The 72,089-nt window shown below is 44.5% G+C and overlaps 2 long non-coding RNA genes and 5 pseudogenes across 3 annotated transcripts; 1 reads left to right on the top strand and 6 right to left on the bottom strand.

Moving 5' to 3' along the window:
• Nucleotides 1–16,496: 16,496 nt before the first annotated feature.
• On the top strand, nt 16,497–17,195 carry LOC125724493 (uncharacterized). The gene is made up of 3 exons (XR_007387199.1): nt 16,497–16,546; nt 16,760–16,858; nt 17,155–17,195. It is a non-coding gene; the product is annotated as an uncharacterized LOC125724493 (long non-coding RNA).
• Nucleotides 17,196–34,303: 17,108 nt separating this feature from the next.
• On the bottom strand, nt 34,304–35,716 carry LOC125724490 (uncharacterized). Of its 2 annotated transcripts, XR_007387195.1 has the most exons (5): nt 35,268–35,376; nt 35,115–35,170; nt 34,839–34,903; nt 34,647–34,755; nt 34,304–34,554 (listed from the first exon to the last, which is right to left on the bottom strand). It is a non-coding gene; the product is annotated as an uncharacterized LOC125724490 (long non-coding RNA). The 2 variants fall into 2 exon arrangements; XR_007387196.1 differs by having other exon boundaries at nt 34,839–35,026; nt 35,115–35,716.
• Nucleotides 35,717–39,003: 3,287 nt separating this feature from the next.
• Nucleotides 39,004–41,577, bottom strand: LOC125724464 (NADH-ubiquinone oxidoreductase chain 5-like; annotated as a pseudogene).
• A 2,229-nt stretch (nt 41,578–43,806) lies between these two features.
• On the bottom strand, nt 43,807–54,952 carry LOC125724484 (cytochrome c oxidase subunit 2-like; annotated as a pseudogene).
• Nucleotides 54,953–55,002: 50 nt separating this feature from the next.
• On the bottom strand, nt 55,003–57,142 carry LOC125724497 (cytochrome c oxidase subunit 1-like; annotated as a pseudogene).
• On the bottom strand, nt 55,016–58,110 carry LOC125724496 (NADH-ubiquinone oxidoreductase chain 2-like; annotated as a pseudogene).
• LOC125724479 (NADH-ubiquinone oxidoreductase chain 1-like) lies at nt 55,016–59,289 on the bottom strand (annotated as a pseudogene).
• Nucleotides 59,290–72,089: the final 12,800 nt, after the last annotated feature.

The following is a 72,089-nucleotide window of genomic DNA, read 5'->3' as shown; positions in this document are numbered from 1 at the left end:
GGAAGAAGGAACATGAGAAGCTCGAGAAATACCAAGGGCTGAGAGAAGAGCTAGAAAAGATGTGGAAGGTGAAGGTAACAGTGGTCCCAGTGGTAATTGGAACACTCGGGGCAGTAACGCCCAAACTGGGAGAGTGGCTCCAACAGATTCCAGGAATGACATCTGAGATCTCTGTCCAGAAGAGCGCAATCCTAGGAACAGCTAAGATACTGCGCAGGACCCTCAAGCTCCCAGGCCTCTGGTAGAGGACCCGAGCTTGAAGGACAAAGACCGCCCACAGGAGGGCAAGGGGGGAATTTTTTTAAATATATATATATATATATATATATATATATAAATAAAATATATATATAACCATTTATTTCCAGCTTGTCTGACTCATTCTGCTCCACGAAGGTCATCTCCTCTGCCAGCTTCCTCTAACACAGGGAGACCCTCTGCTTCTCTCTGATTGGTTCCCGCTTTCTACAGGAGGTCCAGTGCAGCTGAATGGTGATGATGGTGCAAATCAGATAAAACACACCAGTCCCAGCTTTCAGTACAGCATCCAGAACCTGCTCCCACCTGTCAGACATCAGTGTGTCTGTCAGTCACACGTATCACAATTAAACCTGAAGAACAGAAGAGTGAATCTATTCTGACTGAAGTAAAACCATCTTGATGATCAACAGCAGCACCGATAAGCCCAGTCCTACATGCAGAGCCAGCTGGACCAAAGAGCTGAATAAGAGGGTGGATTTGAACAGTAAAGTCTTACGTGCTTTATAGCAACACAGTACAGCCATCTGTACTACTGTATTACACAGGTTACATGTGAGGAACAGGAGACATTAACAAAGAGCATGAAAATAGCTAGAGATTATCACACAACATGTTACACTATTTTGTAAAAACAGGCCTGCAGTCGTTCCCCAGCAGCATAGGGCACAAGGCAAGGGCTCACCCTGGATGGGATGGGATCTCAAGTTTATTAATAATAAAATAAAATAAAAAATAATATCTTTTTCTCTTAAAATTAAAATGACAGTTTCCCATTACTGTGTGATCAGGTAAATGCTGCTAGCTGGATCCCCACACTACTGTAAATGCTGCTGAATGCTTACCTCAGTTTTTCATTATCCCCTCCTTCTTCCTCATGTGCAGAGAAAAGGAGAGCAGTGGAAACAGGAGAAAGGATCGTTAATAAAAAGCAGTGCTCTGTTAGTCAATAAAGACTAAGAAAAGGTCACTCTTGAAACTGAAATATAAATTATGAAAGGTATTCTACAGAGAAAATGATTAGATGGAGAACAATGAATTAGTGTCATGACCAAAGTATTCACATCCCACGGCACTGATAGTGAACAGGTGAGATAAATGATTTTATTAACATATTATAATGTATTTATTGTAGCAGGGTGGCACGGTGGTGCAGTGGTTTGCAATGTCACCTCACACCTCTGGCACGTGTGCTCAAGTCTCTACCAGAGTTCTGTGTGTGTGGAGTTTGCATGTTCTCCCCGTGTCATTGTGGGGTTTCCTCCAGGTACTCTGATTTCCCCCCACAGTCCAAAAACATGCTGAGGCTAATTGGAGTTGTCAAATTGCCGGTAGGTGTGCTTGTGCGAGAGAATGGAGTGTGAGTGTGTCCTGCAATGGGTTGGCACCCTGTCATGGGACGTACCCTGCCTTGCGCCCATAGGGACCCTGAATTAGACAAGCAGTTTCAGACAATGGATGGATGCAGCACTGGAACAAATATTACAGAGTACAACTGTAACACTGGCCTACGCTGCAATGAAAAACCACCTACAGACATGTTAGTCAGTCTTCACACAATTAGACTGATCATAAACTAGAAGACACACATTCTATATTAGAGACACCAATTAGGCTGACTGTGTGTTTTTGGATTGTTGGAGGAAACCCACACAGCATGTAGAGAACATGCAAACTCCACACAGAAAGAGCAGAAGCCAGATTCAAACCCCTGAACATGGAGGTGTGAAGCAACAGCGCCACCTACTGGACCACCGTGCCACTATCATTGAAACAATAATCCCAATAAATAATTGTTTCACAACAGCTGATAAATATCCCCACAAAGAAGCACAAACCCCTTTGTGAGTGAAACTGCTGGGTTTCAAAAATAAAATAAAATTAGTATTTATCTATTTATATTCAAGCACAAAGGATTCACAGGCAGATTTAAATCAATTACTTACGTTTGACAGTTATATGAACTGGAATCTGCAGGTTTCCAGCAGCACACCAATGCCAGCCAGTGTCCTTCCTCTCCAGCCCACTCATTGTCACAATGAAGGTTTTATTTTCTGTTTCATCCCTGATCAGGACAGGCCTCCCATCCAAACTCGCTGATCTCTCTGATGCACAGGAACCCCCAATCTTACACCACATCCTATGTCTTTTGTTGTTTCCATAGTAACACTGACACTGTCTCCATCCACACCCGTCACCTCCTGTTTGTCCACTGACAGCCCTGGAGGACCTGAACACACAGGTAAAACACTCAAAGATTTGCATAGCAATGAAATGTTTATGAATATCATCAGCTCATTACAACATGCATATGTAAATGTTTGCCCAATAAACTGATATTTTTTAACATATTACTTATCATATTTAACCTCATGAAGTCACCCAATTTAGCTGACACTGTTACTTCTTCCAAGTCTCGTTTATCATATTGAATTAAATTAAAATGCAGATTTTTTAAATATTAAAACATTTTTTCCTTCAGTGTTTGCGTTAATGTCCTTCCTTCTTGACTCAATGACATGTTACATACTGTGCATCTCATTGGCTACAGTCTGCAGTACAGACATCTTCCCATGAGTGACTGACAGATTAACCCGATCAAAGAGGCTCCACTGATCTTCACACCACACCATTACCGATCAGAGTCCTCAGCTGTCAGATTGTTGATGGTCACAGTCCATCCATCCATCCATTTTCCAAACCGCTTATCCTATTGGGTCGCGGGGGGTCCGGAGCCTATCCCGGAAGCAATGGGCACGAGGCTGGGAACAACCAAGGATGGGGGGCCAGCCCATCGCAGGGCACACTCACACACCATTCACTCTCACATGCATTCCTACGGGCAAGTTAGCAAGTCCAATTAGCCTCAGCATGTTTTTGGACTGTGGGGGGAAACCGGAGTACCCGGAGGAAACCCCACGACGACATGGGGAGAACATGCAAACTCCACACACATGTGACCCAGGTGGAGATTTGAACCCGGGTCCCAGAGGTGTGAGGCAACAGTGCTAACCACTGCACCACCATGCCGCCCCGATGGTCACAGTCATTACTTGCCATCTCATCCTGTAACCCCGGCAACTTTCTCATAGCCTCAGTAAAGGAACCATCCGGGGCTGTATTATTAAAAATAAACGTACAGCACTGATCCCCGAACAGCACACACACTCCCCCTTTTTCTGCCAGGAGCCAATCCAGGGCTATCCTGTTCTGCCAGGCCATCAGACTGGTGGCCTGAAGCTGCTCCCCCAGAGATGCGAGTGCCTCCTGAGTATAGTTGGTAAACCTCTGCTGATTATAGTACAAATAATTTATCCATTCCACATTTTTGTTAATAGTAGGCCAAATCAATATCGATTCGAAACCAGCAGCTATCTCACTTCTCACCTTATATTTCTCTGGAATGCCCCTTGGCTGGCCAATTGCATCTATATATACATTGGGATGATTCTCGTAATTTGCAACAAATCTGCGGGACCTAGACAGTCGTCTTCTAGAATATATATCCACCTTGCTGACTAACATTATCCTAGCGCAGAGGCCTCCCCAATTATAGGGAAGAGTAGGCCTCAATCCGCCCTCCTTACCACACAGCCACCACACATCTGCCAGGGGCACACTCTGGATTTCTAGCGCATCCAGCAGAACACGTGATAGTTCTCCGTTCTGTAATCAGGGACCTTTCACATTCCAAACAGTTCCACATATTCCCCAGAAGATGCCTACCTCCTCTGGCCTATCATTTGTAAAACACTCATAAATAAGTCCCTTGAAAAAACTCAATTTGTTCGCCATAATATCTTGCTGTCCCCCTTCCCAGGGCTTAAACTGCCCACAATGCTTTTCCATCCTGTACGCATATTTAGAATTTCCCTGATATATCAGACACTGATATGGGCAGTATGGTATGCGCTCTGACTGGTTAGATATGGGTCTGCAGTCTTTCTCAGGGGCCTGCCCCTCCTGACACAGACTCTTCCAGAATCTTATAATCCTCTCCATTTCCCATTCTTCACACTGTTTATTAGTGTATGGGAATGGGACTACTCTAACTGAAGGGTCAGGACCTGCACACAACACACAACCCTCCTGCCCTAATGAAGCGGCGGTATACTTAGCCTATTTATACCACCAATTTCCAAGCATACGTTTTGCTAACCCATCCAGGTCTACTTCATCCTGGGTATATTCTACAATTTGCTCACTCTCCTCACACCCATATCTCCTCCCTATCTCTCCGCTTTCGCTCATTGTTATCTGAGAGGTTATTCAGCATAAAAGGACAAGGCTGAATCAGTGAAGTCAATTGTTCTGAACTCACCTGACCTGTGGTCCTGCTGTGCCCCCAGACCTGAAGGGCCGGATATATCATTAGCATCACCAATATCATCGCTGTCAGCCCTACCAGAACCCACAGCTTCGTGCCCTGTCTGGAGTGGCTGGTCTGCTTGCGACGCTTCCTCTTGACCCTCAGTCTGCTCTGAACCTGAAACTGGCTCCTCTCCAAGCTGTGGAGCTCCTCTGGGACCTCCATCAGGGCCATCTGAGTCAAGGGCAGCTGCATCCTCTGTGTCGTTTTCAGTGACTATCTGCCTTTCGTGCAGTACTCTAGTGCAGTGGTTCAAATGATACCACGTGTTACTCCCTTCTACCTGTACTGCTGTTGCTATGGCTCGTGTCACCTTGAAGGGTCCCTCTCGTCGGGGCTCGTGCCACTTTCGCCGGAACACTCGCAGGTAGACTTTATCTCCTGGAAAGATGACTGGCTCCTTCTGGTCTGTGTCTTCTTTCTGTGCTTTCTCCCTTTCCTGTTTGGAAATAGCTTTGTGTATTTTGGTTAACGTCCTCATGTACAACTTTAATTCATCCCCCAGCTGATCTAGGCTGGGTCCCTTATACGGCCCCCTCCAAGTCGATCCAGGCATTGGTCTCCCTGTCAGCATTTCATGCGGAGACAAATGCGTCACCCTGTGCGTTTCCATCCGATACGCCATCAAGGCTGTTGGCAGTGCATCTACCCAGTTCATTTTCGTGGTGGCGCAAATCTTATTCAGTTTCTGCTTAAGTGTGCCATTCACTCTCTCCACCATGCCCTGCGACTGAGGGTGATACACACATCCCAACCTTTGTTTTATTCTCAGCTGTTGAACCACTAACTTAGTAACTTTCCCCACAAATGCAGCTCCATTATCAGAGCTGATTTCAGTTGGTATCCCAAACCTCGGAATCACCTCTCTGATCAGGAATTTCACCACTGTCATCGCCTCCATGTCCTTGGACGGTATTGCCTCCACCCGTCTGCTGAACCTGTCCACAATCACACATATATCGCTTTCCATATGCTGTTTTTCCCATGTCCACATAGTCCATCACCAAGTGTCTGAACGGTCCTTCCGGCACTGGAATGTGCCCTACTGGGGCTGTGATTGCTTTGCGTACATTGTTCTTAATGCACACCTCACATTCTGACAACCTTGTATCCACCATTGCTTGCAGCTGTGGTGCCCAGAAACCTTGCGGTGTAAAAACACCTCCCCCCTTGTGCAATGGTCAAGACCATGCGCATCCGTTATCAAAATGTTCACCAAAGACAGAGGTGCGGCCAAAAGCCCCTCATGGTTGCTATACAGACCATTAGCATCCTTAGAGGCCCCCCTTTTTAGCTACACTGAGGCCTCATAGGGGCCCGCACGCTCCTGCAGGGCCACCAGATCAGAAACAGTAAGGTCCAGCCCTATAGTCACCATAGGCAAAAGATGAGCAGTCCTGACCTGTGCAGCCGCCCTGGCTGCCGCATCAGAGGCCGCATTGCCTTGAATAACAAAATCACGACCTTTGCGGTGGGCCTGACACTAAACAATAGCCAAACGCTTGGGACGCATCATTGCGTGTAGCAACTCCAAAATCTGATTATAATGCTGAATGGGGGAGCCGTCAATTTTGCGAAACCCCCTTTGCTTCCAGACTGCTCCAAACAGATGGCATACATCATGTGCGTATGCAGAGTCTGTGTAGATTGTAACCGTCTTATGTTGTCCTCGCCGGCACGCTGCAGTCAAAGCCTTTATCTCCACTAATTGAGCAGAACACGGTTGTGCCACTGGCTCTGAAACGAGAGTGTGAAAATCATCACCCTGTGCCTGAACTACAGCAAACCCAGCCTTCAAGGCATCCCCATCTCTCCAACATGAGCCATCCACAAACAAAACCATCTCGCTATTTTCAGTGGGAGAGCTCTCCAAGTCTGGTCTCAGTTTAGTGTAAACCAAAGACTCTGCCACACACTCATGTGGCTGCCCTCATCCTCCAGGGGAATGCTGTCTGCAGGGTTCACTGTAGTGCAGCGCTTTATTGTCACATCCGGGTAAGAGAGCAATGCAAAGTACGCTAACTGCCTTGCTGGGGTCAACACACATTTGCCTTTGTCAATAAGGTCCACCACCTTATGTGAAGTATAAATTGTCACTGGATAACCCATTGTGATGGCAGTGGCCTTTTCATAGCCTAAATAGGCAGCCACCACTGCCTGGAAACAGGGTGGGTATCCCTGAGCCACATTGTCCAGCTTCATGCTATAGTATGCCAATGGCTGCTTCCGTCTGCCAGGACACAAGTCCTGAGTGAGCAGGGCTGTCCCAAAGCCGTCCTTCCTGTTCCCGACATACAGATAAAACGGCTTGGTGTAGACTGGGAGGCCCAGAGCAGGTGCATTCTGGTGCTTCTGCTTGATAGATTAAAATGCTACCGAGTTCAAATTAAGGGGGCCTTCAAATTAGTGTGGCCCTCCTCCTTTATCAGTGCCCACTACGGTGCCACCTTCACAGCACAGTCCTCAATCCAGTCCACGCTGAATCCTGTCGTCCCTAAAAAATGTCAGCATCTGTGACACAGTCATGGGTTTCGGAGCCTTAGTGATTCCTTTTAGCTGTTCTGCTGCTATAGCTTTCCTCCCGTGGCTGATCTCACGCCCCAAGTACGTAACCTGCTCTTGGCAGTACTGCAACTTGGCCTTGGACACCTTATGGCCCCCTTTTGCCAAGACCTTCAGCAACTGCACTGAGTCCTGGTGGCAGTCTGCCAGCGTTTCCGCACACAACAATAGATACTCCACATACTGTATCACTGTACTTTTTAAATTCAGTCTAAGTCTGCCTTAAGCACCTGATTAAAAACATGCGGCGAATGCTTAAATCCCTGTGGCATCCTCGTGTAGGTATACTGCTGACCCCAGTAGGTGAAAGCAAACAGAAACTGTGACTGTTCTGCAAGGGGCACACTGAAAACGCTGAACACAAATCCACAACTGTAAACCATTTTGCAATGGGGGGGCGCATTTGTCAACAGTGCGTGGATTGGGAACTTCTGCTGTCTGATCCTCCACTACCTCATTTACTGCACACAAATCATGTACCAGCCTCCACTTTTCACCTCCTGCCTTTGGCACAGGGAAGAGGGGGGTGTTGCAGCAGCTAATGGTAGGCACCAACACCCCTGCATCCAGTGATCCCTCTATCGTTTCCCTTATACCTTCCTCGGCCTCAGGTTTCAAGGGGTACTGGTTTTTCCAGGGTGGTGTGCACCCTGGCTTAAGATAAATTTCCAGTGGGCTAGCTGAATTAACTAGGCCTACATCTGTATCATGAGCAGTCCACACCTCCTCAGGCACTTCTCTTTCCATTTCCTGCCAACATTCCTCTGTACTTTCTTTTGAATCACACAAAACTCCTATCATGCTCCACAGCCACAAATCTCTGTTGTCTAACTTCAAATCACCTACAACCTTTGCACTCCACTGAATCCTTAACATCTTCTCTCCTGCCGCTGCCTGCACACCTTCACGCACCGTCGGCACCCAAACCACCTGCTTTGCTCGCCGCATCATTTCTCCCAGATCCAGCATGGACTGATTAAAAGCCATCGCTATGAGAATATGTTCTTTATGGCCCAGTTCAAAATAATGTCAGCTGCAGAAATATGGAGCACATGTAATTTATCTGTATTTTAGACGGCAGACGAGGGGCTGGGTGACGTCGTGGCTGGACGACTTGCAGTGTAGCTTGTTATCTGTGCATTCTGGGCAGCGTGCTAACTTCTGATTACTTTTGTCATTTGGTTCGATGTTACGTCATTTCCAGGTGTGTCGGTGCCCAGTATGAAGCTAATCGCCGCAATTATAGGTATGAAAAGACAGAATAGCAAAAAAGTGAGAAAAAATTATACCTAGAGGACCACTAGAGGGAGCTCACACATTCTGTCGTACTTGCCACAGTAACAACAGTGATGTATAGGAACAGAGTTAGAAGACAGTAATTTATATATAAAGAATGCAGATTCATTAATCTAATTGGGTGGGCCCAGCTGTCAATACCACCCAGACTTATCCATATCTCCGCCTCTGCGTCAGTCCATCTACCAAACTGGACAGCAAATTTACAACCGTTCTGTTTCAGTGGTTATATTTAAGGAATGTCACATTAGTAAATTCACACTTTACATGAACATCTGAAATGGGCAGAGACAAAATCGGCAGTACAGGCAGACCGATTTCTTTGAAACTCCTTTTTCCTTCAGCACCCTCTTACTGCAAAACCTCAATCCAAAGTATTCCATGTTGTTCATCTCTGTGTAACTGTGGTCCATTAAAAGAAGGTGATGCTGCCTGAACCACCAGCCAAGGCTGGGAGGAAAGGGAGGAACACTAGTAAAATGAAGGAAGAAAAGCAGCCCACCCTATCTCATGGTCACGGATGCAAAAGTCAGGGAGTGTTATGAAGAAGACATCACACTTAAGACCATTGGTTTTATGCAGTGAATTACACCAGAGAGAGCTTTTGCATTTCAGCTGTGTTACGTAACATTCCTCAGCCTTCAGATTTTTCCACAGATTGCAGGACATAATTTAGGGTGCCAAACAAAACAGCGGAACTGCAGTTGTCAGGTTTCCCGGGTAGCGACGGGCAGGTAAGTGGGCAGGAGGCAGGGAAAGACAAGGCAGGCAGGTGGAATACAGGGAAAACTGGGGATTTATTAAGGGAAAGAAGGCTACGGGCAGGACAGATCAACGGTAGTAACATCAATGACGGACAAATTTGTTTAATTCATTTTAATCCAAAAGTATACAACAACTAAATAAATCAACAATAATAAAACGAATAAAACCATTCCGACAGCTGCTAGTTTTTATTATGTATCAGACTATTGCTTGCCTTCGGCATTCCTGGTGTAATTACCTGCATAAATGTTTGACAGGAAATCTAATGAGTTTCCTTTTCCTCAGAGACAAATAGCGCCGAGTCTGTGCCGTCAAGCTGCTTGTGTGACCAAATAAAGCTTCAGACATAACTTATCTGTGAGTAAACCTTACCTCTATCACTTCAGTATTAATAAAGGTTTATAAACAGGACTCTACGGCGATCTGTCACTTTGAATTCCAGTGGTTTTTATAAGGCAACCTATATTGTCACACCCTGCCAGTCCTGTCCTCGTGTGTGCCACGGCCCCTCGTTAACCTCGTGTGGAATCCCCTTGTCATCAGCTGTTGTGAGTTGGTTTTCATTAGTTCTGTGTATTTAAGTCCACATCAGAGTTTGTTTCACTAGTCCTGTCATTGCATTATTATGACTATTCTGTCCCGTATGCCTCTCTGTGTGCCCATTAAAACTCTTACCTTGTGCCTCTAATAAATACCCGCGGCTTCCTGTCTGTTACAAAGTTTTCGATCCAAGCTGCTACAGTTCCGAAAATCCGTGCAGCTTTGAGCTTAAGCAAGAGCCATTTGTGGGGGACAACATCAAAGACCTCCTGGAAAGCTAAGTAGATGACATCATAGGCCTTTTTATGATCAATTTCTCTTGTAGCTCCCTCAAAGAACTCCAACAGATTAGTCAAACAGAACCTTCCTCACCTGAATCCATGTTGGTTATCCCTCAGAATGTTACTTACCATTTTCACTTGGATTATAGCTTCCATTATTTTTTTCCAGTTAAACTGATTGGCCTATAGTTTGCTGGATTACTTCGATCCCCTTTTTTGAATATGGGTGTTATATTAGCATGCTTCCAATCAGAAGGTACCACACCAGCAGATAAGGATTTCTGGAATAATAAAGTTAAAGGTCGGCTAATAATATTCCTCATCTCCTTTAAAACTGCAGGCAAGATGCCATCTATTTATTTTGAGCTTAGCTAGGCTTAGTACCACATCAGCCTCAGTTATACATATATTGATCATAGACGACATTTGTTGGGGAATGAGGGGTTCAGATATGACCTTTCCATCAGTGAAAATCCCCAGTGAAAAAACTCACGCAAGAAAGTCTGAAAAAAGGGAAATGTCTGTTCTGTCTTTACAACCCACACTGGTTTCCAATTTTTGTGCATATCTCAGCAAGAGTACTGCTGTATCCTGAAAGAAGAGTTGTATACCATGCAGAAGATGGAGGAGAGAAGGGAGAGGGTCTTGGCAAAGGTTATTTGGGTGTTTTAGTACGAGAGGGAGATATAGGGCTGTCGGAACAAACAGGTACGCTTCGGTCTCTTCAGGAATATTAAAAGTATGAAATATAAAGCGAGACAAAATCATGAAATCTTATAAGCAATAGTAAGTAGTCCCTTTAATGATTACAAAATTATGGAATATCAGACAAAATTACGAAATATCATAAGCATTGCTAAGTAGTCCTGTCATGAAGAGTGAAGACGACTGTTGGTGTCGGGAGTGGTGGGCGGCGAGTGCCACCTTGCGGACCGCGTAGGAACTGTAGTTTTGAGTTTTAGCACCCTGCTTGTTCAGTCCAAGAGCCGTACGTTTGTATTTGGTTAACGTTTGCTCCCTTAACTGTAATCCTTTATTATGTTTATGATTTAAGTTCTGCATTTTAAGTATGTTTAAATACCTTATTTATGAAGGATGGCATAACATTGTGTTCTTAGTGCAGTTAGCCCATGCTAAGTCGGCTGCAGAGCTATTGTGCTAACTCATTTAAATATTGTTTAAATATAAAAGGCTGTTAATTTATCATTCCGGAACGAGATAATTGCTGTTATTTGGCGGTGTGTGATGTTTACCGGGAGTTCAATTTGGTTGTTGCAGAACCACACGTATATTCCCACGAAAGCAAGTTGCTGTTGTTAATAAAGGCTGGTGGAACGACGGACTGATGCATTCTGACCGATGCACACTCAGGGCTCATAACGCCATAAGCAAGCAACATTAATAGGCGGCACCTCCTTCTTCACAAGTCCCTCTAATGATTAAAATGCATCAGCAGCTGCAAAGCTATTCACAATCGGACGTGCCATCATCACCCACCTTCACACACGGACTGGGGAGCCCCTTTCAGTCCTGGCAGGAGCCCAACACTGAGTCCTGATAAGTGCCAGGCGATGCACGCTCTATCCCACGGCTAAGCTCCGGTTAGTACTGAGTTCTCCCCCTTCCTTTAGGCCACTTTAAAAAAAAAAATGGTTCTTGTCCCCTCCCGACCCGCCGAAATGCCTCCGATCCGATTTTTTAAAAAATTTTTATTTCGTAAAAATCGCATGGAAAACGCCCAAGAATGACGAAATTTGAATTTCCCGTGCATTCCACATCGACGATTGTCGATTCGGAACCACTCGGGAACCCTCGGCGCAGATGCCGTTTTCCAGCCATTTTGTTTACACTTACTTTGAGTGGGGAAATTCTCGGATGTTTTCAAGAGGGTCCAGCTGCAGAAGACGGTAGAGTGGAGCTCCACAGGAAATATGTCATCTCCACAGGAAACACGTGATCTTTAAGAACGTAAAGTGGGGCTAATCTTTACGCCGTAAAATGGAGCTCCACAGGAAACACGCCATCTACACTGTGTTTGTACCAAGAGAGAGTCTGGACTAAGTCTTCGAACCTGAAGTAAGTTAAGCGACGCGACAAACATATAAAAATAATATCGTGTGCACACAATATTTGAGTCTAACGTTATGTTGCTTGACGAGCTGTTTTAGCACTTGTCATATAGAGCTGGCTTTCCATGAAAACGTTTAATGTTTACTTTAAAAAAAAATTTATTTTTGCTCGTTTTGCTGCAAAGTCTTATTAACCATCTGACAGTTACGTGTATTTAGTTAGAAGCCGTAGGCGCAGTAATCCTTACACTTTGTATTGTGTTTTCTGATATTACAGTTGCCATTACATTAAAAGGAACATTGTTTTATAAACCAAATTGTAAACATGGATCCCCGTTTAAAAGCGGCTTTGCTTTTTCAAGGTATGTTGCATCCGATTTCATGCGCAGTGAGTTTGTTGATTTTTACTACATATTTTCGATAATCTTTATAACAAATTCTTTTAATAATTTCACCAGCATGACAAGTAGATAGTAATAAGCATTGTTTTTAATAAACATCGTTTGTTGATCTCTGTGGTTTGTCTCAGGTTTTCAGTTTATTTTAGAGGCTTTTAATATTTTACTTAGACCTTTTTCATATGCATGCTATCAGTATGGAATAAATTGCTTAAATATAATTTCATTCAGTTGATTTATACTAGTATATTTTTGCTTACAGACAAAATTATACGGCGGTGCACACTACCATGCCGGGACAAGGTACATTGTCACCCGGACTTGGCTTCCTCCCTACAACTGTGAGCCACTTCAATCCCTTTCTGTAAGTACAAATTTTCCTGGGTGATTATTATTTAGAACTAGTGTAAGAGTACTTCATGTAAAATATTGATCTCCATTTCAGAATGATGCAGAGAGGAAGGACATTATTGTGTTCCCACTATGGACTCCTGGGCATTTTTAGCTTTGTGTATGTAGGAGCACATCAATACCATACAATACACTTAACCGAATAAAAGCCCAAAAGTCTGAGGATGTTAGGAGTTTAAGATTTTATTGTAATTGTGTCAGTTACATCTTGGTACAGCTTTAATTTACACATTTTAAGCCATGGGCAACTACTGTGAATCATTGACTGACTGTTATTGCAATGGCATTGCTTAACACCTTGAGTAACTATCTCTTAGGTGATGAAGCCAGGTATAAAAGAAATGTTCTTTCTCGACTCATGATGTGCTAAGAAAAGGACATGATTTGGTGGCCACCAATATGTGTCACTCTTGAGGTCAATTTTCTGTTTATGTTAGTGTGCAGGAACCTGTTCAGTGTTCCAGGTTAAGTACATTTTAGATCACGTTCTGATCTATTTTGTGTTCAGCATGTCTTCAGTTTATTCAGTGAATTCACATGCTTACTTGACAGACCTGTACTGTGGAGTACAGCCTTTTGATTAAAAGGTGATACATCAGATGTTAAATCAGATATTTAAATATTAGTATTAAAATACCTAGAAGATGAGTTCTGACAGTAGAATTGGTTTATCCGATATAGTTACCAAATTAACTGGTTTAATTAATTGGTTTAACAGTTAAGCATGATCCCACAATGATATTCCTATAACGGAATGTAGTGGGCGCCACTGCGCTGCCGTCAGCATATCTTCTGAAGTGTGATTTATTAACACTAGAAGCGCAGTGCTGGTTTGACAAACTTACAGTACAGCGCGGCTAGGCGGTCAAAAGACCGCTAAGTCTTCAGAGAGGGACACTGTTACTGACACATAATGACCGCTAGATGGCGCTTTTTGCACAAAGCAAATGATTTGGTTATAAGATCAGGTATGTTGATAGTTTCTGATTGAGTCGACTGAGAAAATCTTCTGAAAAAGACTAGTTTCATAGTATTTGTTTTTAATCTATCTTGTGAAGGTTTGTCACAACTTGGCTTTCTTTTGTATTCAGATTCACCCACTTCAGAGAACTTTGAGGAAATTGCATGAATAAATTTATATAGGCATTATACTGAACATATTGAATGATACATTAAAGAAGCTCATTAAAATCTATAATATATGAAGGCTTTGCGCTCTATTTAACGGTATGAGAAAATTACATGTCGCAGCACTAAACATTTTAAACACCTTTAAAGGAATTACTATATGATTATATTCCAGAGACAGCGGTTCATTCGTTGGTTCGTTCTGACAACGTTAAAACATCCACATTAAACATTTAAATATTAAAAACACGGAAAGCAAGAAAGTGGTGTGTGTGGCCGCTCGATAAGAACATGATCAAAGAATTATGGTTCTTAAAAGAAGATGGTTGTTAAAGCTAGTTGGTATTAATGCGTCTTAATATGAAAAGAACAAGCCCACATGAATTTACCTGCTTAGCAAAGCCTATTAAGTAATAATAATAATAATGATGATGATGATGATGATGATACGTAACTTTCTTATGAGCCGCCCCCCCCCTTGTAACCTCCCTCAATAACGAACACAAGTTGATCTCTGATCACGGGCATTTATTCACATATCTATCCGGTCGAGCATGCCGTGAGAACTAGATAAAATAAAGCACATACATCAAAAAATGAATCAGTAAAAACACAGGCATTTTCCTAAAAATAACCAAACACAAACCTAAATAGGCTACAGCTTGCTCACGCCATTAACTTATGACTGCAGCTCATACAATAACTCCAATATCCATGAATATTGACGTTATAACTTAAAACACTTTCTCAGCCGCATAACAAATGCTGCACTTATAACTGAGCAAAACGAAAATGTTACCAGCAAGACTGACCAGACCTAAACCCAAACGCAACATTAGTTCCGCTATAGTTTCCCTACGCCTGGGGGGGGGGGGGGGTGCCAGTGCTGATGCTCGCCTAGGGCGCCTCATCAGCTAGGACCGTTACTGCATTTAAGCATTTAGCAGACGCCTTTATCCAAAGCAACGGGCATTTGTATAGACTTGTAGAGAACTATAGACAATGAACTATACACAATACATTTTCCAGACAAGGAAAATACTTTATTTTTTTTTTTTACATTTACGGTAATATGAAAGATGAACATCCATTTACCTCCTTTTTGGAAAAATAACTATAGACAGGGCAGGTCTATAAACACAGGCATCTTTTATATACTTGTTGTTACGATCCTCAGTCTAGGGTTGAGGACCGCCAGAAAGGTAAAGGGAAAGGAGAGGGGAAAACGAGACAACCAGGGTATGGGAAAAGGGAACACGGGACACAAAGGGATCTTTTTTTGTATTTTTTTATGTTTATTCACAAAGACCTTCACACACAATAGGGCAACAGACTTCGGGAGTGACACCGGCAAAACAATAAACAAAACACCACTAACGAACACGTCCCAAACTAAGCTAACTCTAAACGAAAAGAAAATGACACAGACTAATCCTAACTCCCTAACCAAAACACAGAATAAGCAACACGTACGCAAACCAAAACAGCCGTCACTCCCTACGCACTTAACAGAAACGGACATACAGAACACCAAAGCCGAAACACAGTATCCGAGGGGCGAAGCAAGAGAGGAGTCAGGAGGAAGGCAATAGATCACAAACCAGAAAGCAGTCAAAACCAAAGGCAAAGGTACAGAGGGATAAGGCAAGAGACGAAAACCGGAAAACCAAAAACTGTCATACACGATCAATCAAAAGAACACAAGCAAACCAATACCGCAAAAACCAACTATGAGCAGAGCTCCCGCTACTCTCCCGCGCCGGCCTTTTCAATTCACAAACGCGGAAGTAGCGTCGAGGCTCGGGGCGTGGCCAGGTCCGGGAGGCGGAGACGAAGGCAGCCGAACAACAATCAGGACAATCCCCCCCCAAACCTTACGGCACGTAACACCCCCCCACACAAGAGCGAACCTGCCAGGTGTTCGCAATCCTCCATAACTGCGGGCATACAAAATAAATAACAAGTAACTAATAGACAGGAAGAACCGGAATCAGGCTCGGGAGAGGGCGTCAGCCACGAGATTAGTGACCCCTTTTTTATGTACGATCTCTAAATTAAACGCCTGGATAATGAGATTAACCGCTGGTTAGTGTTACACATCCGAGCGAGGAAAACCAAAGGATTGTGGTCTGTATACACCACTACCGGACGAGCACTGTCCCCTACATATACTTCAAAATGCTATAAAGCTAAAAGGAGGGCTAGGGCTTCTTTCTCGATTGTGCTATACGCTAACTGGTATTTTAAAAATTTCTTGGAGAAGTAGCATATAGGATGGTTCAACCCGTGACTGTCTTCCTGCAGGAGGACGGCACCAGCACCCAATCCACTGGCATCTACTTCTAACTTGAACGGTTTGGCAAAGTCGGGGGCAGCTAGGACGGGGGAACTACTGAGCAACATTTTCACCGAATCGAAATCACTCTGGCAGCCTGGGGACCATACAAATGGCACCCCCTTACGAAGCAAGTGAGTAAGGGGCATGACAACCTCTGAGAAATTTCGGCAGAAACAACGGTAATACCCTGCCATCCCGAGGAACCGCTTCAGCTCTCGCGGCGTCTTCGGAACGGGGAATAAACGGATAGCCTGGACTTTTATGTCCAGGGGCTTAACCTCGCCTCGACCCACTAATTTCCCCAAATAGCTGACCCTGCCCTGTCCGAATTCACATTTTTCGAGGTTGAGCACCAGCGAAGCCTTTTGTAACCGAACAAACACCTGTTCAAGGGAACTCACATGCTGTTCCCACGAGTCGGAATAAATCACCACATCATCTAGGTAAGCCTCACAATTTTGGACACCAGATAATACTTTATGCATCAGCCGCTGGAAGGTGGCTGGGGCATTCCGTAATCCGAACGGCATGACTGTATATTGGAGGAAGGTGTCAGGGGTAGCGAACGCGGAAATCTCTGAAGCACGGGGGGGTCAGTGGAACTTGCTAATAGCCCTTTAATAGGTTCAACTTAGTCACGTATTTTTCAGAACCGATACGGTCAACACAGTCTTCCATATGAGGCAGGGGGTAAGCATCTGGACGAGTCACGGCATTAACCTTCCGATAATCCGTGCAGAACCGGAACGTCCCGTCCGGTTTGGGAACAAGCAGGCACGGGGAACACCAAGGACTATTGCTGGGAACAGCAAGACCCGTCTCTACCAGGTAAGCGGTCTCTCAAGATAACACAGCTCTCTTCCGGGGGTTGACCCGGTAGGGATGCTGCTTAACGGGAGCGTGATCACCAACCTCGATATCATGTTCCCCAGCAGGGGTACGCGAAGGGGTATCAGCGAACAGGGGTCGGAAGCGATCTACTAGGGACAAAATGTCAGTTTGGGCTGACCCAGGTAAGTGGCTGAGCCGGGACGTAAGGTTTTGCAGAGCCTCTGAGTTAGGAAGGCGAGCACAGGGGAGACAATTCCTACCGAGGTGCAAGTCATCAGTCTCTGGCGAGTACTTACTGAGAGACACGACGCCCACAGGAGCGGGGACCGGAACAGAAGTAGGCGAGGGGACGGAGACCGAGCGATCAAGGTACGGTTTCAACATATTTATGTGGCACACGCGAGTCTTCCTCCTGCGGTTTGGGGTCTCTACAACATAGTTGGTGAGACTAAGCCTTTCTAGTACCACATATGGACCTGAGAATCGGGCGCTAAGGGAGGAACCGGGCAACGGGAGAAGGACTAAGACACGATCACCAGGCTGGAAACACCGGGGTTTTGCAGACTTATCAAATTGCCCTTTCATTTTCTTCTGTGCTATTCCCAGAGACTGTCGAGCCAATTCACTAGCTGTAGACATCCGGTCCCGAAGGGATTTCACAAACTTGGACACATCCTGCGTAGAGGAGGACGCATCGGGGGATAACCAACTGCTCCTGTAACGCCTTCAGGGGACCTCGAACAGTGTGGCCAAAGACAAGTCCAGCAGGACTAAACCCGGTCGATTCTTGGACAGCATCGCGTATTGCAAAAAGTAGAAGGGGCACTCCCTCATCCCACTCTCTCCCTGCATCTAAACAAAAGGTACGAAGCATATTTTTGAAGGTTTGATGGAAACGCTCCAGCGCCCCTTGGCTCTCAGGGTGATAGGCGCTGGAGACGGTATGACGTATTCCTAGCTCGCGAACAACTTGTGCGAATAACTTCGACATGAAGTTCGTGCCTTGGTCGGATTGCACACACTTAGGCAGCCCAAAAGTAGTGAAGAACTTAATTAACTGCTTTACTATGACGGGAGTCCGGAGACTACGGACAGGAATAGCTTCCGGGAAACGAGTGGCGGCACACATGAGGGTGAACAAATACATGTTACCCGAACGAGTTTTTGGCAATGGACCTACGCAATCGATCAACACACGCTCAAAAGGTTCGCCAATAGCCGGTACCGGATGTAATGGAACCGGTACAATAGCTTGGTTCGGTTTACCTACCAGCTGACACACACGACAGGTTTTACAATATCTCTTCACGTCCGTATTAACACCTGGCCAAAAAAAATATGCTAAGAGTCGATTTAAGGTTTTTCTAATTCCAAGATGCCCCGAACACGGGTGGTCATGAGCGAGAGACAACACATAATCCCGATATAACCCAGGGACTACCACCTGAAATACAGTAGCCCACTCAAAAGGCGAGTCCGGAGGGGTCCATTTCCTCATTAATACCTGGTTGCGGTAGAAATAGGCTGTGGGGTGGTTCTTTAATTCCTCCTTGTTCACAGCGGAGGTACGACACGCTTCCAATGACAAATCCTCCGCCTGTGCCTTGGTCAAAGCGTCCGTAGTGGAAGGGACCTCAGGGGACACAGCAGGTTCCACGGAGACCAGGGAGTCCGAGTCACAAGTCAAAGGTGTTGGGTCGGACATAAATGTCTCAGCCAGCTGAACGTCGGCGAACTTGTGCTGCTGGGCCTGTGTCAGCACACAAGCCGGGAACACCTGGGGCAGTTCCGCCGCAACGTCATCGGCGCAGATCTCCGGCTCTGGGGCAACTTCAGGAAGGGGAACGATCCTTTTCCCCGCAATGTCATTCCCCAGAATGAACGTGACCCCTGGAACAGGTAGCTGGGACTGGACCACAACACGCACAAGTCCGGAGAAATCAGGAGTACATAAATATACAGTATGCAACGGAACCGCAGCCACACACAGATCGATACCTTGCACCAGTACGTCGGTGCCACAGTAAGTGGTACCATCTAAAGGTAAAATTCCTTCAATTACGAAAGACTGGGCCGCTCCCGTATCCCGTAGGATAGTTACCGGGTGACGTACCCCGTCTTCACCGAGCGACACAGAACCAGGAAACACAAATGGCTGGAAGGTAGGTTCAACAGTTTCACATGTCGGTAATACATTAACACGAGCTGCGATCTGCACCTTTCTGGTCGCAGCACGGGTCTCTTTACGTTTAAGAGCGGGACAAACAGAAATGATGTGACCCACCTCATGGCAATAGAAACACTCTCTTTTCTCTACAGGTGGTGAATAAGAAACGGACGAAGGAGAGGATATCACAGGACGGGAACCGAGTTTGCGAGGCAAAGGGGTTGGGGTAAACACAGTCTTATGGGTCAGAATAAATTCATCAGCCAGAGTAGCAGCTTCAGGTAAACATGTTACCTTTTGTTCATTCAAGTATACTACTACCCGATCATGAACACAATTTTTAAATTCCTCTAACAGCAATAGTTCCTTGAGTTGCTCAAAGTTGGTAACACCACACGCAGCACACCACTTGTCAAACAACAAAGCTTTCTCACGGGCAAACTCAACATGGGTTTGGCTGGCGGTTTTAACCAGCTTCCGGAAATTCTGCCGGTAAGCCTCAGGTACTAATTCATACGCCCTTAATACGGTAGCCTTAACAATGTCATAATCAAGACTCTGTGCTAACGCCAGAGCCGAGCAAACTTCCTGAGCTTTCCCCACTAACTTGCATTGCAGAAGCAATGACCACAAATGTCTAGGCCAGTTCAAGGTCGTAGCAATCTTCTCAAACATAGCGAAATAAGCATCCACCTCATTCTCCCGAAACACAGGAACAAGAGCGATATGGCGACTAACATCAAAGTCAGAATTTCTACCTCCAATTTCCTGGGAGACTGGTGAACCTGAGGGAGAACGAAGGCTAGACCGAGGAGCGTCTGGGGCATCAGCCTGGTCACGGGCGGGCAGGTCGGCTTGAGGGGTTGTACGTGGTGATTGTACTCGACGCGGAAGGGGAACAGGTTTTTGTTCACCCATGCCCATTCTGCGCAGTGCCACCTCCTTGTCAGCTTCAACCTCCACTTCCCGGACACGGAGTAACTGAGCCTGGTACTCCTGCCTTTTAATCTCCAGTTCCAGCTCCCTAAGTCGAATTGTCAGCAGCAGATCCTCCCTGGCTGAGCGTAGATCGCCGAGATCCATGCGGATCCCTGTTCCCAGATCAACGCTGCCGGCCTCCGCCGTAGCTGTCAACGGTACGGGAGTGGGTGCAACACTCGGCGAGCCGCCTAACTCGGGTAGGATACCCTGCCGAATCAGCTCGTCCTGCAACGCTTGCTTTATAACCCGCTTAGAGGCTTCAGCGGGGACCGAAACATTAAAGAAGTCTGCTATTCCTAGCAGATCGTCCTTACGGCACTTATCAAACTGTTTGAGTGTGGGGTAGAGGGTGAAAGCAACGAGATCGAACCGAGCCATTTCCACCACACAACCACACACCCCCCCCACACAAAATAAACCGCCAGGCAAACACCAGAAAAAAGAAAGGAACGGACGAGCCCCCAATTTCTGTTACGATCCTCAGTCTAGGGTTGAGGACCGCCAGAAAGGTAAAGGGAAAGGAGAGGGGAAAACGAGACAACCAGGGTATGGGAAAAGGGAACACGGGACACAAAGGGATCTTTTTTTGTATTTTTTTATGTTTATTCACAAAGACCTTCACACACAATAGGGCAACAGACTTCGGGAGTGACACCGGCAAAACAATAAACAAAACACCACTAACGAATACGTCCCAAACTAAGCTAACTCTAAACGAAAAGAAAATGACATACTAATCCTAACTCCCTAACCAAAACACAGAATAAGCAACACGTATGCAAACCAAAACAGCCGTCACTCCCTACGCACTTAACAGAAACGGACATACAGAACACCAAAGCCGAAACACAGTATCCGAGCGGCGAAGCAAGAGAGGAGTCAGGAGGAAGGCAATAGATCACAAACCAGAAAGCAGTCAAAACCAAAGGCAAAGGTACAGAGGGATAAGGCAAGAGACGAAAACCGGAAAACCAAAAACTGTCATACACGATCAATCAAAAGAACACAAGCAAACCAATACCGCAAAAACCAACTATGAGCAGAGCTCCCGCTACTCTCCCGCGCCGGCCTTTTCAATTCACAAACGCAGAAGTAGCGTCGAGGCTCGGGGCGTGGCCAGGTCCGGGAGGCGGAGACGAAGGCAGCCGAACAACAATCAGGACAATCCCCCCCCAAACCTTACGGCACGTAACATTGTCAAGAACTATAGCCAATGAACTGCAATATATACTGGTGTCAGTACAGAAGCTGTGTCTTTCCTGTGACGTGGGGGTGGGAAGACAGAGGCTCTGTGTCTAGTATTTAGTATCCTTATAACAATACTATTTTACACAGTTTCTTCCTCAAACTGCTGGTCTGTAGTTGGAGAGTATGTACTTTTGCCACATGGTCTTCTCTCAACTTGTGAAAGCAAGACAAGTGAAATTAAATTGAAGTGATGGTTGCCAATGCCATCTTGAGTTTCAGCAATGTGATCACAAAGATTAAATATATCCTGAAAACCTACATCTGCTTTCACAACCCTGTTCAACAGAGACTGGATGTTGGAGGCCTGTCTGATGCACTGCTCAGCTGAGCCAATTGCCTTTAATTAATTTAATTAATTAAATTAAACTTAAGTTGCTTCAAAATATTGTTTTAGTTTTGTAATGGATGCAATTTAAGTTTTAACAATAGCAGTCAGTGGTCAGAGACTTTTGCACAGTGTCAGTAAAGTAGAACAAGTTTATCCACAATTTCTACAGATTCAAATGAAATAATAAATTGATCATAACTTACAACTTGGAAGCCATTCTTGAGAAGTTGTTCAACAAAAGATGAAATCTTCAACAGAATCTGGAGCTCTTGTCTCGCTGGAAGCAGAGGTAGAGTGACTTTACATGTGCAGGTCTCCTCTTAATATACCATTCTGACCGCGTCCCCCACCTCCGCCCCCCGTAGCCCCGCCCTTCAGTGTCACTGTGAGGGACACCTTGAAATTCAAATGTGAAAGAAAGTAACTTTTAAAAATGATAAGAACTGAATTTATATTTCTAAATAAAGTGATAAATCGATAGTGCAGTTGTAAAACTTCTGCACGACTTCGCCACTACATCACATTTCCATCCATCCATCCATTTTCCAAACCGCTTATCCTATTGGGTCGCGGGGGGTCCGGATGCTAAGTTATGTTGCTGCTCATATACATTTGATTTATGTCTGTCTTTGCCATTTAAAGACCATGTTGTGACTCGGGCAACTTTAATATAAACTACTGGAGCTGAAATATTCTCAGTTTTACAATCCCTTGATCGTAATTTAATATAAACAGAATGGTAATAATGAAAGTTTGCTTTCTTGTCACAGTAATCTACCGCAACGCACCGCATACCATCGGAAGGCTACTGCGATTCTGAGCAACATTGGCAATATGATCCATTTTTTTCTCCGCTATTACCCTGAAATTTCTGACTGAAATCGCTACCCCGCTCTAACGCACACTCGGACTCACCCACTCTTCGCAGCGAGCCAGCCTTAAAGGGCCCGGATCGCATTACAGATTGTAATACAGATTGTTCTAATCCGTACTGTTCTGACACAGGCAATACATAAAGTGACTACTCATATTAGCAGGAGGATAGGCTGAGTGTATAATGTTCCTAATATTTTGGTGTATTGCTCTTCATGCAATGGGGCTATCGACATTACTGGTTGTAAAAAATAATAATGATAATTATAATAAAATTTTTGGTACATTCATCTGACTCAATCTTTTTTTTTACGTATATGTGATCTCAGCGCAATTGTTGTGTTATTATTGGAAAGTTCGACGCGTTTCGTACCGCTGGCACGAGTTCGGCTGCTTCGTTTCAAAATGTTTAATGTAGAACAGCGCCATGAACGCAAATGTTAAAAGACATTATGTCAGGACTTTCACTGAAGGCAGCAGAGCATCATATGCTACTATGTAGAAAAACGTCAGCTTGGAAGCCAAGGCTGGACTTAACCTACTCCTTAGGGTTTAACTGGAAACTGCCCCATGGCCGAGTGGTCTCATTCGCCCAACTCAACGTAAACGGCCTTCCAAAGTAAGGGGTATTCTGTTCTCCGAAGTAAGGTGTGGGTTCGAATCCAACTTCTGACAAAAGTTCTTCAATCACTACAGCAGCAACTGGTTGGCTCTAATTGCTTTGTTTTATTTCTTGCGTCACGCAAGAAGGTGAGGCCGGGACATAAATACCCTGTGTCACGTGGGACCTCGGGACGCTCCAGTGGGCCAATCTAATTAAGAACTGAGTCCATGAGCCTCCATATTCCCGTCTCTTTAGCCCAACAGAACTTTTCTCAGCATGACACTGACATCAGGTATATGAGTTCAGCCCCCATATCTATGGCCCACGGGAAGCAGGGGGAGGGGCAATATTCCCTGCCCAGTTTGGTTCCTTCACTCTGAAAGTTTTCCCTTGATGCTTTCCGCCTCTTCTCTTTGAGCAGGTCTGTGATATATAATGTTATAGGTGGTTTATCGCATCAAGCCTTATTCCTACCCAGTGGTGCTGTAAATTCATTAGTGTGGAAATGGCGTAGTTTGAACCGGTGTATGTGTCCACTTGTGTTTGGATTTGCTTGCAAAATGTCTTTTTGTGTATTTGGTTTTGAACACAGTACTATATTGAACAGACTTTCCTGAAGCTTTAGTGAAATAGTGGGCTTATTTTGCATATGAACTTCAAAGCTGGAGATTTTAGGTCCAGAGAGTACAAATCCAGACCAAGATTTTGTTTTAACCAACCAGTTGAGTGCTCTGTGAATGTGACTTCTTATACTACTGGTTGGTTGAAACAAAATCTTGGTCTGGATTTGTCCCTGTGGACTGGAAGTCTCCACCTCTGATGAACTTACAGTTTTGAGAACAGAGTCGCAGTCTCAGCAGATTTGCTTTTATTGTAACTCTGGATAAGAAAGATTTCACCGTGTTTAAATGTTGGTGCCTTTAAATTAAACTACAAAATATTCAGTGTTTATTCTGTTATTTTCAAACTAGCAAACAAGTGTTCATTTTGTAGAAAGGTTACATATTTGTTAAATCAGTATTTGTCAGTGCCTATAAATTAAATACTTAATTTGCACAGCCCAATGGAATACTCAAAATTAAACATCAAACAAACCTATGTCAGAAATTATTTCAATTTAGACTATTGATAAGCCAATGTTCATGATATATCAGGAGATTTTTTAAACTGCCATATTTGAAAGGTTACCTCATTGATGACATTTATCAGCACTGCTCTTACCTGAAAGATATCAGCAGAAATGCACTGTGGACAGGTATCTGCCCGCTGTGTTTACAGTGTCTTGAAGTCCTTAAATCAACAGTGTCAAGTTTGTTTGGACAAAGTTTGTTCTTTTTTTCCTTTGCATGTTTTTCCTTCTTCTTCGGATATAATTTTTTTGTTAATTTTTTTCCCTTGGATGTTTTTTTTGTCTTCTTTAAATATTCTTTTTTTCCTTCTTTTGATAATGTATTTTCGGAACAAGAGCCATACAGTGTTACGATGTCTGCAGATAGCGCCAACTGAACGCAGTGAAGCAGTATCACCTAGGGCATACTCTTGAACCACCCGCAAAGTCCCCTTGTTAGTTACGTATACATCCATCCCACCATCCATTTTCCAAACCGCTTATCCTACTGGGTCGCGGGGGGTCCGGAGCCTATCCCGGAAGCACTGGGCACGGGGCACGGAACAACCCAGAATGGGGGGCCAGCCCATCGCAGGGCACACTCACGCACCATTCCTGATTATATTATTGCACTATATAAATAAAAAGTAAACTTAATACCAGTTGTGGTAATAAAGTGCACAGAGAGTAAGAGAGAGAAGGGCTTCACATAAACTTATGTTCATTAGCGTTTAGTATTCTGATGGCTTGGGGGTAGAAGCTGTTATTAAATCTGGTTGTTCTGCAATGCATACTGCGGTAACGTTTACCAGAGGGCAGAAGTTCAAACAGCTTATGGGTGCGTGGGATCTTTTACGATCTTAATGGATCTATTGTGGCAACGTGAGTAGTGAAGTTCTTGAACCGATGGGAGAGAGCCTGGAGAATTATTTTCTCTGTCATCCTCACCACTCTCTGAAGCGTCTTCTGTTCAGCTGTAGAAATTAACATTAAAGTGTCATTTGTATTAAATATAATTATGCATATGTAGAACTAGGGATATGATCCTATTAAGTATGACAGTTCTGTCTTATTAATACAGGATCGACATCCACAGTAACTGTGTTTATCTATCCATCTGTGTGCATGTGTGTGTGTGTATGTGTGTGTGTGTGTGTGTGCGTGTGGGTATACCTGTCCTTATGGGGACACAATGTCCCCATAACGTGATAAATAGCCGTTTTTTTCCCTTATGGGGACTGGTTTCCTGGTCCCCATAAGGGAAAACTCTATTTTATAAAAATCTGTGACTGCTATGGAAAAACTAGAAATGCAAAATCTCTTGTATTTTGCTTGGTTACTTATGGTTATGGCAGGGTGGGGGTTAAGCTTGTCATAGTTAGCGTTAGAATTTATCCCATAGAAGTGAATGAGCGGGCCCCATAAAGATAGGTATACCCTATGTGTGTGTGTGTGTCCCATATTGCCTGGGCTTCAGGATACCTCATAACCCAGAACTTCATCAGAAGTAGTTAGAAAATGGATGGATGGATGGATGGACGGACGGACAGATCAATAAAAGTACAGGACATCCATTTTACAAAGAACCGTCAACACTAAATGTGTGCACTGGTCATGCTCCTGGAAATTAAACTTCTTTTCTGAAAAGCAGCATGTTCATAAATTAGCTGCTGTTATACCTTGGGGAAACAAATGCAGATGAAACTGTAAAACAAACTGCAGTGGCAAAACAGTTCTGGCTGCCCGCCAGCCCTTCTGCCTGTGCTGCCCTGCCTGCCTACCCTCCTGCCCATGACATCCTGTCGGCGACATGCCACAAAGCAACCCTTCTTTGCCACAGGAAATGTCTGGTGCAATTTCTTTTTTAATTGTACATGTCAATTGCATAATACCTTAAACTAATTCTTTATTATTTGTATCATCATCATCATCATCATCATCATCATCCTGATAAGTATTTCATTAGTATTCCACGGTATTTTGATTTTTCAGGAATCATTGTGTGTACTGTATACTTTTAAATTAGTTTGCACTATATGTAGTGTCTCTGCACCTGTGCCCTACGTACTTGCTGCAGCTTGCACAACAACTTCTCTCAGGCATCAGTATAGTTTATCCATCCATCCATTTTCCAAACCGCTTATCCTACTGGGTCGCGGGGGGTCCGGAGCCTATCCCGGAAGCAATGGGCACGAGGCAGGGAACAACCCAGGATGGGGGGCCAGCCCATCGCAGGGCACACTCACACACCATTCACTCACACATGCACACCTACAGTATAGTTTATCTAATGCAATATTTGTTGTTTGTTTATTAAGTGGTTTTAGGTATTTTGTGTGTTCCACTTAATTTAGTGTAATTAGTCCTAGTTGACTCAGGTTTAGTTTGATTTTTCCTTCTGTTTGTTCCTCTGCATCATGCTACTGTCATAACATGTCAATGTCTTACCTAACTTGAGGGTTTTGTGCATTATGTTTTGGAGAGAAAAAAAACATGACTTTTTTTTTAGATTCATCCACTGATTCTATCACCTCTGACACATCCCCCCTCAATATTTGTTTGTTTGTTTGTTTATGTATTTGCTTGGGGGGTGGAATTAACAAACAGAAATAACTGAATGAATCAGGGTAGTGAAAAACATTTATAAACTTATAATTTTGGTATTGGTATGATCCTGTTCTGGTTAGTTAGCCGAGGGAGTAAATCATCAGGAGTTTCATCTCTCAAACTCCTACTACACTCACTCAGCATCACAGTATGGACTCCCCAATGCAACTGATCTGCACGTACTCTGGGAGGAAACCTGGTTCGGGAACAGCACCATGCAGGACAGACGAGCTCTACAGAGGGTTGTGCGATCAGCTGAGCGCACCATCTGCACCGAGCTCCCTGACCTGCACTCAATCTACAACAGGCGGTGCTGGACCAAGGCCAAGAAGATCGTGAAGGACCTCAGCCATTCCAATAATGGACTGTTCATTTCATTTGAATCTGTAGAAATTGTGGATAAACTTGTTCTACTTTACTGACACTGTGCAAAAGTCTCTGACCACTGACTGCTATTGTTAAAACTTAAATTGCATCCATTACAAAACTAAAACAATATTTTGAAGCAACTTAAGTTTAATTTAATTAATTAAATTAATTAAAGGCGATTGGCTCAGCTGAGCAGTGCATCAGACAGGCCTCCAACATCCAGTCTCTGTTGAACAGGGTTGTGAAAGCAGATGTAGGTTTTCAGGATATATTTAATCTTTGTGATCACATTGCTGAAACTCAAGATGGCATTGGCAACCATCACTTCAATTTAATTTCACTTGTCTTGCTTTCACAAGTTGAGAGAAGACCATGTGGCAAAAGTACATACTCTCCAACTACAGACCAACAGTTTGAGGAAGAAACTGTGTAAAATAGTATTGTTATAAGGATACTAAATACTAGACACAGAGCCTCTGTCTTCCCACCCCCACGTCACAGGAAAGACACAGCTTCTGTACTGACACCAGTATATATTGCAGTTCATTGGCTATAGTTCTTGACAAATATATACAAGATGCCTGTGTGTATAGACCTGCCCTGTCTATAGTTATTTTTCCAAAAAGGAGGTAAATGGATGTTCATCTTTCATATTACTGTAAATGTAAAAAAAAAATAAAGTATTTTCCTTGTCTGGAAAATTTATTGTGTACAGTTCATTGTCTATAGTTCTCTACAAGTCTATACAAATGCCCGTTGCTTTGGATAAAGGTGTCTGCTAAATGCTTAAATGCAGTAACGGTCCTAGCTGATGAGGCGCCCTAGGTGAGCATCAGCGCCGGCACCCCCCCCAGGCGTAGGGAAACTATAGCGGAACTAATGTTGCGTTTGGGTTTAGGTCTGGTCAGTTTTGCTGGTAACATTTTCGTTTTGCTCAGTTATAAGTGCAGCATTTGTTATGCGGCTGAGAAAGTGTTTTAAGTTATAACGTCAATATTCATGGATATTGGAGTTATTGTATGAGCTGCAGTCATAAGTTAATGGCGTGAGCAAGCTGTAGCCTATTTAGGTTTGTGTTTGGTTATTTTTAGGAAAATGCCTGTGTTTTTACTGATTCATTTTTTGATGTATGTGCTTTATTTTATCTAATTCTCACGGCATGCTCGACCGGATAGATATGTGAATAAATGCCCGTGATCAGAGATCAACTTGTGTTCGTTATTGAGGGAGGTTACAGGGGGGCGGGGCAGCTCATAGGAAAGTTACGTATCATCATCATTATTATTATTACTACTTAATAGGCTTTGCTAAGCAGGTAAATTCATGTGGGCTTGTTCTTTTCATATTAAGACGCATTAATACCAACTAGCTTTAAGAATAGTGGAATGTTACACTTTTTTCTTCCTCCATTTGTGGCACCCCCTGGATGAATGGCGCCCTTAGCATTTGCCTATATTGCCAATGCCACGGGCCGGCCTGCATAAATGTAAATGCATGAGTGGTAGCGCAATGGGGCTTATCATGGAGATTACCAGGGTCTTTCAGCTAACATTGCTGGCTTTTTTTGTTGTGTTTTGTATTTGCATTGTTCTGCATGTAGTAGGAGAGTAGTGTATGTTTATTTCGAATGGAAGAATGAAAAAATACCTATATGCGCATTACATTTTGAACATAAAAGTAGGCTGTGTTAAGAAAAACCGCTTCTCTGTCGATTTACTCGTGGCTCGGTCGTAAATACATGTCTGACATTTATAATGAACCAAGACAATAAAAATTGCTTCTCAAATTTGCCCATTTATGGTTCTTTATTTCTGAATGCCAGCTTGTCCCTGATAGACGTTGATTCATTTAAAAGGAGCTCTACCCCGTCCCAAGATGGCGGCTCTGTTGACGCATTCGCTCCCATAGACAGCTGTATTCAACGCGACATCCAGTGTTTATATCTCTGGTACTGATCTAGCTGTAGTTAGATTAAATACAGTACAACTCTTCACGTAAACCCGCATTAGAAACAGAGGTACAGAGAGAGTGTAAGGAAGCTAAACTTCATCCATTATTATAAAAAGAATAAAATACATTACTCCAGATTGCAGTGTTAGTTTGTCCTCCTTTACATATTTTCCTTTCCCTTCACAATTCATTTAGAAAAAATAGATCCAGAAAGAGGAATAATTGGAATGTTTCCTTATAGAAACAGTGGGACAAGATAACACTGTGGCCGTTATGAAGCCAGGCGCCGAAAGTTGGTGACGTATCCCAGCTAATAAATGTTATTTACGAGAAAACTACAGTAATGTGGATGTCAGTTCTTCTTTATGCGTGAAGGATGGCGCAATGGCCCTGGTGGACGGCGTGGCCAATGCTGCTGACAGCCTTCGGCTATGATGCAGTCCCAATGACCGAGCTGGAGCACACTTCCACTTTTAGGATTGGATGGAGAAGCAGCATACAAGATCGACAGCAAGACAACTTCACCTGTCCAGCAAACCAACCATGCTGAACTGGCCCCTACTAATGGAAGTGAGATGTACTTCTGCAGGGGGTGTTATAGGGGGAAGAACATCCTTGCGTCTGCCGGAGTGCTCCCTCAAGTGGCTGTGACCGAACTCGATGGATGAATTGGACTGCATGTACTATGGCTATGTTAAATGCCAAAATACAACGAAATAATGTTCAACGAATGTTATTGACATCTAATCATAGTGCATGGAAGCAACTGTGGAGTATTAGTTCTACTATGTGGTTACATCTAAAGCCTGAAATACCTCACTGTAATGATACTTTACGCACTGGGAAATGTATAATGTAACTACACACCAAGCTCAATGTAGATTCCACGGGTTGCCCATAATAGCTGGAGGGGCATAATGGTGTCGTGGATCGCCCAGGGGAAGCCCCTATGATGTCACGCGGGACTCCCCTGCCACACCCCCGCCAGTTTCCCTAGGAGGGAGTTGAGCAGCGGCCGTAGCGCTTCTACACCGGTCCCGAGAACCGGCAGGACCGCTTACCGTTTGCCCTCCTCTACCAGCTGATGCCCGTCGGGGTAATCGGCGAGCCTTTTTATTCGTGTCTGGCACACCTGCCGGTCTTCAGCCCTCCGTGCTAAGTTCCAGCGTTTATTCCCTGACCTGTCTCCACCTCTGTTCTGCCTCTTCCGACCTTCGCTTATAGCCTAGCCCTCTCACTGCCGATGCCGATCGCCTGACCACCTGTCTGTTTTCACTACCTCGATTTTGGATTTTTTTTGTCTCTGTCCTGTTGCTCTCTCTCCCGGAGTTGACGGAGAAGATAAATATTGGACTGATCCGCTATAGCGTCCTCCTTATTTTCCGCAACCCCCGCCGTGATTAATGGACTCTACAGGTAAAGGGAGAATAGCTAGATACCTATACTAAGAAAAGGTATGATATACGAGATTGTGATAAAATTGATAGAGGATGTATATGCTCACTACGAACACGTCATACTAACCCATGTTTTGATACGAAGGGAAACGTGTGCCAATAGTACTATTGGCCCCCCCGAGATATGCTATTTGAAGTCGGTCCTCACATCCTTTGTGTGAGTACCATCCACGTCCATGAACATCTACCATACGTGCAGTATTCCGGATGTTAGAATAACACATATATTTGGAAATGGCAAAACACAACATATTGGTTAAAAATTCGAAAACCTTATGAAAGTATAAACCAAACGCAAATGTCACAAGCATCGCAGTTACTGAATATTTTTGAATGTGTGAAACTAACGTCAATATCTGTCATTGCTTGTTGCACATGCTTGAAAATTAGTCAGAAATCAGTCCACTTAAAACTACATAAATAAAGTCTCACAAATAACACAATAAATCACAACACGCTTAATTCTTTGATCATGTTCTTATCGAGCGGCCACGCACACCACTTTCTTGCTTTCCGTGTTTTTAATATTTAAATGTTTAATGTGGATGTTTTAACGTTGTCAGAACGAACCAACGAATGAACCGCTGTCTCTGGAATATAATCATATAGTAATTCCTTTAAAGGTGTTTAAAATGTTTAGTGCTGCGACATGTAATTTTCTCATACCGTTAAATAGAGCGCAAAGCCTTCATATATTATAGATTTTAATGAGCTTCTTTAATGCATCATTCAATATGTTCAGTATAATGCCTATATAAATTTATTCATGCAATTTCCTCAAAGTTCTCTGAAGTGGGTGAATCTGAATACAAAAGAAAGCCAAGTTGTGACAAACCTTCACAAGATAGATTAAAAACAAATACTATGAAACTAGTCTTTTTCAGAAGATTTTCTCAGTCGACTCAATCAGAAACTATCAACATACCTGATCTTATAACCAAATCATTTGCTTTGTGCAAAAAGCGCCATCTAGCGGTCATTATGTGTCAGTAACAGTGTCCCTCTCTGAAGACTTAGTGGTCTTTTGACCGCCTAGCCGCGCTATACTGTAAGTAGGTCAAACCAGCACTGCGCTTCTAGTGTTAATAAATCACACTTCAGAAGATATGCTGACGGCAGCGCAGTGGCGCCCACTACATTCCGTTATAGGAATATCATTGTGGGATCATGCTTAACTGTTAAATGAATCTCTGCAATTAATGCCAATGGCTGAAGACCTCGAGCATAACACTACTTAATTGGCTGTGCATACCTTTGTGGTCGGAGGGATATTGGTAGCTTTGGGAAAAACTATTGAATCCACGGCTCAGAATGCCTGGTGGAGCATATTTGAAGGCTGGTCCCCAAAGGCCCGACGCTTCCTGGGCGTGATCATACATCCTGCAATAAAAATTTTAATTGTTGTCACATTATTATCCACATGAGACACCTGCTTATGTATCTATGCCCGCAGGTTATACCGTAAACGTCTTGCACAAAACATATATTGGTGAACCATGGCCAAGGCACCGAATGTATCGGGACGAACTCGCAGACGATTATAGGATTAATAAGAGTCGTTCGCTGTCCTCCTGATACTGTAATATTCTAGGAAGTTGTGATTGTTCAACACCACCTAGCAGACATACATATGAGGAGACTGAGGTAATGATTGATTCTGATGGTGTATGGACTAATCATCCCGAGATTCAAGTACGTCGTCCATGATTCACCCATAATATTATTGTGCCAAGGTCGAACTGCACAAACATCTTTTTCACTGACCACTTACTGTATATAACTTTTTATATATTAATTTATTTTTACCAATACTTGGTTTGGCGGAACGCTTATCTCATCCTGGGCCAGTTATCTTGGTTTTAAGAAGAAGAAAGAGCGTCACCCAAGGACATTTGCCTTGTTTTTCTAGAAATTAAAAGAGAAAGTGTTATTTGGTATGCTCTGCAGCTGCAGGCCATTTCACTCCACTTAGGTGAGAATTGGAGAACTGAGAGTGTAATGTAAAGAATGTAAATTCCATGATCCATGTGTATCTCATAAATGCCTTCCCAACTATGGATTTGGATACTTTATGCTGATGTTTCATTCGTGAATATAAAAATTATACTATTTGAAACCAATATTCTGTTTGTCATTCCCATTTAAATGAACAACCAAGATTTTAAAATATATATCTAGAAAGAAAGTGTATTAAAACATGTTAAAACATGAGGAATTTACAAAATACAGGAACCTGAATGGTTGAACAAGGAATTGCAACTCTACAAACAAGTACTTAAGAACATAAGTACCACATCACTTCCCCAGATTTAAATCTTTGCACCAGCCCATCTCAGGTAGAGACAAATTTAGGTTCATGAAACCATTCCAAGACTAGGATTACACAATTTTGAGAAAACTAGATTGAAGCTAGTATTTTCAAGACTATATGAATTTAACTGCACTTGCCCAAATCACATCACGAAACCCTGTTCTATTCAAACACACTGTCCATGAACTATTCCTTCAAAAGTCTTTGAGAAAGTCTGAATATATACACACTAAAACGATCTTCACACCGTACCAGTCCTTCAGGAGCACCCCTCTCCCTTCCTTGGCGATACTGGCCACCACAAAGGCCATGGCATAGAGAAAAAGACCTAAAACATCGAGAAGGGTCCAGCTGCAGACGACTGTAGAGTGGAGCTCCACAGGAAATATGTCAGCTCCACAGGAAACACGTGATCTTTAATAACGCAAAGTGGGGCTAATCTTTACGATGTAAAGTGGAGCTCCACAGGAAACACGCGATCTCCACTCTGTTACAGTAGAACGTCAGTTGTAAAATTCTGGCGAATAAACACATGTTTTTGTTCATTATAGAAAAGTTTATATATGTGTATATGTATGTCAAGATCGGTGGTTGCGATCGTAGGTGAAGCGGGTGATCGCACGGGCAGGCGAGTGGGCAGGAAGCAGGCAGGCGGAATACGGGGAAAAACGGGGATTTATTGACGGGCAGGACCAAAGGGGGCAAAACGCAGGCACTGACATCAACAAACATCAGTAACATCAATGACGGACAATGAACTAAGGCAAGACATGGACTGAAATAGACAGGACTGGGCGAATATAATCGGACACAGCTGGGCAAGATCAGGGAAGCATAATCAGGGGGCGTGGCACACACGAGGATCGGACAAGCCGGGCGTATATATACATATAAAATCATAAGATATCTTAAGTGTTATAAACATACACATATATATAGAAAATAATATATATATAGAAAATAATTATATATATATATATATATATATATATATATATATATACACACACACATACATACACTAGTTGTATAAATGATGATCGACATGTAATAATTATATTTAATAAACTGTTAAATTTATTTAGAAGGCAACAACAAACAGGATGAAATAAAAAAATAATAATCAACACACTCATGTGCCAGTAATTTAATCATTCTTATAACAGACAGCATTAACCCGAAGGCCCCGCTGGTCAACACAGGCCTGTAAAAATAATTCCATGTCCTCTTGGACCTGAAAACCAAAGAGGAATGGCTCCTTGGATTCTATGTTGTCTCCATCCAGCACATCCCTTCTGCTGGTTTCTGTCAGAAGCATAGGAAGAAACATTATTATAACACTTTTTCAGAAGTAAAACAATTTACTGCTAAAAGTAAGGTTTAAAGTGTGCACTGACCAGGCTAAGTTCCACAGATTTGCGCTTTCTTAGTCTGAATACAGGTGCATGTTCACCTCTCAGCACAGCCTCTGATTCCTTTGTCCAGTGTGCAAATACCTTCCCATAACTTATAATGGAGAAATACTGATATTAATAATGTGTCTTTAATTTCATTGTTCAGTCAAACGTAACAGATACACACACACTGACCTTCGGAGATCGAAGTTTTCCATTAGCAGCAGGCACCACCATTTCCGCAATTTCGGCATGTCTAACTATTAAAAATCAATTTAGTGTCATTTAGTGACTTCTTTGCACACATACTTTATTGCTCTCTAAAAAGAGCTACTTACTATGGTGTAATAAAAGGGAGCATCCAGCACCACATATAAAGCAGACTGTCAATTAAAAAATAAATGTCAATGTTCATGACTTATTCTCAAAAGTATCTTGACAGTCCAAAAATATCTGAATGACGAATCTTACCATCAACATGTAGATGCCACAGTCAACCTCAAAGTCTTGTCTTGGCTTGGAAACCCCTTTATTATCACAATGGGATAAAACACTCTTTAATCACATTTCATCAATATACCTGTATTAGAAAATCTCTATATAATCACACACATGATCACATACCTCCAACTCAAAGCCATTCATTTCAGACCACTCCCCTGGACTGATATTCTCTGCAAGCTTCCTGTTATTTTAAGATATAACATACAGAAATTACTGCTAGTAAAAATAAAGTATTAATTGTTAACAACTGTTAACTGTTAATGCTGCAGCAGCATGCTCTTTATAAACAGGCTTAAAAACACAGCCTGTACACAATTAGCAAAATGTGAAAGGGTCAGTCCGTGCCAAATCAACCAATGTCCAGAAAAGTTCCATGCGCATCATTCCTGATTTTGATGAAAACTTGGTATTTTGATCCTTATAGAGAACACTGAAAATTCCCCAAGTTTTATTGAAAAATTCAGATGTGAACCAAAAACTGATTTTTGCAAGTCCATAGCTTTGAAGTGCTTCCCGTGAGCTTAATTTTAATGCCAGATTCTGAAAGAGCAGGGAAAAGTATACCAGGAGAGCAATCAATTTTCAGCTCTCTAGCATGCTTAGAAGCGAACATATGGTCTCTTGAAAACCCTTACAAATTACATGCGTGATTCGCGAGTGCAAAAAAGGGGCGTGGCACCCAAATTTGAAAGGGCCATAACTTTGGACTGCATCAGAATTTTTCAATAAAACTTGGGGAATTTTCAGTGTTCTCTATAAGGATCAAATTTTACATACCAAGTTTTCATCAAAACCAGGAATGATGCCCATGGAGCCCCTGGTTGATTTGGCATGGACTGACCCGAAAGTACATTCATATGCTTAGTCTTGATCAACCTCTACAGAAGTTCTGTAATTTCTGTTTCATCATATTTTAACATTTACAGCATTTAGCTGACACATTTATTCAGACTGAACTGCACTGCCCAATTATAACGACAATTTACAGTTTTTTTCAGTCGCTAACAAGCGCTTAACCATACTTCAGATACGTTTTCTAAACTCTTAACACAATTAGCACAGCATCAGTCTTTTGTGGCCATACCATTCACACGTTTCATGTGGTTTTCACCCAATATGCAGTCAGTAAACACATTTCCACAATGCTTCCATTTTCTTAACACACAAGCTATACCACCCAACAAAACTCTGGATTGTTTTTGTAGTATTTACGAATGGTAACACACAACAACCCACAATAGCAAAAACAATATTCCAAACCTTAGATACAGTATAAAAACCTCTGCTTCTGCAATGATATCAGTTCAAAAACAATATCAATATCAAAAATATATTGCAGCTGATAATAAACAAACAACTGAATAATTGACACACAGCTGATTTATGTTGGGTAAATTGGGCCAAACACAGCTGATTCCAGTGTGGACTCAGTGGCAGGGGTTATTTTTTTCTATTACATTTACACTTATAAAGGAGGACTTTGAGGAGTGATGTTTTTGGCAACAGAAACAGAGAAGACAAACATTGTAATGTCTGGACGAGGAAGAGTAAGAACAAGGGGCCCAGGGAGAGGTGCAGGGCCAGGGAGAGGAGCAGGACCAGTGAGAAGAGCAGGACCAGGGAGAAGAGCAGGCCCAAGGAGAGGGCAAGGTAGAGGTGTAAGAATGCGTGGTGGTGGCATTCCAAGGCCAGCAAGAACAGTTGTCAGTGATGAAATTCGTGCCACTGTCATTGACCATGTAATCAACCACGGTCTTTCACTAAGAGAGGCTGGTGAAAGAGTGCAGCCCAATTTGAAGCGGTCAACGGTTGCCTCCATTATACGCATCTTTAAACAAACCAACAGGTAAGTATTGCATTTTACATGGATTGTTTCTATTCTCGCTTGACATGTCAATATGGTCATACAGTAATGCATATATTGTTTTTTGTCCCTCTACAGAATGCAACGTCTTCCACCCTCTGGGGGAAGAGGAAAGCTCCTCAGTAATTACCAAGAACTTGCCATTGTAGAAATGGTTGTTGCAAATAATGCAATAAAACTGCATGAAATTCAAAATAGAATTGTGGCGGACCATGTGATATTTGACAATATCGATAGTATCAGCCTCACAACCATTACGCGGACATTGTCCAAACACAGAGTGCGGATGAAGCAGCTCTACACTGTTCCCTTTGAGAGGAACAGTGAGAGAGTCAAGGAGCTACGACGACAATATGTCCAGGTATAGTGTATATTCAATTCAATGTCCAGTTCTATAAGCTTTGCACTTTGCAAAAAGGTAACCTACACAGTAATAGGTTATAGTACAGTATAGTATACACTAATGACATGATTTACATAAACTTTGTTTCAGAGAGTTATGGAATTGGAGGCCAACCAGGCACCTTATGAATTCATATACATAGATGAGGCAGGATTCAATCTGGCCAAAAGGCGTAGACGTGGTCGAAATGTTATTGGACAAAGGGCCACAGTTGATGTGCCAGGACAGAGAGGGGCAAACATTACCATGTGTTCAGCAATTGCAAATGCAGGACTACTCATTCACAGATGTCAGGTTGGACCCTATAATACCGAGCGCCTGCTTGCCTTTCTCAGTGATCTCCACCAGCACCTGGTTACAGAGCGAGATCAGGAGGGTGAACACATGAGGACCTTTGTAATTACCTGGGACAATGTGGCTTTCCATCATTCGCAAGCAATAACAACATGGTTTGAAGTCCACCCAAGACTGGTAAGTCTCTTCCTTCCACCCTATTCACCTTTCCTCAACCCCAAAGAGGAGTTCTTTTCTGCATGGAGGTGGAAGGTCTATGACCATCAGCCATATGACCAGATGTCCCTCCTTGAAGCCATGGATGCTGGCTGCAGGGACATCACAGTTGATGATTGCCAAGTGTGGATTCGACATACAAGGCGGTTTTATCCCAGGTGCATCGCCTTGGATAACATCAGATGTGATGTAGATGAAAACATATGGCCTAACCCTGAAGATCGCAGAGATTAGATACAGTAATTTTGTGTTTTATTTTTAGAACTCCTATCTGGGCTTTTTGCTGTTTTTTTTTGTTCAGAATGCTCTTGTGTGTTCATGGATATTTTGTTTACTGTAAGCAATAAAGCAAAGAAAAAAAAATTCTGTTGTGTTTTTACTGTACCTCATGTAGTGAACAGTAAGGGGAAAAAAATGCTTTTGAATGTGAACATTACTGTACATGTGGACATACAGTTCCCAACCAAGAAATTTAGTGTCAAACCGGTGGATTGCACGTTTTTCATGCAAATACCTGTAAAACTGAAACATATGTCAATACAGTTTTTGTAATGTCAACAATAGCCAGTATTTTGAAACCTGGTATACTTTGATTGACTGCATGTACTTTGTGAAGTGAAAACAAGTGTTATTCTTTGACAGAATTACTGTGGCGCCTCGGAATGATATTTGTCCTCAGGGCAGTACGTATCCGACGAATGCAGTTATTATGACTAGGAGTAGGAGGATGACTCCGATGTTTCAGGTTTCTATGTATAGGTAAGAGCCGTAGTAAAGGCCTCGAGCGACGTGAAGGTAGATGCAAATGAAGAAGAATGAAGCTCCGTTGGCGTGTAGATTTCGGATGAATCAGCCATAGTTAACATCTCGGCAGATGTGGGCGACTGAGGAAAAGGCGGTTGAGATGTCGGAGGTGTAGTGTATGGCTAGGAATAGGCCAGTTAGGATTTGTGTAATTAGGCAGAGGCCTAATAGGGAGCCGTAATTTCATCAGGCGGAGATATTTGATGGGGCTGGTAGGTCAATGAATATGTCGTTTGCAATTTTGGCGATTGGGTGAGTTTTTCGTAGGCTGGTCATTATGGTTTCTGTAGTTGAATACAACGGCGGTTTTTCAGGCCGCAGGTCTCGGTTAAAGTCCGGGTAGAATCAATGGCTAGTCTTATTTTTGTATTTTTGATTGGGTTGGTTCTTGGTTTAGTGGCAGTTGCTTCTAATCCAGCGCCGTATTTTGCAGCTTTGGGTTTGGTTTTTGCTGCTGCTTTTGGTTGTGGTGTGTTGGTTGGGCATGGGGGGTCTTTTTTGTCTTTAGTTTTGTTTTTGATTTATTTGGGTGGAATGTTGGTGGTGTTTGCTTATTCTGCAGCTTTAGCTGCAGAGCCGTATCCTGAGGCTTGGGGGGATTGGTCTGTTCTTAGTTATGCGGCGGTTTATGTTTTAGGGGTGTTGTTAATTGGTGGATGGGTGGTTGGTGGATGGTACGGGGGGTCCTTGATTGTGATGGAGGAGTTGAAAGAATTTTCTGTTCTTCGTGGTGATTTTAGTGGGGTGGCATTAATGTATTCTTCTGGGGGGCTGGTGTTGATGGTTTGTGGGTGGGTGCTGTTGCTTACTTTGTTTGTGGTTTTGGAGTTGACTCGTGGTTTGAGTCGAGGGGCGTTGCGGGCCGTTAGGTTACTAGTATTGGTAGTACGGCGAAGGTTGTTGTTAGGGTGAAGATGGTTAGGTAGGTTTTGATTATTCCTTGCTGTACGTTGTTAATTATTTTGATTATTGGGATTTGATTTGAGGTGGCTCCTTTTGGGCCAGTTTTTTCAAGTCATGCTTGGTCTACTAGTTGTGTGGCGATGTATTGTCCTAGAATAAGGTTAATTTTAGGTGGGAGGCGGTGGATTACGGCTGGGTAAAATCCTAGTATATTGGAGAAGTTGTGTGGTTTGATGTTTGGTGTTGGGTTTAGTTGTTTTGAGGTTAGGTCTGTTAGTGCGGTGGCTGTAAATAGGCCAATAATTGACACTAGTAGGGCGCTGAGTTTAAGTAGTGGGGATATTGTTATTACTTGGGTTTTTGTTGGGAGGAAGTTTGATGTAATTAGTAGACCGGCGAGGATGCTTCCTCAGGCAAGGCGTTTGATTGGGTTGATTACGGCTGGGTTATTTTCATTGATTGGGGCTAGTGGTAAGAACCGTGGGTGGCCTATTAGTGCGAAGAAGATTACGCGGAAGCTGTAGACAGCAGTGAATGATGTGGCTAGTAGGGTTAAGGTGAGGGCTCAGGCGTTTAGATTGGATGTGTTTAGGGCTTCGATAATTGCGTCTTTTGAAAAGAATCCGGCTAGGAAGGGGGTACCGGTTAGAGCTAGGCTTCCGATGGTTAGGCAGGATGAGGTGAATGGAAGTAGTTTGTGGAGTCCACCTATTTTTCGAATGTCTTGTTCGTCGTTGAAGCTGTGGATGATTGAGCCTGAGCATAAGAATAACATGGCTTTAAAGAAGGCGTGTGTGCAGATATGTAGAAAGGCCAGTTGTGGTTGATTTAGTCCAATGGTAACTATTATTAGGCCTAGTTGGCTTGATGTTGAGAATGCAACAATTTTTTTGATATCATTTTGGGTGAGGGCGCAGGTTGCTGTAAATAAAGTGGTTAGTGCGCCGAGGCATAGGCAGATAGTTAGGGCTGTTTGGTTGTTTTCTATGAGGGGGTGGAGGCGGATCAAGAGAAAGATTCCGGCGACGACTATTGTACTTGAGTGTAATAGGGCAGAGACTGGGGTTGGACCTTCTATGGTGGAAGGAAGTCAGGGGTGGAGGCCAAATTGGGCTGATTTTCCGGTGGCTGCTAAGATGAGGCCTAATAGTGGGAGGGTGAGATCGACGTTTTTGGATAAGATGAAGATTTGTTGAATTTCTCATGAGTTTAGGTTTATTGCTATTCAGGCTATTGTGAGGATTAGTCCGATGTCCCCTACTCGGTTATAAATTACTGCTTGTAGGGCGGCAGTGTTAGCGTCGGCGCGTCCATATCATCAACCGATTAGGAGAAATGATATAATCCCTACTCCTTCTCAGCCAATAAAGAGTTGAAATATGTTGTTTGCGGTTACTAGAGTGATTATTGCAATTAAGAATAGGAGAAGGTATTTGAAAAATCGGTTTATGTTTGGGTCTGCATGCATGTATCATGATGCGAATTCTAGGATTGATCATGTGACGTACAGGGCTACAGGGGTAAAAACAATAGAGTAGTGATCGAATTTGAAGCTTGTGTTGATGTCAAAGGCTATTGTGTTTATTCAGTGTCAGTTTGTTGTGATGGCTTCTATTCCTTGGTCTAGGAAGACGGATAATGGGATGAGGCTGGTTAGAAAGGCTCATTTTACAGCAGTGGTGACGTGAGTGGTGGCTCATTTTTTGTTTAGTGGATTGGGGGAGAGAGTTGTGAGAATTGGATATATAAGTAGGAAGAAGATGATTAGTAAGCTAGAGTTGAAAATTAGGGGTGTGGGGTGCATAGCCGCTACTTGGAGTTGCACCAAGAGTCTTTGGTTCCTAAGACCAACGGATGATCTATTATCCTTTAGGGGCTAAGTGAGCCACGGGCTTGAACCGTGGAACTTGGGGGTTAGCAATCCCTAGTGCAACCTGCCTCTCTTGGTGAATAAGAAGACTTTAACTTCTATTTTTAGAACCACAATCTAATGTTTTTCTTAAACTATATTTACAGAAACATCAACCTCACATAATGTCTGGTTTTAGTACTAGTAAGAGGACTGGGACCAGGTGTAGTGCTATGAGGAGGTGTTCTCGGGTGTGGGATGGTTGGATGGTAGTTGTGGATGTGGAGGTTGGGCCACGTTGTGTTATTAGGAACATGTATAAAGAGTAAGCTGCTGTGATAAGGGTTCCTAGGCCTGTGAGGAGTAGAGTTCAGTATGATCAGTTGAATATAGAGGTGATAATTATTAGTTCTCCTATTAAGTTGGGGAGAGGGGGTAAAGCCAGGTTAGCTAAGTTAGCGATGAATCATCAAGCAGCTATTAGTGGTAAAATCATTTGTAGACCTCGAGCTAGGAGTAGGGTTCGGCTGTGTGTTCGTTCATAGTTTGTGTTGGCTAAGCAAAATAGGGCGGATGAAACTAGTCCGTGGGCGATCATTAGGATAATTGCGCCTGTAAATCCTCAAGGGGTTTGGATTAAAATTCCGCCTGCTACTAGACCCATGTGGCTGACTGATGAGTAGGCGATGAGTGATTTTAAATCGGTTTGTCGCAGGCAAATTGAGCCGGTTATGATGATGCCTCATAGGGCGAGAATGATGAAGGGATATGCTAGTTCTTTAGTTAGTGGGGTTAGTATAATTGTTATTCGTATTATACCATACCCTCCTAGTTTAAGGAGGACTGCGGCTAGTACTATGGAGCCTGCGATGGGAGCTTCTACATGGGCTTTTGGGAGTCAGAGGTGTACGCCGTATAGTGGCATTTTTACTAAGAAGGCTAGGAGACATCCGGCTCATCAGATTTTGTCCCCTCATGCGGTTATTTTTGTGGGGCTATAATATTGTATGGTTAGTATGGATAGTGTGCCCAGGTCTTTTTGTAGAATGAGTAGGGCAACTAAGAGGGGTAGAGACCCGGCGAGAGTATAAAATAGGAAGTATGTTCCAGCGTTTAGGCGTTCTGTCTGGTTACCTCATCGTGTGATGATGATTAGTGTTGGGATGAGTGTGGCTTCAAATATAACGTAGAATATAATAATTTCTGTGGCTCCGAAGGCTATAATTAGGAAGGCTTGTAATGAAATTAATAGGGTGATGTATATTCGTTGTCGGTTGATGGGTTCTGGGGAAATGTGGTTTTGGCTAGCTAGAATTATTAGGGGTAGGAGTCAGCAAGTTAGGACTAGGAGGGGGGTAGATAATTGGTCTGTGGCCAGGTATTGGTTGGAGGTGGTCCATCCGGTTTCAGTGTTGTATTTTAGTCAGCTGAGGCTTAGGGTGGCAATTAATAGGCTTTGGGCGGTGGTTGTGGCCCATAGTCAGGATTTTGGTGTCAGCCAGGCTGTGGGAAATAATATAAGGGTTGGGATTAAAATTTTTAGCATTGTAGGAGGTTTAAGTTTTGAAGGTGGTCGGTGCCATGGGTGTGGGCGGTAGCGACTAGAAGGGCGAGGCCTGCGCTTGCTTCGCAAGCTGAGAATGCTAGGAGAAGTATGGGGGCGGCTGAGTAGGCGGTGGCTTCTAGTTGGAGGGATCATAGGGATAGTGCGGTAAATAGGGACAGTATTATTCCCTCTAGGCAGAGTAGGGCAGAGAGTAGGTGGGTTCGGTGGAATGCTAGTCCCATAAGACCTAGGATGAATGCTGAGCTAAAGCTGAAGTGTACGGGGGTCATAAGATGATTATGGACTTGAACCATAGTTTTCTGAGCCGAAATCAGAGGTATTTCTTTGTACTAATCGTCTATTCGGCCCACTCTAAGCCTCCTTGAATTCATTCATAGATTAGTCCTAGTGTAAGGAGCGTTAGGATGGCTGCGGCTCACATGAAGGTGTGTGTTGGAGCTATAAGTTGGTTTCCTCATGGGAGTGGGAGTAGTAGAGCAATTTCTAGATCAAATAAAAGGAAGAGAATGGCAACTAGAAAGAATCGTAGTGAGAATGGGAGTCGCGCTGAGCCTAATGGGTCAAATCCACATTCATATGGGGAAAGTTTTTCTGTGTCTGGGTTCATTTATGGGAGCCAGAATGAGATTATTGCTAGAACACAGGATAGCAGTGTTGCGATGATTACTGTGGCTGTGATTATGTTCATTATCTTTCCTTGGGGTTTAACCAAGACTAAATGATTGGAAGTCACTTGTACTGACATTCGTACTAGAAAGATTATTATCCTCATCAGTAGATTGAGACGTATAGGAATAGTCAGACTACGTCAACAAAATGTCAGTATCAGGCAGCTGCTTCGAATCCGAAGTGATGTTGAGATGTAAAGTGATATTTGATTTGTCGTAGAAGGCAAACGGCCAGGAAGGTGGTTCCAATAATGACGTGAAGTCCGTGGAATCCTGTGGCTACAAAGAATGTTGAGCCGTAGACGCCGTCGGCAATAGTAAAGGGAGCTTCGTAATATTCTATTGCTTGTAGGGCTGTAAAGTAACCGCCTAGGAGAATAGTTAGGGCTAAGGATTGGATGGCTTCTTTTCGGGCCCCTTCTATGAGGCTGTGGTGGGCTCAGGTTACTGTAACGCCTGAGGCTAGTAAAACTGCTGTATTTAGTAGTGGTACTTCAAATGGGTCTAGGGGGGTAATTCCTGTTGGGGGTCAGCATCCTCCTAGTTCAGGGGTGGGTGCAAGGCTTGAGTGGAAGAATGCTCAGAAGAATCCTAGTGTTGGGGAAAGCGCCCGGCGTTTCCACCCCAACTCCACATTTATGACACACACAGGTTACAGTTTTACTTGCAAGGGTACCCACACTCTCTGTAATGCAAACTACAGCAGAATGTGTTACAAAGGGTGGTTCCCCTTGACTCCTTTATTTATAGTCAGTGGGAGGCGCAAGAGTCATGCAGAATAGGGAGGTGAGAGAAAGTTCTGGTTTTGCTAAGGTGGGAATGCTATTATTAATATAATCTAAAGTATGAGGCTAGGGGAAAACAAAATAATATATATATACATATTTACATTCATTGCTGATCATACAGGAGTGATAACAAAATGATTAATAACAGTTTCTTCAACCTAACAGTCCCTCCTGTTTATCATGACAGTATGATCAAAAACATCAGTATTGTACAAGTTGCAAAAGCATTTCCAGTACAACTGTCATTTAGATCACATCATCATCATCCTAACTGTGGAGTACAGAAAACCATCAGGAGTCGTTCCTCCTGTTTATCATAGAAAAACATCTAATTCCGTTACTTCAGGTCCGAGCCCTGCACGGGTGCTTTCGGCTCAGCCGTCATTATGAATTACATGTCTTCTTCATCGCTATCGCTGGAAACAGGCTCTGTCTCCATATTCTGAGTAAGGGAGAGAAACATTGTACTGTGTGTCCGAAAAGCAGCATTAAGAGCTTGATTAATAAACATTTTCAAACATGGTATAACAGTTATAAAACAACAGAAAAACAAAATAAAAAACAAAACAAAAGGTAGGCACATTTTCATCAGTATGGACCACCATGTTCCTGTAACAAACCAGTCCAGCCAGGAGGACTGCGGTTGACTGTCCATGGTCATCACTTTTTGTAAGTCACGGAGGCGGTCGAGGGCAATTGTCATATTAGGTGAGTGCACGTTGTCAGGAATGTAAGTGCAGCACGTTTGATTCAGGAGGACACATACTCCTCCTTGTGCAGCTGTCAGTAGGTCTAATGCCATACGGTTCTGGATAACCATCTGTCTGGTTATGTCCAATTGTTCGTTTTGTTGTTGATCAATTAGTATCGAACTATTTATGAAAAGACCTAGTCTATAATTTAGAGTTTCTACTCGTAGCATGAGCTTTCCGACTCCTGCCCAGGGGAATAGGGACAGCGCAACTTTACTGCCTGTTCCCCACAGTTTATGTTCAGGGGGTACGTCTGTTCCCCACAAACTGTCATGGGGTTGTATTGATATCGAACGCTTCCTCCTGCTTCTGATGGAAACCTTACTTCCCTGTGCTATCAGGAAGGTGTGATCTGAAACAAAAATAGGAGCGCACACTCCAAACCAGTTCGGTGGTAGGACAAAGTATGCACGAGGTCCGCATAACCAAGCCACTCCGTCCACCCAATAAGTTCCATTACTGGGCCCCAAGAACGAGACAGGAGAGCCGTACATGCTGCTAACGAAGGTCGTATGACAATTCGTGGTATTGCCTCCGATCCACCTAGTACCATTATTCTGTTTGTAGCAGACTGAATGATTATATGTGGTTGGGTCTTGATATATTAGGACAGAAAAGGGGAATGATACATTGGTTTTAGTTACGTTGAAATCCACCCAAAAGTCTTGGAGACATGTGCCGTTTTGGAACCCAGGGTCATCTGGGTATATTCCTGTGGCATCTTGCACAACAGTTTTTACAGTAATATTACCTGACCCATTAGTGGTGATATTAACATAGTCTCCATCTACGGAAAATATAAGTGAAACAATACTTTGGTACCCTATACCTGCAAAAGATGCAGCACATTTGGCCTGGGACATATTCATGGGTTTTCCATATACAGTGGGTCCTTCACTATGAGTAGGCATCACAGAACAAACATAGCAATTCGTCACATTTTTTGCTGTTACAGTGTCATGTACATATCGATACCAGTAGTTCTTCATGAACGGGTGTGAGTGGTCAGCAGGCAACGGGCGCAGATGGAAGTCGTCATGGGTCCATCGCCGTAGGTGTTGCAATGGAGCTAGTGGGAGCAAGGACAACCATACAAGTCCAACAACAAGAATGACCCCTAGAGTCACCTTACCACATCCCCACCCCGTCAGAGCCATCCTAATAGAGTGCAGCTCAGTTGTTTTCTTCACCGGGTTGAGACAGCAGCACCCTATTGGTTACTGTGCCTTTGTAGCGGACTTCCACTGCTACTCTGTCGCTGAGGCCTCTGATAAGGGCTTGATGGGTTTACAGTGACTTTTGTGTATCCAGGAAGGTCGTTCTGCTATTTTCACAGCTGTTGGTGTTGTGAGGAGGACTTGATAAGGACCGTCCCACCGGGGTGTGCTCCACTCCTTCCGCAACAGGACCTTGACCAGGATCCAATCCCCTGGCTGCAAGTTATCCTGTTGATTAGAAACAGAATTTACTGGCAGACTACTGGGGCTATGTTTTTGTTGTGATGATAGCAACTTTCGCATCCAATTAGCCAATGTATTTTCTCTGTCCGCTTTCCCTATATCACTCATTTCGGTTGCTAGAGGAAACGGCCTTCCGTACACTATCTCAAAAGGTGTTAATCCTGCAGGAATGGGAGTTATTCTCATCCACAATTTTACTAGAGACAAACATTCTGGCCACGGCCTTTTTGTCTCTTCCATTGTTTTTCTGAGCCTTGTTTTAATAGTGCCGTTAGTTCTCTCCACTAAGCCTGCACTCTGAGGGTGATAAGCACAATGATTCTTAAGCGTAAAACCTAATGCTTGTGAACAAAGGGACATGGTCTGATTTACAAAATGAGTCCCATTGTCTGATCTTATAATATGAGGTATGCCATAGGTAGGGAAATAATGGCCTACCAAACATTTTGCAACAGTCATTGCATCACAGTGCTTTACAGGGTATATTTCTACCCACTTAGAAAAGGTGTCTATAATGACTAGACAGTACTTCTTCCCTTGTGACCAAGATAATTCAATAAAATCCATATGTACAACTTGAAACGGGTACTCAGCTACAGGGAACTGGCCACGTTTTGGTCTCATGTTACCCTGTGCATTATGTTTACAGCAAATTAAGCATGTTCTACAAAATTGCTTTGCATAATCAGAAAAATTTATAGCATAAAAGTATTGCTGGATAATATGTACCATCCCTCCTGTTGAGACATGAGTATTTCCATGGCTCACTAAGGCAGCTGTTTTGTATAAGTTTTTTGGTAGGATGGGCTTGTCATTCATATAGTAAACTTTCCCTTGCTGTATTGCTCCTCTCTTGATCCAACTCTGTATTTCTGTTTTAGGAGCATGAATCTGTGCATCACACAGCACATCACTATCTATGAAAAGAATGTCTGCCACTGATAAGGTGGGCTGTTTCAGGGCCGCTTCTTTGGCAGTTTTATCTGCAAAGTTGTTTCCTTTAGCTATTGTGGAAGCATCGGTTTGGTGTGCTTTACATTTGCACAGTGCAAGGCGAGTCGGTAATTGTACAACATCTAATAATCTAAGTAGTAAGTTTGTGTGAGTTAGAGACGTTCCCTGCGATGTTTTAAAACCTCTATTTTTCCACACTCTTGCATGGTGATGAACAGCTCCAAACACATATTGACTATCAGTGTATATAGTAAGTGACTTATTTTTGAATAGCTCGCATGCCCTAATTACAGCATAGAGTTCAGCCGCTTGTGCTGAACAAGCAGGTGGGAGTGCATTGGCCTCTAACACTTCAGTGGACGTAACTACAGCATACCCGACCTTATTTTTTCCCATATCATTTTTTGATGCTGATCCATCTACATAAACAACCATTGAATCTGATATTGGGGTCTGTAAAATATCTGCTCTGGGTTTTGTTTGCTCTTCCACAACTGCTTTGCACGAATGTGGCTCTCCATCTTCCGTTGTCGGAAGAAGGGTGCTAGGGTTAAGAGGACCACATCGCTGTATAGTAATGTTTGACTGTGAAAGCAGGAGTGAGACTAAGGTCAGATGTCTAGCATGTGTGAGGAACGGAAGCGGCGTCTGCAGTAAAACTAATGAAACTGAATGTGGCACCTTCAGGGTGAGTGGGTGACACAACACTAATTCTGCTGATAATTTTACTGCTTCTGCAGCAGCTGCACATGCTTGCAAACATTGTGGAAAACCAGCTGCTACTGCATCTAATCGTTTAGAATAGAATGCTAGTGGTCTTTCCTTTGTCCCGAACGGCTGTGTTAATACCGCTTTCATATAACCTTGATTAGCATCAACACATAAGGTAAATGGTTGTTGATAATCTGGTAAAGCAAGTATCACATTTGTTTGTAGCATCATTTTTAAGTTTGTGAATGCCAATTCTCCTTCATTTGTCCACTGAATTTAATCTTTTAAGGCCATGTCTTTCCCATAAATTAAGGTTTGCAGAGGTTGAACGAGTGCGGCATAATCAGGTAGCCATTCTCTGCAATAATTACAAAGTCCTAAGAAGGACATCATTTGCTGTTTAGTCTTTGGCTTTGGTGCCTCTTGTATTGCCTGTTTTCTAGTTTCTAATAATGATCGACCTTGTTGGGAGAGTTTATGTCCAAGATATATAACTTCCTCCCTGCAATATTGTAATTTTTGTTTTGATGCTTTATGTCCTGTATCATATAAATGCTGTAACACCAACAGTGTGGCTTCCTTACAATGCTGTTTTGTATCTGAAGCAATTAATATATCATCTACATACAGTAGCACTTGACTATGGGATGGTATTTTACAGGTACTCATAGAATATCTAAGGGCCATGGTATATACATGTGGACTTTCTGAAAACCCTTGAGGGAGTCTAGTATATGTGTATTTTTTTCCCTTATAGGTGAAACCAAATAAATGTTGAGAATCAGAGTGCAATGGTACTGAGAAAAATGCATTACTGAGATCAACTACTGAGAAGTAACTTTTATCAGGGGTTAATGAGTTGAGCAATAAGTGTGGGTTGGGCACGTCTGGTGCTGCGTGTTGCACTATGTTATTAACTGGTCTTAAATCCTGCACCATGCGCCATTTCCCTGTATGTCCCTTCTGGACAGGGAAGATAGGAGTATTGCAAGTGGCCTCAGGAGCCTCTCGCAATATTCCTGATGCCAACATATCCTGCACTACAGGGGCTATACCTTTCTCTGCCTCAGGTTTTAACGGGTATTGTCTAACTACCGGGCGGTGTTCTGATTTCACAATTACTTTGTATGGTGGGAACCCCTTTACTAGTCCTACATCAGTGGGGGAGGACGACCACAACCCTTCCGGGAGGCGATCTAGATCTGGACATGATCCCCCCTCCAGAACAGAAAAAATTTGTCAGGTTGGGTCCTGCAAGTGTGTGGTGAGAGTGGTTTGAACTCTCCATCCCAAAGGGAACCGCCACACATTGTGTTTTTTGTCATAGCTCCAACAGGAGCCAGGTACGGGTTGGTAGTCATTGTAACTGTGCATGGAATCTCGTAAGAACATCTCTACATCCCTCCACTGCATCTGAGGTGGTTTTGATAGAGATACGTGTGGTGTTTCCCCTCTGAACACAGCCTGTTGTTTATTAGATAAGATGACTGAGGCAGCAGAAAAGCCAGTAGTGGAGTTAACATACAAATGTTGTAAGGTAATACAAGTGTCTTGGAGGGCATGAAACGTTTTGTCATAGGCATAATCTGGTCCTGGGGTGCCTTTGTACCACATAGTGACGTGTAAGGCATCGTCAGGCATGAACTGGGTTTGTTTAGGGGACTGCTTTTCTCTAGTTTTTCGCAACAATTCTCGTGTCTGTGCAGTTCCCCCTAGGTCCAGTGACCAGTAATATTGTGGTGCTCCGGTTCCTTGCACAACATAGGCTTCCTCATTTATGATTGCCTTCATGCCAGAGTTTGTGGCAACTACACTAATGCCCATCTGTACCATAAGGTCACGGCCTAACAGATTGACAGGGCAAGAAGGGCTTATTAACACTTGTGCTTGACATTCAATCCCAGTTTCCTTATCTTTTACTGCAACTGGGTTTGTTAGCTGATGACTGTCTGTTTGGCCTCCTGCTGTTTTTATATTTATGACAGATGAGGAGTATGTGACTTCAGGAGGACTGGAGGTTAGGACAGTCCTACAGGCTCCAGTATCACACAGGCATTCGTATACTTTGCCATTTATGATTAATTTCCGACTTGGCAAAGTTCCCCACTGCCTTTCTGCTAATAGCTGACATACTGCTTGCAAATCTATTTCCTCATCCAGGAGGTCTTGTAAGGTAACCTCCGGTTCTTCCCTTAAAATGACCTCTGTTTCACCTCGGATAGTGTCGGCAACAGGGGTCTCCGAGGAGGGTCATTGGTCATTTTCGGTGGAGTTTGGATTAAATGGTCGCTTCCCTGACCTGCAGTCCCTGCTTAAATGTCCAGGTTTCCCGCATGTCCAACACTCTGTTTCCTGTGAAAACCCTCCTGTTTGTTTATTTCTAAATCTTCCTCGGCCTCTAAATCTTCCTCTTCCTCTACCTCTGAATCCCCCGCGTCCCCGAGGGATCGTTTGCACTAGCGCTACCACGTCAGAGGCGCTGAATATTGTATCTGTCTTTTGCTGTTTCTGCGCTTTCTGTGCGTGTTGGGCATATTCTAAGGCTTGTTGGACTGAGCCAGTATTCTGATGTACCCAATGTTTGTCGAGATATTTTCGCAATTCAGGCTTTAGGCCTGCGACAAAAGCTCGTTTTAATTGTTGCTGATACACTCCTCCGTCTTCCTCGTCGTGAGGAATTCCTGAATTTCCCCTGAACACCACTCGCATCCTATCCATAAAATCCTCAGGTTCCTCTCCATCTTTTTGTTTGCACTGCGCTATTCGCCCATAATCTGCGCGTCTTACGAAGGCTGTCTCTACCCTGTTTCGCAAGTCTCGTAATGCTTGTATGAGTTCCTGCGAGTCATGTGCTAAGACTTCATCATTATTGGCACCGTGTCCAGTGAAGTCGCCTGCCACACGTCCCCATTTATGGGTAAACAACTGTCTTAGGCATCGGTACATTTCCCTGCCGTTCAAATGAAAACTACTTTGTAATTCTAGGATGGCAGTCCAAAACTCGGGTACCCCTTCTTCAACCGGGGGTATTCCTTTTAAAGCCGCTGTTCTATCCTCAGCGGTCCAGGGTCTATATACTAACATAGTTTCGGGTCCTGCATTATTTGGCCCTCGATTTGGGTTTGCCACTTCTACGAGGGGACACTGCCATTCTACCTCCTCTTGTTCTGTGTTATTTTTTGGATGCCATTGTACTTTAGCTGTGGCCAAATCTTTTACAGGATATAGAGAGGGATCAGACCCTCGAGTTAACATGCGAGATGGTTCCACCCCCCCCCCTGCTTCTTGTCTATCTGTGGCTGGAACCAGCGCCGGTGCAGGCACCGGAATTTGTGGGGGCGGTGGAGGAGCTGGAGGGGCAGAAGGTCTTGCTGCCGTTTCTTCGTCTAGTGTGATTAAAGCCACCTGCAGTTTTTTCTCCTTATTTCCCTTTTTCTGTTGTCTCTTATTATCTCTTAGTTTACTCTGTTCTAACCATGCATCAGAGAAAACGTATTCCTTTTTTCTATCTTGGCCTTTTTTATTATTGGTAGTCTGTAACATCTCCAGTTTTAAGTTTCCCTGTAACTTTAATATGTCTGGAGTATGGAGTTTTCCTTCAAACCCATGTTTTTTCCTCCATCTCTGACTACTTATTTGTCCTGATCCTGGTTTATATCCTTCCATAAACTTCTCATCTCCCTCTAATTTGATTTGTTTACTCAGATTTTTTCCCATTGTTACCTTTTATTGAATACACTACAAAAAATAAAAAATCCTAAAAGCAAGTCCCTGGCATGAGACCTCAGGAGGACACCAACACGGCCTTCTACTGTTCACTATTAGAGCAGCGGTGTTAGTTTTCAGGGATGAAACCCGTCCTTTATCCTTCAGTCACCAGTATGTTGTTGCTTTTAGGGTGGATCGTGTAGGTTAATCTAAAACCTATAAAAACACATCCACATACATCAATATATATATTTCCAATAACGCCTACTTTCTCTCCCGGTTAATTTCGGCTAACCTCAACCACATGCATGTCTTGGCCACCTACTTATTTAGGTGCCGTATCTCTCACTTGGCCACCTATTCACTTAGGTGCCGTGTTTCTCACCTGTATAGTGTGCTCTCTGTTCCGTCACCGAGGTCCTTCAGACATCACCAGACGTCGAGCGCAGTTCTAACCACCGGCCTGATGACGAATTCACATCACAGGTCTTTCTTGCACCCGACTTCGAGTGGCTGTCGACAGACTTCGGTGTCGCTTCTCTCGGCGTACTGGAGACGTCTTCGGGGTTCCTCGGATCCGGCTCGAAGGACCAAATTCTATGTTGGGGAAAGCGCCCGGCGTTTCCACCCCAACTCCACATTTATGAGACACACACAGGTTACAGTTTTACTTGCAAGGGTACCCACACTCTCTGTAATGCAAACTACAGCAGAATGTGTTACAAAGGGTGGTTCCCCTTGACTCCTTTATTTATAGTCAGTGGGAGGCGCAAGAGTCATGCAGAATAGGGAGGTGAGAGAAAGTTCTGGTTTTGCTAAGGTGGGAATGCTATTATTAATATAATCTAAAGTATGAGGCTAGGGGAAAACAAAATAATATATATATACATATTTACATTCATTGCTGATCATACAGGAGTGATAACAAAATGATTAATAACAGTTTCTTCAACCTAACACCTAGGAAGAAGAATACTTCTGATGTAATAAATAGAATTATTCCGTATCGTAGGCCTTTTTGTACTGGGGGCGTGTGGTGGCCGAGGAATGTTCCTTCTCGGACGACGTCGCGTCATCATTGGTATATAGTTAGAAGTATTAGGGCAAGGCCTAGTGAGAGTAGTGTGAGAGAGTGGTAGTGGAATCAGATTGCTAGGCCGGATGTTGTTAGGAAAGCGGCGGCGGCCCCGGTTAGGGGTCAGGGGCTTGGGTCTACTATATGATATGCGTGTGCTTGGTGGGCCATTATACGGATTCTTGTAGATATAGACTCACTAACAGGACAAATACGTAAGCCTGGATTACTGCAACGGCAAGCTCTAAAATTGACAGGAGGAGTAGGAGCAGTATTGTGAGGGCGGATACGGTTGGTATAATAAAGAATATGTGGAATGCAGCGGTGCTAATAAGTTGAATGAGGAGGTGACCTGCTGTCAGGTTAGCTGTTAGTCGTACTCCTAGTGCGATTGGACGGATAAATAAGCTGATGGTTTCGATAATAATTAGAATTGGGATTAGTGGGCCTGGGGTACCAACTGGCAGGAAGTGGGCTAGCGTGTGTGTTAATTGGTGTCGTACTCCGATTAGGACTGTGGCGAGTCAGAGGGGAACTGCAAACCCTATGTTCATGGATAATTGGGTGGTTGGGGTGAATGTGTATGGTAAAATTCCTAGAAGGTTTAGGGTGATTAAGAAGATGAGGAGGGAGGCTAGTAAAAGGGCTCATTTGTGTCCGCCTTTGTTAATTGGTAGAAACAGTTGATGTGTAAACTGTCGGATGAATCATGCCTGTAGGGTTAATAGGCGGTTGTTTGAGCATCGATTTTTGGGAGTGGGGATTAAGATTCATGGTAGGGTTAGTGCTAAGGCAATTAGTGGGATGCCTAGGTAGGTGGTTAGTGAGAATTGGTCAAAGAAGCTTAGTGTCATGGTCAGGCTCATGGGGTTGAGGCATACTCTTTAGCGGTTCGGGGGGCAGGTTCGCTTAGGAAGTTGTGCTGTATGACTTTTTGTGGAATAATGGCTAGGAATACTGATCATGAAAAGATTAGGAGTAGAAATCAGGGGGCTGGGTTGAGCTGTGGCATGTCACTAGGGGTGGTCGGTAGTCACCAATCTTTAGCTTAAAAGGCTAATGCTGTTCCTTATTTAGCTTCTTAGTGAGGCGTCTTCTAGTATGGAGGTGGATCAGTCTTCGAAGTGTTTTAGGGGGACTGCTTCAACAACGATTGGTATGAAGCTGTGGTTTGCGCCACAAATTTCAGAGCATTGTCCGTAGTAAACTCCGGGCCGGGAGGCGATAAATGTGGCCTGGTTTAGTCGTCCTGGTACCGCATCTATTTTTACTCCTAATGCTGGAACAGCTCAGGAGTGGAGGACATCTTCAGCTGTAATTAGGACTCGAATTGGTGATTCGGTTGGGACTACTATTCGATGGTCTACTTCTAGTAGTCGGAATTGACCAGGGGTGAGGTCTTGTGTTGGGATTATATATGAATCAAAGGCCAGGTCTTTGTAGTCAGTGTATTCGTAGCTTCAGTATCATTGATGACCAATTGCTTTGACTGTTAGATGTGGATTATTAATTTCGTCCATTAGGTAGAGGATTCGTAGAGATGGGAGAGCGATGAGAATTAGGATTACTGCTGGGAGAACTGTTCATACGATTTCGATTTCTTGAGAGTCATGGGCGTGTTTGTTAGTTAGTTTTGTTGATACTACGGCTACGATAATATAAAGAACGAAGCTGCTGATAAGATAAATTACTATAAGTGCGTGGTCGTGGAAGTGAATGAGTTCTTCCATAACTGGGGATGCTGCGTCTTGGAGTCCTAATTGTGAGGGGTGGGCCATTAGATAAGGCACGCAGGAGTTTAACCTACAATTCCACCTTGACAAGGTGGTGTAGTGGCTATTATACTAGTGTCTTATAAGTTATGTAAGAAAGTGGCAGAATGGTTTTGCGGCTGGCTTGAAACCAGTATACGGGGGTTCGATTCCTTCCTTTCTCGATGTCCGGTCTGTACTTGTACAAAGGCTGGCTCTTCAAATGTGTGGTATGGTGGTGGGCAGCCATGTAGTCATTCGGCGTTTGTTGTAGTTAGGTCTACCGATAGGACTTCTCGTTTGGCGGCAAATGCTTCTCAGAGAATGAATAGGAATATAATTACGGCTACTAGGGAAATTAAAGATCCAACTGATGATACAGTGTTTCATAGTGTATAGGCATCTGGGTAGTCGGAGTATCGCCGTGGCATACCTGCTAGGCCTAGGAAGTGTTGTGGGAAGAATGTGAGGTTTACTCCTACGAATATTACGGCGAAATGGATTTTAGTTCATGTGCCGTGTAGTGTATATCCAGAGAATAGAGGGAATCAGTGTACAAATCCTCCTATGATTGCGAATACGGCTCCTATTGATAGGACGTAGTGGAAGTGTGCAACTACGTAGTAGGTGTCGTGTAGTACAATGTCTAGAGAGGAGTTGGCTAGAATGATGCCTGTTAGGCCTCCAACTGTAAATAGGAAGATGAAGCCTAGGGCCCATAGGAATGGGGCTTCTCATTTAATTGAGCCTCCATATAAGGTGGCTAATCAGCTGAATACTTTTACACCAGTTGGAATTGCAATAATTATGGTTGCTGATGTGAAGTAGGCTCGGGTATCAACGTCCATACCTACTGTAAACATGTGATGGGCTCATACGATAAACCCGAGGAGGCCGATTGCTATTATTGCTCAAACCATTCCTATATATCCAAATGGTTCTTTTTTCCCTGCATAGTAGGCGACGATATGGGAGATTATTCCGAACCCTGGGAGAATTAGGATATATACTTCAGGGTGGCCGAAGAATCAGAACAGGTGTTGATAGAGGATTGGGTCTCCACCGCCGGCCGGGTCGAAGAATGTGGTGTTGAGGTTTCGGTCTGTAAGCAGTATTGTAATTCCTGCGGCTAGTACTGGTAGTGATAGCAGTAGCAGAACGGTAGTTACTAATAGGGCCCAGATAAAGAGAGGGGTTTGGTATTGTGAGATTGCTGGGGGTTTCATGTTAATAATTGTGGTAATAAAGTTGATTGACCTGAGAATAGAAGAAACTCCGGCCAGATGAAGGGAGAAGATGGCCAAGTCTACGGAAGCTCCGGCATGGGCTAGGTTGCCGGCTAGGGGTGGGTATACGGTTCATCCTGTCCCAACCCCGGCTTCAACTCCGGAGGAAGCTAGTAGAAGAAGGAAAGATGGAGGTAAAAGTCAGAAGCTTATATTATTTATTCGGGGGAATGCCATGTCGGGAGCGCCGAGCATAAGGGGGATTAGTCAGTTACCAAACCCACCGATTATAATTGGTATTACCATAAAGAAAATCATTACGAAGGCGTGTGCTGTGACGATAACATTATAAATCTGGTCATCACCAAGTAGTGCTCCGGGTTGGTTTAGTTCTGCTCGGATAAGAAGGCTCAGTGCAGTGCCCACTATTCCGGCTCAAGCACCAAATACTAGATATAGGGTGCCGATGTCTTTGTGATTGGTTGAGAAAAATCAGCGAGTGATTGCCACGGGTAGGATGGCTGAAGGTTTAAGCGGTGGATTGTAGCTCCATGTATAGAGGTTTAAGTCCTCTTCCTGTCAAGCTTTGTGGTGTATGACACGTCAGATTGCAAATCTGAAGATGCAGGCTAACTGCCTGCCGGGGCTTCCTCCCGCCTCGTTCCCGTGGCGGCGGGAGGAAGGGTAGATGAAAGCTCGTTGGTTTGAGCGCTTAGCTGTTAACTAAGAGATTGTAGGATCAAGGCCTTCTCATCTAGTAAGGCCTTAGCTTAATTAAAGTGTCTGAGTTGCATTTAGAAGATGTGGGATAAAGTCCTGCAGGTCTTATCAGGGACTAAGAGATTTTAACTCCTGCTTAAAGCTTTGAAGGCTTTTGGTCTGATTATCCTAAGTCTCTAGGCTACTATAGCCAGGATGGCGGGGGTGATGGGAAGGAGGGTTAGGGAAGCAATTAGGGTAATTGCTGTTGTTAGGGTTGTTTGGGTTGATTTGAAACGTCATGGGGTTGTTGCGTTGTTGGTGTTTGGTGAAATTGTTAGGGTTATTGCGTAACATAGGCGTAGGTAGAAGAATAGGCTAAGTAGGGCACTTATTGCTATAATTGTTGCGGTGAGTGGGAGGTCTTGTTTAGTTAGTTCTTGTAAAATTAATCATTTTGGCATGAATCCTGTGAGAGGGGGGAGGCCTCCTAGGGAGAGCAGGCTTATTATGGCTAATGCTGTTAGGGCGGGGGTTTTGGTTCATGTTGTGGCTAGTGTGTTGATTTTAGTGGCGGATATAATTTTAGCTGTTAGGAATACTGCTGATGTTATTAAGATATATATTGTTAGGTTTAGGAGGGTTAGGCTTGGTATAAAGTGTAGAATAATAATTATTCAGCCTAGGTGAGCGATTGATGAGTATGCTAGGATTTTTCGTAGTTGTGTTTGGTTTAGGCCGCCTCAGCCTCCAACTAGGGCTGAAGTAATGCCGAGTGCGGTGAGGAGTGTTGGATTGGTGTTTGGTGCGATTTGGTAGATTAGGGCAAATGGGGCTAGTTTTTGTCAGGTGGATAAAATAAGTCCTGTGGTTAGATTTAGGCCTTGTAGTACTTCTGGAAGTCAGAAGTGTGCTGGGGCGAGTCCAATTTTTAGGGAGAGGGCAAGTATGATTGTGGTGGTTGAGATTGGGTGGGAGATTTGTGTAATGTTTCATTGTCCAGATATTCATGCGTCTGTTGTGCTGGCAAATAGGATTATTGCGGCAGCTGTTGCTTGAGTGAGGAAGTATTTTGTAGCGGCTTCTACGGCTCGAGGGTGATGTTGTTGAGTTATTAGTGGAATAATTGCTAGTGTATTAATTTCTAGTCCTATTCAGGCCAGGAGTCAATGGGAGCTGGCGAATGTTAAAGTGGTACCAATTCCTAGGCTTGAGATGAGGATAGTGAGTACGTATGGGTTCATTAGCAAAGGAGGGGGTTTAACCCACATTCTCGGGGTATGGGCCCGAAAGCTTGTTTAGCTGACTTTACTAGGAAGTGGTGTATTGGAAGCACGAAGAGTTTTGATCTCTTAGGGAGGGGTTCAAATCCCCTCTTTCTAAGGAAGTGAGGGGACTTGAACCCCTATTATCCACTCTATCAAAGTGGCCCTTGGGCTTTCGGGCACACTTCCGTTTATGTTTGTGGGGGGATGCCTGCTATGGATAGGGGGAGTGCTAGGTGTCATAGGATGAGGGCTAGGGTTATTGGTAGGAAGTTTTTTCATACTAGATGCATAAGCTGGTCGTATCGGAATCGGGGGTAGGAGGCACGGACTCATAGGAATAGTGTGGAGAGTAGTTTTTTATTATTATAATTTATTATAAGGTTGGTTATGGTTAGTTCTGGTAGGAGGGTTGTGTGCGGCTCCTAGGAAAAGGATGGTGGAGAGTGTATTTATTAGTAGGATGTTGGCGTATTCGGCTAGGAAGAATAGGGCGAATGGGCCTCCTGCATATTCTACGTTAAAGCCGGAGACTAGTTCTGACTCTCCCTCTGTGAGGTCAAATGGGGCTCGGTTGGTTTCTGCTAATGTTGAGATATATCATATAGCTGCTAGAGGTCAGCTGGGTGCGAGTAGTCAGATTGGTTCTTGCGTTACGTTGAATGTGTGTAGTGTGAAGCCTCCTACAAAGATGATTGTGGAGAGGATGATGAGGCCTAGGCTTACTTCGTATGAGATGGTTTGGGCAACTGCACGTAGGGTCCCGATTAAGGCGTATTTTGAGTTTGAGGCTCAGCCTGATCCTAGGATGGAATATACTGCTAGGCTGGATAGGGCTAGGATAAATAAAACTCCTAGGTTTAGGTCGGTGATTGGATATGGAATTGGTATTGGAATTCACAGGGTTTTTGCTAGGGTGAGTGCTAGTATTGGTGTGGCTAGAAATAGAATTGGTGAGGATGCGTAGGGTCGTACGGGTTCTTTAATGAAGAGTTTAACCCCGTCGGCGACAGGTTGTAGTAGGCCGTATGGTCCTACAATGTTTGGCCCTTTTCGTAGTTGTATATATCCTAGTACTTTTCGTTCTAGTAGGGTTAGGAAGGCTACTGCTAGTAATACTGGAATGATGCATAGAAGTGGGTTGATGATTAATGGTAGTCATTCGTTCATTTTGTTCAAGAGCTGAGGAGAGGAGTTGAACCTCTGGGGGAAAGGGCTTAGGTCTTTTGCAATTACCAGGCTCTGCCACCTCAGCTAGCCCTTGTCTTGGGCTGTGATTTATATTTCCCTTTAATAATTTAGTTGTTTTCATTGAGTAGGGACGGGGCGTGTTTTGAACATTGGCCCCCTCCTTCCGGTCCTTTCGTACTAGGAAGGGGAAATGCATAGATAGAAACCGACCTGGATTGCTCCGGTCTGAACTCAGATCACGTAGGACTTTAATCGTTGAACAAACGAACCCTTGGTAGAATTTTCGCCACCAGGATGTCCTGATCCAACATTGAGGTCGTAAACCCTTTCGGCGATATGGGCTCTGGGAAAGGATTGCGCTGTTATCCCTGGGGTAACTTGGTTCGTTGATCAGGCTTGTGTCTGGATCATTATTGGTCAGAGTATTCTGTTGCTTAGAGTAGTGGCTCTTGGCTCTTAGGGATCAGTTATCTGGTCCCCTAATTCCTCTTGGGGGCTTTTTTGTCCCCCATGGTCGCCCCAACCGAAGACAGTTCAACCATGGTTCGTTATGCTTGTTTGGCTTTTTGTTGCTGTTGGGCAGAGAGCTTCTAGGCACGGTTGGTTGATTAGTCTTAAGCTCCACAGGGTCTTCTCGTCTTATGTTGTTATGCCCGCTTCTGCACGGGCAGATCAATTTCACAGACTTGAAGTAGGAGACAGGAGGGCCCTCGTGACACCTTTCATACGGGTCTTCATTTAAAAGACAAGTGATTACGCTACCTTAGCACGGTTAAAATACCGCGGCCGTTAAACTTATCGTCACTGGGCAGGCTGGACCTCTTATTTATGGGTTGCAAGAGGCCATGTTTTTGGTAAACAGGCGGGGCCCGTGGTTGCCGAGTTCCTTCTTTCTTCATTTAGTCTTTCCCTATGTTGGCACTCCTGTGTTGGGTTAACGATTGTAAGTTGCAGGTTCTTCTTGGTTGTTGTTTGGTCTGCTAGGCCCTCTTTGGTTGGGCTCTTTATTTGTCAGTGGTGTGTCCGATCTGACTTACACGTGTGCCGGGAGGGAGGCGTGCTCCCTTGTTACTGATTCTAGCATTGTTGCTTCTATGTAAACATAGAATAGCTTAGTATAATTGGGGGAGTTGGAGTTTGTATCAGGATAATTGGTTTATTGTTTCTGCCCGAGCTTCGCACGGGAGCGGGGTCCGCCGGCAATGGCGGCTGCACGGGAGCGGGGTCCGCCGGCAATGGCGGCTGCACGGGAGCGGAGTCCGCAGCCCTCTGGAGCTGGAGGAGCTGCCGAACCCCCTCTGCCATTTTCTCCAGATCCCCCCGGTCGGAGGCGGGAGTAAACGCGGCAAAGTCTTTCTGGAGCCGCGTTATAATGTCCTCTGCCTCTGGACTCACTGGAGTGCCCAGTCCCTCCCAGATCCTCCAGAATAGCCCCTGGAGGGCGAAGAACTGGGAGATGCAGTCGGCCGTCTTCCCTGGTTGAGGCGCGGACGGCGCCTCCGGGGTGGCTGCTGCAGGGGGGATGAGCAGTGGGTCCGGGTATTCGAAGGACTCCTCCTTGCTCTTCTGGCGCCTGGTGGCAGCGGGAGGTGGCGCGATGTCTGCAAAAACAGACAGCGAAAACACCGGCTCCCGCTCCAGGTAAGGGAAGAGGAAGGGCTCTTCCTCCTCGTCCTCACTCGAGGGCCAGAACATCGAGACTGGGCAGGTACCTCGCGGGAGCGGCCCCCGGGCTGGAGACCGGACGGGTACCTCTTCCTCCGGCGCGATCCAAAGCCTGGAGAGCGAGCAGGCTCCCAGGCGGATCGGCTCCTCAGGGATCCTCCTTCCTCGCCGCTTACTTTTCTTTTTACGGTCCGTCATTCTGTTACGGGTCGTGGTGCGCGAGCGCGGCGGAGAGCGGCGATTGTGCGGAAGGAGGAAGCAGGCAGGCAGGATACGGGACGAACGGGGTTTAATCGGGAATACGGGGATCTCACGCAAACGAACATCGATGAACATCAATGACGGACAAAGGACTCGGGTAAGACACGGACTGAAATACACAGGACTGCTTGAAAATAATCAGACACAGCTGGGTACAATCCGGGAAACACACGTGGGTAGGCAGGGGGCGTGGCACACAGGAGGAGCCGACGAGCAGGGCATGACATAGTGTATATATTTAACAATTTATTTTTGAGAAGAAAATTATCCATTTGGCCAATTGTGTTTTGTAGTTGTGAGTCTGTGTTAAGAGTTTAGAAAAAGTATCTGAAGTATGGGTAAGCGCTTGTTAGCGACTGAAAAAAACTGTAATTTTTTTGTATTGAATTTCTGCAGCAAAGGAAACAAAATGCATGCATTTACTAAACGCAACAAAACAAAAATGTAGAAAGGCTTCAAATATAAGGGCAGACCTGACATATAAAATAATGCAGTTTCTGTAATTTAAGCTGATGATAGTGTTTTTTTTGTCAATGATTGACTAAATGTTCCTGTTGGAAGAGAACATGTGTTAGTGTTTTCAATAATTATTCGATTTTAAAACGTTTGCAGTGTTTTGCTAGATATAGTGTACTATGGTAGTTTATTATTGTATTTTGAAAATTATTTTTGGGGTTTAGTTTACAATGTGTGATTTTGAGCATGAAATTAACCGTTTTGCCAATTGTGTGTTTTAGGTGTATTGGTGCGTTAAGAGTTTAGGGAACTTGTTAAATGTATTGCAAAAACTGTCATAGCGATTGTAAAAAACTGTAATGTAAAACAACAACTCTGGTCTAATAGCTCCCTGTCACTGTAATGCTGGATGTGTGTGCAATTTATAGCAAGTTATTACGGATTCAACCATTAAATTGCATTTTACATTCCACATTTTTTGACAGTTCGGTCCAAAAACATATTCCATCAAATCAGTCGTAACAAATTCCAATAACTTCAACCTTCAAATACATTAAAATTTATCTTTTTCAATGTGTTCCTAAATCTTACGGTATAAGCAAAAGCTATAAATAAAAGGTTAAGAAGAGTTTCCATTTGCATAGTAGAGAAGAGTCCTCATCTTTTGTACATGTCTCATGCTCAGAGTCCATCAATCGCCTGAGAAGAGAGGAGACTTGAGGATTGACTGATTTGTTCTTCTTTGGCATCGTCCCACTTCTTTGGATTGGAGTCTTCATGCTGCTGGATGGATTGATTCCAATGAAACATTTGAAACCATAAAATCACATGAAGAAAACTTACGCTGACCCTCACTGAAGCGGCCTGGTATCTGTTTCATACCTCACTTTACAACACGCAGGAGTTCATGGCCAACCCACGTTTGCTAGTTTAATGGCAGAAAAATAGTCAAAGCCAGGCGCCTGGTCCACAAGGGTTGTACTCAGTCACTGCTGTGTTTATGGTGTAAACATGCTATAAACTAATTTTTTCAAACATTTTCTTTAAGACCTAGGTGCGCTTGCACCTTGGTGGATTGCTATTATAATGCTGGATTTGCCAGGCAGAAGAAAAGAATGCCTCTCTACAGAGATACAGAATCAGATCTGCTTGTGCACAATGTGAAAGCGTGCGAGCAGACCATCTACAACAACAGCAAGATTCCACCGAAGCAGAGGTCTACATTCCCGTAGAACGCACGCCAATAAAGTGCAGTGCAGGGCAAACTTTCAATTTTGAAAGCAGGAGCACGAGGGAAAAAGAATGAAACAAGTGTATCAAACTATTGTTTATTATAGAATAGAAAATTACATGACAAAGTATAGCACGTTATCACAACATTACATTGTCTCAAAGCGCTTTACTGTATCCCCACCCAAAGCCCCCAGTGAGTAAGCCATAGGCGACAGTGGCAAGGAAAAACTCCCTAAGAGAGATAGAGAATGCCGCTTCTTTCAAAAAGATTTCTGACCTAAAGGTCATAAAGGTCACGGTCAAAAGTTCACTGGAGGGGGGTGGAGTTTGGGGCGTGGTTGTGGTGGTACGATGTGACATCATGGGAGAGGGATTTAAATTAATTATTTATTATTATTTAAAATTATTTATTATTTTAAATTATTTAATAATTTATTATTATTTAATATTTATTTTTAAAATTATAATTTTATATTGAGGAGAGTGCTTATTGTCACGGGACGCCCGCGATCACTGGGTGAGCGTACAGGCAGGCGAGCGAGCAGGAACAAGTAAGCGGGCAAAGTAAGGGAAAACGGGGTTTAATCGTAGGATTCAGGGCAGGAAACATCAGACACTGACTAACATCAATGACTTAAATACATGGAACAAGGAACTTAAATACATGGAACAAGGCAGCAGGAAACAAGACACGACTGGGCACGATCAGGAAATCACACGTGGGTAATTAGGGGGCGTGGCACACACGAGGAGCGGACGAGCCGGGCATGACACTTATGAGTGTGTATTAATTTAATAAGTTATTATTTATTTATTTATTTATTTATTATAATTTTATATTGAGGAGAGTGGTGGGGTTTTTGTCGGCCGCCGCCGGGGTGTGGGAGCTGAGCGGGTGGGTTACCTGATGGAGTGTGAGCGTATGTTGTGCGGTACTGTGGTAAGGTCCCGGGTGTTGGGGAAAGCGCCCGGCGTTTCCACCGCAACTCCACATTTACGAGACACACACTTTACAGTTTTACTTGCAAGGGTACCCACACTCTCTGCAATGATTCTATTCTAAGAAACGTGAGAGTAGCGACTCCAGCGACCATTGTAAATTGTCTCCCGGGTGCCAGAGCGACCGACATCTCGGCAAATTTAAAAGTGCTGGCTAAAAGTAAACGTAAATACTCTCAGATAGTTATCCACGTCGGCACTAATGATGTCCGATTGAGGCAATCGGAGATCACAAAGGCAAATTTTAAAGAGGTGTGCAACATTGCGAAGAAGATGTGTGTGTCAGTAACGTGCTCTGGCCCCATCCCTGCTAGACGTGGCGATGAAATGTACAGCAGATTATCGTCGCTACATCGCTGGCTGTCGGAATGGTGCCCGATAAATGGTGTAGGTTATATAGACAACTGGAGGATGTTCTGGGGTAGGCCTGGGCTTTTGAAGAGGGACGGTATTCACCCCTCGCGGGCTGGTGCCGACCTCCTGTCTAAAAGCATAGCTCGTAGTCTACAGGCAAATCGCTGACTAACTAGAGCCAAGTCCAGGCGGCAGGCAAACCGGCATAACCGACCGCCTGCTAGTCGCTTAGAGTCGTCGCCTAGGGTTCATTTCATTGAGACTGTGTCTGCTCCCCGCGTCTTTAATCATGGAGGACTATTCCACCGTGGAGTGTGCCATAATAACTTAATTAAAATCACAATGAATCCGTTACTAGAAAACAGTTGTGATGCAATATTTAAACTTAAACTTGGACTTCTGAATATAAGATCACTGGCCCCTAAAGCACTATTAATAAATGAAATAATTACTGATTTTAGTCTTGGTGCCCTGTGCCTTACTGAGACCTGGCTTAAACCAGATGAATTCATGGCACTAAATGAATCTACTCCAGCGGAATACAGTTATAAGCATAACCCGCGACCAAATCGCAAAGGTGGTGGTGTTGCTGCAATTTTTCAGTCCAACTTAGGAGTGTCTGAGAAATGTGGTGTGAGTTTCAGCACATTTGAAACTCTTGTTCTTAGCCTTGCTGGCTCATCTCTTTCTAGTTCATCACCCCAAATCACCATGGTTATTGTGTATAGACCGCCTGGGCCGTACAGTGATTTTCTTAAGGAATTTGCTGATTTTTTAACAAACCTGGTGGTCAGTACTGACAAAGCCGTTATTGTGGGTGATTTTAACATTCATATGGAGAAGGATAATGATCCTTTAAAAACAGCGTTTGCAGCTATTCTTGACTCTGTAGGTGTATGTCAGAATGTAGTCGGGCCTACTCATGTCTGTAACCATACCCTTGATTTGATCATTAGTCATGGCATCCTGGTAGAACATGTGTCTATTATGCCACAGAGTCCTCTGCTCTCAGATCATTACTTGTTAACATTTGAAATCCAGTATAGCCTCCTGTTGACCACCACTCCAAAGTATAGAATCAGACGTTCTATTAAGGCACTAACTACAACAACATTTATGAAACAACTTCCACAGTCCTTTAGCCTTACATCTGAAGCATCGTGTGTAAATGAACTTGAACAGGCAACTTCAAACATGGAAAAATCCCTTCGCAGCACTCTAGATCTTGTGGCTCCACTTAGGAGTATAAAGCATAGCAATAACCAACCTGCCCCCTGGTACTCTGATAATACACGTGAACTCAAACAGGCATCACGCAAGCTAGAGCGAAAATGGCGCTCAACTAAACTGGAAGTTTTCAAATCTGCCTGGAAAGAGAGCCTCTCTAAATACAGACAAGCACTAGTAACTGCTCGGTCTGTGTATCTCTCCAGATTAATAGACATGAACAAAACCAATCCTAAATTCCTATTTGAATCCGTGGCTAGGATAACACAGAATTCCTCATTAAACTTGCAAATCCCACAAGCTCTTAAGAGTGATGACTTTCTTACATTTTTTAATGGTAAGATAACTACAATTAGACAGACTATACAGTGCACACCTTTACCTACTTACGGCTGCCTGCCTCCTGCTAGTCTTATGCCTACCAATAATGAGACCTTTGAATCATTCATTCCTATTACACACTCAGAACTTTTGAGCTTAATTTTCTCCTGTAAATCCTCTACTAGCCTTGTAGACCCAATTCCTACAAAATTCTTCAAGGAAATTGCACCACAGATTGGCACTACCGTGTTAAATGTGTTAAACTCTTCTCTTAGGCTTGGATATGTTCCAAAACCTTTTAAAATTGCTGTTATCAGACCCGTCCTAAAGAAACCAAATCTTGAACCCAGTGTTTTAGGAAACTATAGACCTATCTCAAATCTTCCTTTCATTTCAAAGATCATGGAAAAGGTTGTAGTTCGTCAGTTGTCCTCTTTCCTACAAAAAACTAATGCCAATGAATTATATCAGTCTGGCTTTAGACCAAACCATAGCACAGAAACTGCTCTAGTCAAAGTAATGAATGATCTACTTGTGGCTTCTGACCGTGGCTGTGTATCTCTGTTGGTATTGCTAGATTTAACTGCAGCGTTCGATACTGTGGACCATAATATCCTCTTGGACCGGTTAGAAGGTGTAGTTGGCATTACAGGGACAGCGCTCTCTTGGTTCCGCTCATATTTGTCTGATCGCTATCAGTATGCCCATGTGAACAATGAATCATCCAAGGCCACTAAAGTTGAATATGGTGTCCCACAGGGATCAGTCCTGGGCCCGCTACTGTTTACCCTATACATGCTACCTCTTGGTAACATTATTAGAAATCATGGTATTGGGTTTCATTGTTATGCAGATGATACACAGTTGTACATATCTGTTAACCCTGATGATATATCACTGCTATCTCGGTTAGAAGACTGTCTATTAGATATCCAGTGCTGGATGACAAAAAATTTCCTTATGTTAAACACAGAAAAAACAGAAGTTCTGGTAATTGGTCCCAAGGCTGCTAGAAATAAGTTCCACCACCTCAACGTTGGTAACCTTCCTACACAACCTAACATGGTAGTTAGAAATCTTGGCGTTCTTGTCGATTCAGATCTATGCTTTGATGCTCACATAAGAAGTATTACTAGAACTGCATTTTATCATCTACGGAACATAGCCAAGCTTCGTAAGATGCTCTCACTTAATGATGCAGAAAAACTAATACATGCCTTCGTAAGTTCCAGATTGGATTACTGTAATGCCCTCCTATCGGGTTGCCCGTCTGGATCCTTGCATAAACTTCAGATGGTACAGAATGCTGCAGCCAGAGTTCTAACAAACACTAAAAAATTTGATCATATTACACCGGTCTTATCCTCTCTTCATTGGCTGCCAGTTAAGTCTCGAATTGACTATAAAATACTGCTATTAACTTATAAAGCACTAAATGGCCTTGCACCAGAATACCTTAGTGAACTGCTGACCACATACAACCCTCCACGCTTGCTTCGCTCTCAAGCCATGGGATATCTGTTAGTGCCTAGGGTAGAAAGAGCTACGGCAGGCTGCAGAGCTTTCTCCTACAAAGCTCCTCTGCTGTGGAATGGTCTTCCACCAGATGTGCGGGTTTCAGGTTCACTCTCAATATTCAAGTCCAGACTAAAAACACACCTGTTTAGTTTAGCGTATAGGGACACTAGTTCTAGCCCTAGCTAACTCTTCACTCCCAGTCAGACCTGTAGTGTGAGGTGTAGAGCTGGGTGGGGATCGGTGCCATTGGCTTTGGATGAACTGGATTGTCAGTGCTGTCACTCTAGCTTTGCAATCTCTTGTGGAACTGGAGTGCTGACATTTCAGGGACTCCCCATGCCGGCATTCCCACTTGCCTCTCCCTCCTACTGATGCTGCCATAGCCATATCTGCCGGAGCTTGCAGATTGCACTTCATATTGTACTCACCTAGCTTTTAGCACTGCCAATAGCCTCCTCTACTATGCCTAATTGTACATTTTATTTCCCCTACTCCTCCTGGGGGTGATGCCTGGAGACCTCAATCTATCAAGATATCCAGCACACCCGACCACCACCAGTGACGTCCCTGCATCCAGCTCGCCGTTCTGATCTTCCATGTATGACCCGCTGCCTTACCTCTGGTTGCCTGGCAATTGGAAGAAGACTCGGCTTCGGCATTGGCTTATCTTCCTTGCTCTCCTCTCTCTATTTGACTATCCCTGCCGGCCCCTGGAGGATGGGCTTCCCCTTTGAGTCTGGTCCCTCTCAAGGTTTCTTCCTTCTAGGGAGTTTTTCCTTGCCACTGTCGCCTATGGCTTACTCACTGGGGGCTTTGGGTGAGGATACTGTAAAGCGCTTTGAGACAATGTAATGTTGTGATAATGCGCTATATAAAAATAAATTTGTTGTTGTTGTTGTTGCAAACTACAGCAGAATGTGTTACAAAGGGTGGTTCCCCTTGGCTCCTTTATTTATTTAACATCAGACACTGACTAATATCAATGACAGACAACGGGTTAGTACAAATCAGGAACTTAAATACATGGAACAAGGCAGCAGGAAACAAGACACGACTGGGCACGATCAGGAAATCACACGTGGGTAATTAGGGGGCGTGGCACACACGAGGAGCGGACGAGCCGGGCATGACAGAACCCCCCCCCCCAAAGGCGCGCTACACCGGGCGCGCCAAGGAAGGGGTGACGGACGGGACGAGGCAGAACAGGACCTGAAAAACAAGAACAGAATCAACGCAGGACAGGGAACAGGACCGAGGCACAAAACAGAGCGAGGGAAAAGACAAAAGAGAAAACCTGACAGAGGGCCGGGAAGGCAGACAGGCAAACCAAGAAGGGAGACACAGAAGGAACGGGCGGAACAAAGGGGCCAGGAGTGCACGGCGGGTACACCGGGGCACAAGGAACAGAGACGGGCGGAACGAAAGGGCGAGCAGAAAACAGAGGGGCAGAGACAGGCGGGACAAAGGCAGGGGCGTAGGGAGACAAGGAGGGGGAACTAGGGGGAGCCCGAGGGAGACCCAGCGGGCGACGGGCGGCAGCCGGGAGGCCGGAGCCGGAGGGGACCGAGAAGGGGCAGAGGAGACAGGGCGAGGGACCCGTGAAGGGGCCAGGGAGGGAGCAGGAGGGAGCACCGGGGAAGGGGACGAGGGAGCTGGAAGGGGCCAGGGCGAAGGCAAGGCGAGGGGGGGAGCCGCCGTCGGGGAGCCCCCCGGTGACCGACCAGGCACCGGAGGGGGGAACGAGGCAGGGCGACGAGGCACCGGAGGGGGACCCGCAGGCGACAGCCGACCCGGAGGGCCAGGAACCGCAGGCGCCAACCGAGCCAGAGCGCAGGCGAGGGAGGGCGAGCCAGGGGGCCAGGCGGGAGGGACCCCAGCCCTGCGTCTGTGTCCCCGCCCCTTACGGGACACGGACATCACGCCCCTCGGTTGGGGCCGAGGATGCCGAGGCAAGGGCAGAGGAGTCACAGGAGCGGGGCCAGGGACAGGAGCGGGGCCAGGGACAGGAGCGGGGCCAGGGACAGGAGCGCGGTCAGGGGGCGCCTCGGGAGCCGCTGCAGCGCGGTCAGGGGGCGCCTCGGGAGCCGCAGCAGCGAGAGGGGGCGCCACTGGAGCCGCAGCAGGGAGAGGGGGCGCCACTGGAGCCGCAGCAGGGAGAGGGGGCGCCGGGACAGGAACACGGTCAGGCTGTGGGGGCGCCGGGACAGGAACACGGTCAGGCTGTGGGGGCGCCGGGACAGGAACACGGTCAGGCTGTGGGGGCGCAGGGACAGGAACATGGTCAGGTTGTGGGGGCGCAGGGACAGGAACACGGTCAGGCTGTGGGAGCGCCGGCCCGGGAGCTGCAGGCTGCTGCAGTGGGAGCGCCGGCCCGGGAGCTGCAGCAGGCACGGGGAGCGCCTCGGGCGTGGGCGCTGGCTCTGGAACTGCAGGCACGGGGAGCACCCCGGGCGTGGGCGCTGGAGCTGCTGCAGGCACGGGGAGCGCCCCGGGCTGCGCAGGTGGCTGCGTAGGGTGCGCAGGCGGGAGTGGTTGCTCGGGCGCCTGGTCAGCAGGCAGGAGCTGTCGCTCCGGCGAGGGGTCCACCGGCAGAGGCGGTCGTTCCCCTGCGGGAGCCCCCTCTCCAAGGCGCGCTTCTCCGGGCGCGTCAGGGAGCGAAGGCGGCTGCTCAGGCGCCGGAGCCGCAGGCAAGGGCGGCGGATCGGGAGCGCGGTCAGGACTTGGAGCGCGGTCAGGACTTGGAGCGCGGTCAGGACTTGGATGTGGCTGCAGTGGGGGCGCCGGCCCGGGAGCTGCAGGTGGCTGCAGTGGGGGCGCCGGCCCGGGAACTGCAAGAGGAATAGCAGTAGGCAGTGGGGGCTGCGCTGGCTGCGCAGGCGGCTGCTGCGCAGGCGGCGGCTGCCGCTCTGGAGCGGGATTCGCGGACGGCGGCGGCCGCGCGAGCTGCACCGATGCGGGTGTCACTCGCAGAGGAAGCTGCGCTGTTCTCACGGGCAGTTGTGGAGACTGCCCCGGCAGCGCAGAGTGCAGGGGGGCGGGTGCCGCGAGGCGGTGGTCCTGGCGCGGAGTCCGCCGGTAACGGCGTTTGCTCCAAAGCAGGATCCGCGGGCAGAGGGGGCTGCTCCGGTTCAGGTTCCGGGGCCAGAGGCAGATGCTCCGGTGCGGGATCCTCCGGCTTCCGGAGCTGGAGAAGCCTCTGTAAACCCTCCGCGAGGGCTTCGAGGGCCGCCGGTTCAGAACATAAGAACATAAGAACTATACAAACGAGAGGAGGCCATTCGGCCCATCAAGCTCGCTTGGGGAGAACTAAACTAATAGCTCAGAGTCGTTAAAATCTTATCTAGCTCTGATTTAAAGGAACCCAAGGATTCAGCTTGCACTACATTATCAGGAAGGGTATTCCATACTCTGACTACACGCTGTGTAAAGAAGTGCTTCCTTAAATCCAGCTTGAAGTGTTCTCCCGCTAATTTCCACCTATGGCCACGAGTTCGTGTATTTAAACTAATGCTGAAGTAACTATTTGCTTGAACAGCATCCAAACCTGTTAGAATCTTATATACCTGGATCCTTTGCTTGAGACTGAACAGATTTAGCTCAAGTAACCGTTCCTCGTATGACATTCCTCTAAGACCAGGAATCATTTTTGTGGCCCTACGCTGCACCTTTTCTAAGGCCACAATGTCCTTTTTAAGATATGGTGACCAAACCTGCACACAATATTCTAGGTGAGGTCTCACCAAGGAATTGTATAATCTTAGCATTACCTCCCTTGACTTAAACTCCACACACCTGGAGATATACCCCAACATCCTATTGGCCTTTTTTATTGCTTCCCCACACTGGCGAGAATGGGACATGGAAGCATCAACATACACACCAAGGTCTTTCTCATGATCAGCTACCTTTATTTCCGTGACACCCATGAAATACCTGTACTTTATATTTCTGCTCCCTAGATGGAGTACCTTACATTTATCGATGTTAAATTTCATCTGCCAGGTATCGGCCCAGTCACAAATTAAATCAAGATCCCGCTGTAGCTGCTGAGCCACTAATTCAGTATCTGCTACACCACCCACCTTGGTGTCATCTGCAAATTTCACCAGTTTACTGTATATATTGGTATCCATATCATTTATGTAAATTAGGAACAATAGTGGTCCTAAAATCGAACCCTGCGGTACCCCACTATGAACGCAAGCCCACTTTGACATTGTGCCTCTTATAACTACTCGCTGTTTCCTATCTGTTAACCAGTTATCAATCCAGGTCGCTACGGTACCTAAAATACCTGTCGCTTTGAGTTTAAGTAGGAGCCTCTTGTGGGGGACAACATCAAAAGCCTTTTGGAAATCTAAGTAGATGACATCATAGGCCTTCTTATCATCAACTTCCTGAGTAGCTTCCTCAAAAAACTCCAACAGATTTGTTAAACAGGATCTACCTCTCCTAAATCCATGCTGGCTATCCCGCAAAATGTTATTAGAGTCCAGGTAATCTACCATTTTCTCTTTGATTATAGCCTCCATAACTTTACCAGTTATACAAGTTAGACTGATTGGCCTATAGTTAGACAAATTACTTCTATCCCCTTTTTTAAAAATAGGCGTTATGAAGGCGTGCTTCCAATCAGAAGGTACCACACCTTCAGATAAGGATTTTTGAAACAGTAAAGTTAAGGGTCGGCAAATAATATCCCTCATCTCTTTTAACACTATAGGTAAGATGCCATCAGGACCCTGTGATTTATTTATTTT

Source organism: Brienomyrus brachyistius, unplaced genomic scaffold (assembly GCF_023856365.1).
Source record: "Brienomyrus brachyistius isolate T26 unplaced genomic scaffold, BBRACH_0.4 scaffold56, whole genome shotgun sequence".
NCBI lineage: Eukaryota > Metazoa > Chordata > Actinopteri > Osteoglossiformes > Mormyridae > Brienomyrus > Brienomyrus brachyistius.
This window is presented reverse-complemented; position numbering and strand designations above follow the sequence as displayed.